The sequence below is a fragment of the Eulemur rufifrons genome, chromosome 3 (genome assembly GCF_041146395.1).
Source record: "Eulemur rufifrons isolate Redbay chromosome 3, OSU_ERuf_1, whole genome shotgun sequence".
NCBI classification, from domain to species: Eukaryota; Metazoa; Chordata; class Mammalia; order Primates; family Lemuridae; genus Eulemur; species Eulemur rufifrons.
Genome location: NC_090985.1, coordinates 44,049,438 through 44,121,526, shown reverse-complemented (window position 1 = coordinate 44,121,526; position 72,089 = coordinate 44,049,438). Strand labels below are relative to the sequence as shown.

The 72,089-nt window shown below is 38.6% G+C and overlaps 1 protein-coding gene across 1 annotated transcript; it reads left to right on the top strand.

Moving 5' to 3' along the window:
* Positions 1-18,206: 18,206 nt before the first annotated feature.
* Positions 18,207-44,441, top strand: MAL2 (mal, T cell differentiation protein 2). Its single transcript, XM_069466051.1, has 4 exons — positions 18,207-18,413; positions 31,361-31,531; positions 39,288-39,443; positions 42,307-44,441. Exons 1-4 carry the CDS (start codon positions 18,282-18,284, stop codon positions 42,376-42,378), a joined length of 531 nt encoding a protein of 176 aa, XP_069322152.1. The 5' UTR covers positions 18,207-18,281; the 3' UTR covers positions 42,379-44,441.
* The last annotated feature ends 27,648 nt before the right edge of the window (positions 44,442-72,089 follow it).

The following is a 72,089-nucleotide window of genomic DNA, read 5'->3' as shown; positions in this document are numbered from 1 at the left end:
ACTAGTGACGTTGACTATTTTTCATGTGTTTATTTGACATTCTTGTCCTTATTTTGTGAATAGTTTCTTCTTATCCTTTTCCCATTTACCTACTTAAAATACCACTTTGATTATCAAGTTAGCAATTTTTTTTAAATGGCATCATGTAATACTAGTTATCATGCAGTGAGCTGGCATTCTCATCCATGACTGACAATTTGGAAAGCCATTTGATATGTGTATCAAGATAGTTTCACAGCCTTTTACTTGATAATATCCCTTTTAGGAATGTGTGCTAAGAAATTCACCATAGACATAGAAAAAATGTTTTATGAACAAAGATATTCAACATAAGAAGTATTATGAGTGCAAAACTGAAAATACACAATAGCCAGTCCCTTATGAGATGTTTTAAATAGCATGGGAAATGCTTAAAATATGTCATAAAAAAGAAAGAAAAAGATGTCCAGGTGCTACTACCACCACTGTGCAAATATACATAGACAAATGCCTAGAAGGAAAAATTTAAACTATCAGCTGATAGGATTATGGGTGATTATTTTCTACTCTAATGTATTTTCCATATTTTCTCCAGTGAATGTATATCATTATATGTGTGTCCAACTCAAACCAGCTCAAACAAAAGGAAGTTTATTGAACCATGTCACAGAAAACTGGATCCAGGAGCTGAAATGAAATTATTATGTTGCAGTCTCTCTCATCATTACAGATTCTGTTTACCTTTATGTTTGCTTTGCTTTGCAGAATGACTAGTTCCACAAGATGGTCCCTGGAATATCCAGGTTCAAGAAATCCTTAGAGCAACAATCCAGTGGAAACAGAGTTTATCTTTCCCAAACATTCCAACAGGAACTCAGGATGGATTTGAATCATGAATGGAATATGAAGATTGGCCAAGGCTCTGACACGTTCTTACCCTTTGAGGCAAATATGGAATTTTCCCCACTCAAGTTACATGGACTGAGATTGGGGAGATGTGACTCATTAAAGGAAATGTAAATTCCTATTACCAGAAGGGAAAAATACATGCTAAACAAGCAAACAACTGGTGTTCACCTCAAAGGATAACTTCTGAAGTTGTGACCAGTTTACATCATGTTCAGGTGCAGTTAAAAAGAGATTGTATTGAACTTTACAGGAATGAGATGTGGTAAATAATGGAAAAGGGTGGACATGAAAGCATGAGGAGGAGAGAGAAGAGGGCTGATGGAGAAACAGAAAGGCAGATTGTATGAACATTCACACTATCTAAGCAAGGTATTACTCATTCCATGATGTGCATATAAAAGCCTACCCTAATGCAGTTAAGTAGGCAGACACCCAAGAAGTCAGAAATAAAACCTGTGCAGCAGGCAAACATTTGTGAGAGATGTCTTGTTATCATGCATAGGAATCACCTGGCATCTTGGTTAAGGGCAGACTCCGATTCAGAAGATATGATGTGGGACTAGTGATTCTGCATCTCTAACGAGCACGCAGGTGATGCTGAGGCTGCTGGTCCACACTGGTAGCAAGGACTAGGTGGCAGAACTTCTGATGGTCTAGTCACAGTATCACAGGTGGTGTCAATCAAGTCCTGCTTTTTGTTGCTGCTGTCTTTGATCTGCTTGGGATTCGTATACTGGGGAACACATATCTGATTGGCCTAACTTGCGTCATATGGCCACCCCTTGGCTAAGGAACATTGACTGATGCATGGATGAGAGGAAGGTATTTCCCCAAAGGCAAAATTAGGCTGCTGGGACCATGAGAAGAAATAGTGAGTACTGAATGATCCTGCTGTGACGTAGATAGTAAGGTGCACAACAGGAATCTGAAAACAGATTGCCAAATAGGACTCTTCCACAGCTGCCCAGGAATACCATACCTAGAGTGGTGTATCTAAAACAGTGCTGCACAATATATCCACAGCCCATTTTAAAACATTTCTGTCTGCACAGAAAAAAATTAAAGGGCACAAATTGACATTGAAGTATCCATCAATAATTACACTGCAATCACGACAATGGGACCAAATATATCCCCATCCACACAGGCGTCCACAGTTACCACGCTGTTCACTGGGTTTCCCTCCAGACCTCTGTTCCTGTCTGGGAGGAGTTTTGATCATGTACTACACTTCCTACCTCTTACAACTTTTCATCAAATCCCAGGACCCCCTCAGCCTGAGGTTCCATCTGGCAGAATTGCTAAAACCACAAAAACAACAAAACAACAGCAACATTAAAGAATGACTATTTTATGAATGTGTATTGTGTGCAGGGGCTTCCCTAAAGTTTTACGTATATGACCTCATTTACATTGCACTGTGTGATTTTGCACTGGTCAGTTTAGCTCAGCTGGGTCTTCATTTCCCAGACTCCCTTACCTATATAGTTCCAGACTAAGTTTGGCCCCAAGGAAGAATTGGGGGAGATTTGGTGAAGTGAAGTGAAGTGGCAGCCACACGCTTTGGTCATCGTCATTAGGGGTGGTGAGGGACAGGTGCAGAGGTGATAGTAGGTTTCAGCCTGGTCTTCAGCCAGGCTCTGTGCCTGGTTCTCTCTGCCAACTGCTGGCTCTGCTGACCGAGAGTTACTATAGGCTAGGGTTGCCAGATTCAGCAAACAATAATACAGCGACACTCCGCTAAATTTGAATTTCAGATAAGAAGCAATTTTTTAAAACTTGTGTGTCCCATGCAGTATTTGAAACATACTTATACCAAAAGTATGTTATTTGTTGTATGTCTGAAATTCCAATTTCTCAGGCCATCCTGTAGCTTCTCTGGTGAACCACTGCAGGTCCACCTCGAGGTGCTTTACTGAGAGCTCACAGAGGCAGCGGCTGTGAAGAGCCAACCACCCTCTACAGCCTTCTGCAGCAGCCAAATGTACCTAGTTTCTCAAAACCTCCCACTCCTTCACCCACGCCAGGGCTGCGTAAAAATTTTTTCTGATCTTTTTCAGAATTTTATTTCCCTAGATTCCTCCTATGGTTGTATAAGGTTGAATTGCTGTAATGCATTCTTTATTACATAACACTTATGAGTATTAGTTAAATGCTAACTAATACTCTCTACAACTTTGAGAGGAAGGTGCCATTTTTATTACTATTTCACAAGAAAAGAAACTGCAGCACAAAGAGATAAAGTTGTTTGCCCCAAATCAAACACCTGATAAGTAATAGAATTAGGATTCAAACCCAGGCAGTCTGATTTGATAGCTGGCTTAACTACCATGGTATAGTGCTATAACAGTATATATAAAGATAAGCTATAGTAGCATATATCATATGTGTAATATATAGCATGCATTTTATAAGTAGTATATATCATATATATAAAATATACAACTGATTAGGTATAGATAGAGATATTTACCCTATATAAAAAATTTAACTGCAGAATTTTACAGAAATGGATCTTTCAATTGTTGTCACTAGTGGATATCAAAATACCAAATGTATATAATTGAGAATATGCATGTATTTACATTCTCAATGTACACAGTTGGTATTTGATATCCACTAGTGACAACAGTTGAAAAACCGGTTTCTATGAAATATTGGTATAAACAAAAAGAATGAGTGGAACTGCTTCTTTGGATAATATTGGTCATTGAGAGAGAAAGAGAGAGAGAGAGACTGAGCTCATTAATGTTCAAACGAGGATGCATTTGAATAGTGAAGGTTAATGAGTGCTCAGCGTGGGGGGAGCCCTGAGACTGTCCAAGGCTGTGGAACAAATGCAATGTTTAGGAGAAAATGATAGATAATCCCACTTAATGAGTACACAGCAGACTAATTATTGTAATGAAATATGTTTAATTAAAAAGAAATCTGCTTTCTAATGATCATACTGACTGTAAAACGGTTTAGAAAATCCCAAAGATAGTAAAACACAAAACATATAAAAGCTTCAGGGAAGTTTACACAAGGAGAAGTATTTTTGTTTATTATTATGATTTAAAGTTAGCATGCTAGCAATCCTAGTCTCTTTTAATATAACATTCTCTGATTTCTTAAGGCAACATCCACTTGAACATGGGAGAGGAGAGTGCTTGGAAACAAAAGAAAATCATGAGAATCATTTCAATACATTTTAATATGAATTTGGGGAAAATACACTGAAAAAAAAATTTGTTTTAAAAATGTAAAATTAGAACAATTTTCATTCAGGTAATCAGTATTTAAATCCATTCATGGAAGCAAAATATCAACGAAGCCTGTACAGCTCCAGTTTGTGGTGGGACTCGAGAATGACAAATACGGCATATTTTAACATTCTGCTTCACTTCGGTGGACGTCTCAGTGGACAGGGAACATTTATAGCAACTGGAGGAGAGCAGGACTGGGAGTTTTAATACAGGGCTGCCAAAATGTGACTCTTTCTGCCTGTGATTCCTGAGTGTGTATATAATAATGTATGCCTGTGGGTGTATCAGACACATGTTCCAGAAAATTTCAATCTGGGGGTAAATCCATAAAGATTCATTTTCTGAGCCCATTATTCCCTTGAATCATCTACTTTTCTTGCCTCCTGCCAAATGGTGAGATGGAAGCAGTAGTGTGCTGGGGCCAGCCTGTACCAGCTCACAAGAGCCAACCGTTAAATTTTTAAGTAACTTGCAGACTGCTTATCATACACAGCCATCATTAAAATTTAAATTGTATTATATACAGCTACAAGAAGGTAAATTATATTACAAATAAAAGAATACTCAAACTCAACATTTCTAATCTTTTTTTTTTAATCTATGCTTTTGAGGTTATATATATCTATCATTTCTGCAGGATATATATACTATGTACTACTTCACAGCACACCTCTTCATACATAACTCCACCTTCAATGACTTCACATTGGTAGCTTGAAATTGACCATGGTGGAAGTATTTACACCACAAAAACCAGCATGTGCTACAAATTAGAGCTCCCCTCCACCTCAGATGGTTGTTAAACATTTACCATCACATCACTGAATAAAAGCCATTATGAGGAACTGAGCCATGGTGGGTAACTCCTATGTTTGCAGGGTGGCACTTCAACTCTGGCTGCTGTTGGGACAAAGGAAAGTGATAAGAGATGAGTCCACAGAATAAACCAAACAGACATGATCTCAATGGGGTGGCATTCTGAGGATGCTAGGCAGAAAGAAATCAAGACTCTGGCTAAAAGGTGTTGAGAGTTTAGAAAAGACAACAAAAGCAGGAGAACAGAAATAAGTAGACAGGTGGTAAAACTATAGAAAAATCATTCACTGAGTAATCAGTACATTTTATCAGGTGGGTGCCAGGTAATGGACAAGGAAGAAGCATTTAAAAGCAGGGGCACTGATTTCCACAATTATCACTTAAAACAAAACTCTGTTCTTCTGAAATTACCTCTTCTCCTTCTAGTCAAAGCTCTTCAATGTGCAATACCTGATCTACATTAAAAAGGAAAGAAACCAGATTAAAACTACACTAAGGTATGATTAACATTCCAGAATACTAGGATCTTTATACACACACACACACACACACACACACACACACGTTGGCTAGAATAGCATTCATTGATAAAAACTATTGGAGACAGAAGTAGCTTCAGATCTGTAGGTTCCCAGTTGCTCATTCATTGTAGCACAACCAGGCATAAGAGTCAGACGACTCTAAACTGTGTGGTGTGAAGTTTTAAGTCTCATGATTAGAGAATCATTACCCGCTCCCTAATGTGATTCTCTGCTGTGATGTTGCAGAAATTTGGCTCCAACTGTATACTGCCAATTTAGTATTTATGGATGGTGGGAAACAAGCACCTCTTCCCTGGGCACTGAGATCTAATCCTTGTAGTTCCAGTTGTATGATACATTAAACTAACAGTAGGAGTTGCAACAACAGGGTTTGTGGTTGGAGACAGATCGGTTCTTCCTTTGGTGTTGTCAAGGGTTGGAGCCTCAGCCTTACGTTCAACTAAGATTGATTATCCTGAGAACTGGGACATAGCCAGCTACCATGGAATTTGCACAAGGCCAGATCCGTTTCTAGAAGGGCAGTCTGCAGGGCATCATTCTTAGACAAGTTTGTCCTCCTTTCTCATTGATACATAATCTGGATTCTCCAAGAGACCTGTGGAATGTAGTAGGTGAGACACAACACAATGTAATCAACAAAGATTAATTAGTCTCTCTTAGATGGACAGTTCAAGGAGTTTTTGTTTTTAAGCAAAAATGGGTCTTCTGCTGCCTTTTCCCCTATCTTGTAGAATATCTCATTGTCCTACCAGAAGAACAGTTCTTGACAACTTAAAATCCCTTGTATAAAAACCTAACACAGGGATGACAGACTTTTTTCCCCAAGTGTCAACTGCTCCAAGGAAAGGGTGCTATGATTGATTTTTGATGTCTGTCATGGGTATACAGGTAATAGGTGGTATGACGCATGCTATCTATTTGTCATTTTACCTAACTTTTTGGAAAATATTCTCCCCATTTCAAATGTTTGTCCCCTTAAAAACCACAAGGTAAACAATGAAGGGACATTATTCAGTGCTAGAAAGAAATAAGCTATTAAGCCATGAAAATACACGAAGGAAACAAATGTATATTACTAAGTGAAAGAAGGCAATCTGAAAAGGCTACATGCCGAATGACTCTATATGACATCTGGAAAAGGCAAAGCTATGGAGACAACAAAAAGATCAGTAAATGCCAGGGGCTATGGGTAGAAGGGATGAATAGGTAAAGCACAGAGGATTTGGGGGCAGTTAAACTACTCTGTGTGATACTATAATGGTGGATATATGTCATTATATTACACATTTCTTTAAACCGATAGACTGTGCTATACCAAGAGTGAACCCTAATGTAAACTGTGGACTTTGGGTGATAAAAGACATGTGTATATAAGTCCATCATTTGTAAAAGATGTACCACTTTGGCGGGGGATGTTGATAATGGGGAGGTTATTTGTGTGTGGAGGCAGGGGGTATATGAGAAATCTCTATACGTTTCCTTAGTTTTTCTGTAAAACTGAAACTGCTCTAAAAATAGTCTTAAAAAAAAAAAAAAAGCTCACAAGCTATTGATCTCTGCTATAATCTTTCCAAGGGGTATGCCTTCATATGTGATATAATTAGAGGAAAATTAGCTTAATAGGCCATATCTATCCTTGGATAATTTTCTAGTTAGGTCAAATCTGGTTATGTCTAAGGTTTGAAGAACACTGACAGTACAAAATCCCTAGAGAAAGATTTCTTTCTCTCTTTTGGTGTGACAAAGTGTTCAGTGTATAATTGAACATATGAAATGTATTTTGTCCTGTAAAAGTAAGAGCAACACCTGTTCTCTCTTGCCTTTGTAAACAACAACCCATTTCTTTATTTTAGGGATTCTAAAGTCATTTTCTATTGGATAAATTTAAGCAATCACCAAAATGAAGAGTTACCATTATATATATTTCAATAATAATTTTAGGCATTATTAATAGTGACATTTAGCATTTATTAGGTGCTAACTATGAGTTAGGTACTGTGATAAGACCTCTACATGTAATATGTCATTCCATCTGCAGAATAACACTGCCTCCCAACAACAATGTCATTAAAGATGTAAAGATAAGGGACCCATGAGAATAAATGATGTTCTTTGAAATGTGAAACCAGAATATTTTCCCACAAGTTTAATAATTGTTTTATCCTCCACCATCCTTAGCAAAATAATGGAGCATGCACTAAATATTTATTATAACATCCTATTTGTGAATGTTCTACAATAAAACTCACATCTTCTATTTCATTTTGCCTCATAATAACCTCAAAGGTGGATAAAGACAGAAGTAACTGCCTTACAGATGAGGAATGAGCCTTAGGAAGCTTAAATGATTTGTTCACGCTAAGCATGTCTGTTTCCTCCAAAGGTTGTAAATTTAGCTCTCACCGTACTACTTTCCTGCTGTCGTTGGATGGTTTCAACATTTCAATTTATTCTTCACACAGTGCCTCAGGTTACCTCTTTAAAGCATGTGCTTCGTAAGTTCACTCCTCTGCACTGTCCTTTTAGAGTTCTTATGATAAATTTTCTAATCTTATGCATGAACTGTAAGGCTCTGGAAGACCAAATCTTCACTTGACTCCCTGGCTTCACCTCAAAAGACACAGATTTCACTCAGTTTCTTACCACCAAGCTCCTTCTTGAATAAGGACTTTCACATATGCTCTTCCCTGTGTTTATAACAACCCCTCCCTCCTCCAGCTTCAGTAAGTCTAGCTTTTAGTCATCCTTTGGATCTATGATTAAGTCACTTACCCATCAAAGGTTTCCCCACCTTCCCACATAGGTGAAGATTCTCTATTATGCATTCATATATTCTCCATACAAAGAAAACATCTGTCAAATTCTTTTTGGCTTCCCAGCATATGGACCAAGTCTTTATTTGGCCAACTTTCCAAAGTATAAGTTGTGGTGAGAGATAGAGCCCACTTCTCATTATGGAGGTCTAAAAGTAGATGCCATGTTCCCTTTCCTTTCAGCTGAGTGCAGATGCATGAGCTAAGTTTAGAAAGATAGATTCATAAGCTTCCAGCTTTTAATGAGAAGCTAGTGACTCAAAGAAGCATGGACCGAAAAGGATTTAGTCTCAAGATAGTGACAGTGGCAATGTAAGTAGTGTATATGATAGATTCTAGTGATTAGTGGAGTTGAAAGTAGTGTCTTCACAAGACTACTTCTGTAGCTAGCTTAATTTTGGGCATGACTTTGGCTATGTATCTGACTTTCTTCCTGTCTACTTTCTGAGCTTGGTTTCTCAAACTTCCTGCCACATCCATGAACAACTACTTGTCGTTTCAATAAATCATAGTTCTGTTTAAATCAGCCAGATTCAGTTTCTGTTGCTTGCAACTTAGAACCCTGACTGACAAAAACATTCTTTGTGACATTTACCACAATTTTAAATAAATATTTATTTCAATGATGACTGCTTCCCCCACAGAACTATATGCTTGATGAAGATTAGGCCTCTGTCTCTTGTATTATATTAATATGTGCTACTGTATCTCTAGTGCCTGGTTAGACTTGTCACATATTAGATACAAAATAAATTCACTGAATGAAAGAATAAATTAATATTAATATGTGTAAAGCACTGTGCCTAAATGGTGAAGAGAATAAGGGACAATAGGGCATACACAAAGGAAAATCACAAACACGATCCTCAGTAGAAAAGAGATGTTTATGAGTTAATGTGAGTGTACACAGACAGACATATACGTGTGCATTTTTATGTTGTCTATATACGTACTTATATATATGCATACACATATATGTGTGTGTGAACTAATGAATGACCATTATGTAAGATAGAATGTGAAAAGTGTTGGGAAGATAGAAAGGTCCAAAGGGAAAAGAACAGAGGGCATTATGAAAGAGTTGGCTTTCAGGGAGGCTCTTCAAGCATAGACCAAATTTGGATATTCAGAGGTTGAAGAAGGAATTATTCAAGAGAGTCAGGACAAGTGGATCGATGAACAAAGGCACAGAAATCAGAATGTGCAGACCTATGAGGCATAGCAAGTTATTCAGTTTGCCATTTACTTAGTATGTAATGGGTCACCATCAAAAGCTATTAGAAAGGAAAAGGACATGTCTAGGCTGTGCTTTGATAAAGTCCATGTGACAGAACTATATAACATTTACCAGAGAATAAAAAGACTAGACACAACAAAATCGGATATTTTATACAAAGGAAAGGTAATGGGACACTGTTTTAAGTAGTGGAAATGAATGAATAGGATAGATGTATGAGATATCAAAGAGCTAAGACTGCAAAGATTTGGAAACTGAATATAGAAAGTACAATCAAAGAAACATTTTTTTTTAAAAAAAAATAGAAGTGAAATTAAAGACTGAGTAACCGAGAATATGGTAGTAGCAAGAACAGAAGGAAGATATCAAAGAGAAAAGTGAAGTTTTGTAGGGAAAGATAAAATTGCCTATAGGATAGGCTAAGCTTAAAGTACAAGTACATTCCAACAGGCAATTGGAAGCTGAGGTCTGTGGTTTAAGAAAGAAATCAGTTAGGGGTGTAGATTAGGGAGTGAAGCAGTTGATGTTATTGCTGTCCCAGGTCTCTTCAAATCCCTTTACAACATTTCTGTGTGCCCTTCCTCCACTTTGGTGTGGGGTTAAGCATCAGCACCTATGGCCCATTTTTGGAAGACAACCTTGAGCTTCTGAAGGTGCATTGCCTGCATGTGCACAAAGCTGGAAGACTTCGGAGTTTATACTCCTCCCTCCTTTTCCTCCTTAGCCTTTGCCAGTGATAGACAGGTGACATGGTAGGAAGGCCTTGACTGGGATTGTGGAACATTGAGATGTAACTTACATTCCAGTTTTTCTGCAGGATGATGCTGACTTTTGCCTGAGATCACACCCTTTCCTGGCTTTCTCTCTTTCCCTGTTGTGTCTTGCTCACATTTTCTCAGGCTTCTCTAAGAATACTTCTTCTTTTTTTTTTTTTTTTTTCCTGAGACAGAGTCTCTCTCTGTTGCCCAGGCTAGAGTGAGTACCATGGCATCAACCTAGCTCACAGCAACCTCAAACTCCTGGGCTTCAGTGATCCTACTGCCTCAGCCTCCCGAGTAGCTGGGACTACAGGCATGCGCCACCATGCCCGGCTAATTTTTTTTATGTACATATTTTTTTAGTTGGCCAGATAATTTCTATTTTTAGTAGAGATGGGGGGTCTCACTCTTGCTCAGGCTGGTCTTGAACTCCTGACCTCGAGCAATCCGCCCGCCTTGGCCTCCCACAGTGCTAGGATTACAGGCGTGAACCACCGTGTCAGGCTAGAATACTTCTTCATCAATCACTTGTATGTAAACCCATATCTCAGAGTCTACCTCTCAGCAGCCAGATTAAAGACAGGGAGTTGAAAGAGTTGATCAAAACATCTATAATGTCGCTTACTTTCTTTCTACTTCTTTTATCAATTATTGAGAGATGGGTAATGAGATCTCTGATTTTAATTGTGATTTTCTGTATTTCTCCTTACATTCTATTAGTTTTGCACCATTTATTTTAAAAATTGTTATAAAGTGTATAAACATTTGGGAGTCTTAAGCCTTCTTGATATATTAACCCTTTTATCATTATGCAACAACCCTCTTTATCCTTGATAAATTTCCTGGCATGGAAACCTATTTAGTCTGATATTAATATAGTCCCTCAGGCTTCCTTTTGATTCTTCTTCTCATGGTATACCTATATACATATTTTCACTTTTAACATATTGTGTCTTTATATTTAAAGTAAGTTTTCTTGTAGTCAGTGTATAGTTGTCTTGCCTTTTATCAAATCTGATAATCCCTGCCTTTGAATTGAGGATTTTTAGGTAATTTACATTTAATGTGATTATTGGTTTAATTCTACCATCTTTCTACTTGTTTTCTATTTGTTTCATATGTTCTTTGCTCCCTTTTATTTCTTTGCATCACTTCTTTTGGATTAATTGTATAACTTTTGTGATTCCTTTAGATCTCCTTTGTTGCCTTATTAGCTGTAACTCTCTTCTGGTGATTTCTTTAGGATTTATAGTATACTTATTTAACTTTTGCAGTATAACTTCATGTAGCATTATACCACTCAAAATGGAGTATAAGGATTTTAGAACACTATATGTGCAAAAGACATCATCCAATTCCTTTTTATGGCTGAAAAATATTCCACTGTGTATATATATCATTTTTCAATTATCCATTGATGGACACTTAGGTTGATTCCATATCTTTACTACTGTAAATAGTATTACACTAAACATATGAGTGCAGGTATCCTTTCAATAAAATGGTTTCTTTTTCTTTGAGTAGATACCAGTAGTGGGATTGCTGGATCAAATGTTAGTTCTATTTTTGGTTCTTTGAGAAATGTCCATATTGTTTTCCATAGAGGTTGTACTAATTTGCATTCTCCGCATCCTTGATAACATCTGTTATTTTTGTCTTTTTAATAATAGCCTTTTGCAGCAATATGGATGGAATTGGAGACCATCATCTTAGATGAAGCAAGTCAAACACAGGACAAATACCTCATGCTCTCACTTATAAGTGGGAGCTAAATAATGGGTACATATAGACATAGAATGTAGAATGATAGACAATGGAGACTCAGAAGGGTGAAAGGTAGGAGGGGGGTGAATGATGAGAAATTACTTGATGGGTACAATGTACATTTTTCAGGTGATGGATACCCTAAAAGCCCTGACTTTACCACTATGCAATCTATGCAAATAAAAAAATTATACTTGTACTCCATAAATTTATACAAAAATACATGTGGCATTTCTCTCCCAAGACTTTTGTGATATTATACCCATACTTTCTATTTTACATATATTATAAATCTTAAGTACACTTATAATTTTTCCTTTAAACAATATTTAATTTTTTTTAATTTAAAGTGTCTTGTATTTCCCCATATATTTATCCTTCCTGGCCATTTTCTTTTTTAGTGTTGATGCAGATTTCCAACTGGCTTCAATTTCCTTCTGCCTGAAAGACTTTCTTTACTATTTCCTGTAGTGTATTTTCTGCTGCTATCAATTTTTCAGCTTTTCTAGATCTAAAAAGTCCATATTTCACCTTTATTTTTGAAAATTTTTGCTGTGTATGAAATTTTAAGTTAAAAGTGTTTATTCTTTCTTCCTTTTAGTAGCGTAAAGATGTTCTACTCTCTTCTTGTTTAAATTGTTTTCTGTTAGAAGTCTGTTGCTATTCTAATCTCTTGCTCTCTATGTAATTTGTCTTTTTCACTGGTCATTTAAAGATATCTCTTTATAATTTGCTTTTAAACAATTTGATAATGATAGGCTTTGGTTTTTATTTCATGTTTCCAATTCCTAAGTTTAGTGAGTTTATTAGATCTGTGGGTATAATTTGCCCCCCCCAAAAAAAAATGGAACTGGAAATCTTTCAGCCATTATTTCTTTGAACATGTTTCCTGTCATTTCCTCTACCTTTTCTCCTTCTGAGACTACAATTATAAATATATTGAAACAAGTATTTGACATTATCTCATTGCTCACTAATGCTCTGTTCAGTTTTTTCAATCTTTTTTCTTCTGTTTCATTTTAAATAGTCTCTATTTCTATGTCTTCAAATTAACTAATTCTTTCTTATGCAGTGTCTAACCTGTTGTTAATGCTCTGAAGAGTATTTTTCATCTTGAACATTGGAGTCTCCATATCCAGAAGTTCAGTTTGGGTTTTTAAAATATCCTCTATGTTTCTACATGATGTGTTCCATATTTACTCTATTTTTAACACATAAAATACATTTATAACTACCTTCTTAATGTTCTTTTTACTAAAAAAATCATCTGTGTGATTTATGTGTCTGTTTATAGTGATTGATTATATCCTCACAATATATTTCCTGTTTCTTTGTATGCCTGGTAATCTTTGATTGAATGCCAATGTGAATGAACTTGTCTTGTTGATTGCTGGACATTTCTGTATACCAATAATCTTCTTGAGCATTGTTCTATGATTCACTTGAGTTAGTTCAGCCTTCTCTAATGTTTTTTATACATCTGTGTAAGGCAGGACAAGGACAGCCTTTGTCTAAGGCTGACTTTGCCCCAGTCAAAGGGATTCTGAGGCAATATCTTTCTGAATACTCTATCCAGTGCTCCATTAATTAAGAGATTTTCCACTCTGGATGGTGGAAACATGAACTATTTCCTGTATGAACTTCTGGAGTTGTTCCTCTGCTTATTTGGAATGTTTCTTCCTTGGCCTTGGGTAGGTTACTTACTATCATGTGCTGATCGGCATTCAGCTGAAGATTTAAGGGGCTCCCCTTACTGATCCCCCCATCTTTATCTCTATACAGCTCTTTTCTCTCTAGTATTCTGTGAATTCTAGCTCCCTTGCCTCCCTCAAATTCCCAGCTTCAACACCTCAACTCACAGAGACTGCTGCTGGCCTCCACCAGGGTTTGCTCTCTCTGTGCTCTGAAAATTCTGTCCAAGCTGGGAAAATCACAGGCTCACATCATTTTTTCCCATCTCCAAGGGATCACTGTCCTATATTGCCTGATGTGCAATGTCTGAAACCATTGTTTTACATATTTTTCTGGAATTTTAGTTGTTTCATGCAAGGAAGGTAAATCCAGTCCTGGTTATTCTATTTTGGTCAAAAATCAGGTGTTGCTGTCTTTGATTACAGGGAAAACTTGTACATATTCATAAAGGAAGAAAGGCTGAGTATAAACTGGAAACTTAAAATTGAAGAGAGAGAAGAGAAAATTAATGGATTAATTTCCTACAGAAAGTACAAAGGGGAAATAATGAAAAGCTGAGATGGGGCTCAACTTTGCATAGGGAAAGGAACACTTCTTCTGAAACAAGAAGCAGGACAGTAGCAGCGAGGAAGAGAGAAATTTGGATGCAGAGTTCATTTGGTCAGCTGATATTACTTGAGCTCCTATTATGTAATGTGAATAATGCTCAGCTATTTCCTCCAATGAGGAGGAGAGGAGGGAGGAGGGAGAGAGTGAGGTGTGATTCCCAGCAGTTTCCCCATGCCCCCAAAAAACTTCTTTTCAAATTCTCTCACTCCTGAGTTTTTCATAGTCTTGAGAGTAGTAAAGGGTTTATAGATTGTCTAATGAGTTCTCAATCAGCCCACTTTACAACTTCCAGGTGACCTGATTCACAGCTCACATTTGTATACAATATATCTATTATTTCTTGGTGGCTCCACTGAACTTTCCAAAGTAATAGCCTGCTAGACAACACTAGCTAAGGATTAGGAGACAAGCAGAAACACAATTTCAATTCAGTGAGGTAAATGCTTTGTGTGGAATATGCACAACAGTTGTGGAAACACATTGGGTAGGAGGGGGCCCTACAGGATCTTGAAGAAGCAGAGAAAGGCTACCAGAAAGGACTGTCCCTATGGCCCAAGGAATTATCCAGGAAATACGTGTGGGGTATGGGAATGGTAAGAAGAAAGGATGTTCCATTAAAAGGAAGAAAATGTGTAAAGGTTGGAGGCAGGAGAGAGTTATTGGAACTGTAGGAGAATCAGTAGGGCTGGTGAGGTAGGAGAGTTCCTCAGGAGCCATGCCCCAGGGCTTCAAGCACTCCAGGATGTTTGGAATTGATCCTGAGAAAAGTAAGGTATCCTAAAGGAGTTTTAAGTAAAGGAATGACTGTGATCAATTTTGTGTTTAGAAATCCTTTTGATGGCATTGCAGAGAATACAAAGGAAGGACATTTACTGTGAGAAGAGATAGTTCCTCTGGTAGAGTGAGAACAGTGGGAATAGAAAGAAGTGGATATGTCCTAAAGAATAAAATGATACACCTGCCAGAACCTGGTAACGGATCAAACACATGGCATGAGGAGGCGGTACTAAGGGAAACACCCAGGTGTTTGTCTTGGATAACTGGATTGATGACAATGTTTTCAATGAAATAAGTATTGCAGGTTCATTGTCTTAAAACTTCTTATAGAGTAAGAGAAAGTAGGGAAGGTTGAAGCAGTCTAAATTTGTTTTCACTCATTGAACATATTGTCTACATGTGCCAGGCACAAAGATGGAGAAAGCAAAAGAAGCTATGGCACAATAACTGAGAGAAATGGGACTGGGCAGGGGAGGAGGAGAGGATAGAGGAAAATGATGACTGGGAATCCCTAAGGCCCGGCCAAGGTTAGATAGCATGAGTTAGTGGTGAAACCAAGAGTCTTGGTTACGATGTTCTTTTAGCAACCCTGGGCAGTGTGACAGAAGAATTAGAGAGTGTAGATGTAGTTTGGGGGATGAACCCAAACTGAAGAATATGAAGCAGTGAGGGTAAGTTTATAGTCAAGTACAAGATGGAAAGCAACAGGGGGGACTAATACAAGCATCACTAAAATGCCTTCCCACAAGCACAGGCTGGATAGGGAAGCTAGAAAAGCCAGAATGGGGCCAATGAGAGAAGAATGGGCAGGGGGAAGATTAGAGGCCAACAAACTGAATATGAAAGAGAGAGAGATAAATAGAAGATAGTCATCAGAGAGAATGTCAGCATCCAAGGAAATGGCAGCAGCAAAATTCCCAGTAATAGGGTGGGTCCAAATGTGATTTCACCCCATTGAAGGTAGCAAGTAGTTGTAAAGCAAGATTGTTGAAAGTGTCATAAATATGAACGTTGACCATCCAAAAAATAGGAGTCCAAAGGAAATCCATGAGCAAGGTAAAAGTCATATTGGAAGTCAGTGGACCACAGGAACAAGATGGGGAAAGAGCAGAAAGGTGAAACTGTTAAGAGCTCATGATTAGTGTTCTGGAAAGAGACTGAGGTAGGTGGGGTGGGATGGGGATGAGTTCTTTTTCTTCCTTTGATTCCAGAGGTGTTGCCTCCATTAGAAGAAAACTGGTATTATCAAGAGTAGATAGGTATCAGTCTTGAACATGAGAGGGGAAAACCATTCTAGAAAAGGATTCATTTTCAAGCAGATAATGTTACAATAGAAAAGGGCTCAATGACAATCTTTTTCATTCCACTGGTCATTGTAGAAGCAGGTAGGACAGGCAAAGCAGGGATAGCCAGGGATGCATGGTGTATAGCAAGGTGTGTGCTGGGAGGCACATAGTGAAACATTTTCTCCTGGGTGGCAGTTTTTAACATAAGCTCACTTGAGGCTCTTGTGAGTCATTAACACTTCTGGAAACTCCAAGGTCAACTTAAGGTCATTTGTTGGAATATTTGGGGCATATCATAGTTGCTGATCATCTCCATGAATTCTTTGAAGTGGTCGTCCCTTTGAACATTATTAAAGTGCTTATTGAGAAATAAATATTTAATAAATATTTATTATTTATTAAATAAAATTTAAAAATATAGAAAGATCATCTCCTGCTCATCAGGGTCTGAATGCAGAAATGGTTTATGGATCAAACAAATCAATGTAGAAAACTTTAAATTTTCTATTAAGTAAATGCCACACATTAAATACCAGAAAGTGATGACTAAGAGGTGGAGACGATAGGAGGTGTATACCAAAGGTTTCACCCACACCCTGTTTTGTGGTTTTACCCCGATGCCACCACCACACCTATGAGTTTCGCTTATTAAAATAATAAAGAGGTAGAGTAACTAAAACCTGCTGATCAGGGCACAGAGCTAAACGTAATTCCTCAGAGACTAAACCTGACAGACAAAACCAGGATTCAATGTGGAAGATGTCTGATGGTGTGAGTTAATATATTTTCCAACCTGGACTACAGGTGTGTGCTGATGTGTGTAGTTTTGCACATCCTCAGCACATCTTTGAGAACATTGAGCTCATCTCCTTTAATTCACCCACAAAATGTTGACATTAAAACCAAGAAAAAATGGGGATATTCGGGGATCGACTGGAGCACAGGGATTTAAGAAGCAACAGCAAGAAGTTTCAGACTAGTGAAATAAATAAAAGTTCTATGTAGAGAATATATCTATGCAACCTCCTGTGTCCATTGAGCAGTAACAGCTCCAGTGTGTAAAAATTAGGAATATAGCTCTCATCATATCAGCTACCACTTAAGGAGCACTTACTATACGCTAAACTCTTTTCATGTTGTATCATGGAATCCGCACGTGTTTAAGGGGTAGACACGCTTATTCCCATTTCACAGACAAGGGCACGCCCAGCGCGCAAAGCCTCGGTGACTTGCCAGGGATCTACCGCCAAGGGTGCTGGAGCTGACTCATCTGACTCGGTTGCTGCTCAGGTGGAGTTTTAAAAATGCCACTAGAGACCCATTTAAAACATGTACACCCCACTTTTTAGGTATGACTGGTGACCGTGATTTTACCTTTTGAGTCACAGCCCCCAAGACCTGTGTTCCTGTCAAATTGAGGAGAGAGGGCGAGGGCGGGCTGCGAGAGTTGGGGGGAAAACAGGTGGAGAGAACAGGTGGAACCTAAGAAGGATACAAGGTAAAAATGAAAAGCAGAGCTGTGGGGCCTGGCCTTGGGGACGCTCCAGAGAGCACTGGGCGCGGAGAGCCAAGCAGGAAGGACCGGGCCAGCCAGGCGGTCTCACCTGTGCACGTGACCCGCGCGGCCGCCAGGGCGGAGGCGCGCTCACCTGGGCCCACGTGACGGGGCGGGGCGTCGCCAGCCGGGGGCCCGCATGGCCACGCCCCCTCCCGCGCGGCGCACCCGGACCCCGCAGACCGAGAGGCGGCGGCGGCGGCGGCGGGAGCCCGGGAGGCGGAGGCGGAGGCGGGAGGCGGGCGGCGGGAGGCTGCGGTGGCGGCGCGCGGAGACGCAGCAGCGGCAGCAGCAGCATGTCGGCCGGCGGAGCGGCAGTCCCGCCACCCCCGAACCCCGCCGTGTCCTTCCCAGGGCCCCGGGTGACCCTGCCTGCCGGCCCCGACTTCCTGCGGACCTACTCTGGCGCCTTCGTCTGCCTGGAGATTGTAAGTGGGGTAGCCTCGGTGAGGGTCGCGCCGGGGAGCGACGACCGGCAGCAGCATCCTTGTCCCCCAGCTGTCTCCCTCTGCTCCCGCGGGCAGCCTCCCTCCCTTCGACCTGGCCTTTTCCTGCGCCCCCTCCCGGGGTCCTCCCCATGCCTGGCGCAGCCGCCCGGGCCCTCTCGCCTGGCACCTGTTACGCTGGCACCTGCTCCCTAGCCGGCGACGGAAATGGCCCCGGGAGAGCGAGCAGCAACTAGGCAGGGCCGAGGATTGGGGACTTTGATGGGAGAAGGGTGTTTGGGCTTGGAGCAGCTTTCAGAGACAGGACTTGGCCAGGGGCTGTGCTTGTCTAGAGCAATCTCGGGCGCTCTCGGCCTCGCCTATTGCTAACCTGCCATTTTGTTGGGTGGTGCAAAGGTGTAGCCGATGACTGGGTGACCAGGAGGCTGCCACGCTGTGGAAAGCGGGGGTGAAAGGCACCAGGAAGAGGAGGAGGGCTGAAGACTTGAGCGTATGTTTTTTCCCCATTCACCCTTGCCATCATTAATGCCCTTTGGATTGGGGAGAGGAGCTGGGCTCAGGAGGCAGGGCAGGGAGAAAGGTACTGTGCTGCCCTTGGCAGATTCTAATCCAGTGGGCGTGAGAATGGTGGGGGAAAGGTGGCTGTCACCTTCTCTGCCTGCCTTTGCACCTCCTCCCTTCCTAGGATACCTTCACAACTCCAGACCTTCTCAGCACACTTTTTGGGGCTCAAGTAAAGGTGGGGTTACCTGGCCTGTCCTGCAACCTTTTTGGGCTAGATATGAACTTTTTAAAAGAATTCGTGGAGTTGGAAGCTTTTGAAACTCACTGTGGATAAGGGGAAAATGGGCAAATATGAATTGAGCAACCTGAGGTTGCATCATGCTCTGTGAATGGCAAATAAAAAGTGAAATGCTAGAGAGTTAGTACCTTTCCTGCAAGCTGGTTTTGTTTGCTTGGTTTGGGGTTTTCATCTCTCCCCTCACCCTCTCCTTTGAGTTTACATAACCCGGATTTGGGTCAGTTTGGTTTCACTTTTGTGCTTGTGGGGCTGGAACACCTTGTGAGCATTGGTTTTCTTGCCCTATTATGCTCAGGTGGCCAAGCCACCCTAAGTTTAGCTCAGATTTGAATCTGAAAGAGGAAACGCAAGTGAGTTCCAGGCTATGACATCAGCAATCAGATCCTGACTGCGAGGAGGTTGGTTTGAGTTCAAGCCCAGTTGAGAAGCATCTAAGTGCTTGGGATGAGGTGCAGACATCCATGTGGGAAGAGCAGAGAGAGGATGGCATTGGGCCGGCTGCATTGCTGTGGGAGGGAGACTTGTTTAGAACAGAAAGATCTGGGAAGAAAGATTTCATAGGTTCTGGGCTACTTTAGTTCCGTGTTCCCCAAGCTCCAGTGTTTTGCCTCCCTCTTTTAGAAGTTTTTACCATATCCACATCTGCTTTCCACCTGTACTAGAATTTACGGACTATTCACTTTCTAAACTTCATTACCTACCTTAACCACATCGTAAGCACTAATATACATGACATTGCAGACTTGATATTTTGGTTATATTTTTCTAATATTTATTCAAATGCATATTTTTATATGTATATATGTAAATATACATATGTATATATACATGGATTAAATGCAAAGAAGACTTATTTATGTGCCATCAAATCAAATACCATCTCAAGAACCACCTGTGATCATGTCATACTTTTGGAAAACATGGCCTAATTCTGAGGGAAAAAAGTAGAAGGTGATTTATTGAATTTTCTCCTCCCCCTCGCCCCATATCTCTTTTTCATCTTGCACAGTGGCTCGTTCTCAACTCTTGTTGTACTTAAAAACCTGGGCAGCTTTTAAAAATACTGTTGCCAGCCCAGACTAATTAAATCAGACTCTCTGGGGAATGCCCTGAGTCTGCTAGTTTATTTATTTATTTTTTTAAGCTTCCCTGGATATTCTAATATACAGTCATAGCTGAGAACCACTGTAGAGAAGACATCTCTTGCAAATGTGAATTTTCTCTGTCTGCTAAAACTTCTATCACTCCTCATACTAGCAGGGATCCTAGACTCACAAAAGTGTCCAATCTGTTCCTCTTATTTCTTCATTTCCTCTGACTTCTTACCCCCTGAAACATGTCTTAGACTTTTATCTAGATAGAACAACATCACTTCCAAAAACATTTTAGTTTGCTTTTCACTTTCTATGGTTGAACAGCTTGTTAGGTTTAAAATTTAGGTCTCTGTTATCTCTTTCACTTCAATATAAACCTCCATTAAAAAAGACAAAGATGTTCCAATCAAATAGAAACAAGAGATCACATTGGAGTCAAACTATAGCTCCTTCATGGCTCTCATTCTTCTGGACTGTTCAGAGATATTGGAGTATATGCTTTAAGAGAGCAGGAGTCAAAGCTGCCTTGTTACCCCTGTATCTAAAATGCCCACCTTGAGTGGATGTATTGATAGGGACTAATAAACATTTTTGAATCACCTTCACACCTAGATTTTTCAATTTTTCTCTAATTTTCTGATTCCTTTAAGATGTTCAGTCTTCCATGGCTCCTCTTCAGAAACTTCTCATCCTGTAAATTAAATGTGAGAATTCCCAGGTACAATCCTAAATGCTAGGTGATCTCCATTCTGGGGACCTCTGGCAGTATTTCTAGATATCCTCAAACTCCTTCTTAGTTTTGACCTTCTATTCAAATCCATTTATCTTTAAGATTTCTTCATTTATGTCCTGTTGCCTGCTGAAACTTAACGTGTGAAAACTGTACCTGATGAAGATGGACTGAGCTATCAATAGTTGACTAAGCTAATGTGCGATCATGATCTTGGAGTTCAATTCTCATACTAATCATTTAACTTTGCTCGAAGAATTCAATCCCAGTCCCCCTTAATGGACTCCATTCACAATCTCACAGACATAGACCATCTGTTAGGGAGATAAAACAAAAGATATAAATAGTGCCAGCCTACCAGCACCAGGTAAAGCATTATAGCACTGGCCTCATAGGTGGAGAATATTGCAACCTTACATGCATAGTGTGTTTTTTTGAGATAGGTGTGTTCCATTCATGGATACCTAAATTGTCAGCCCATTGGTTTTTGGTTTCAGTTATACTTACCAATGCATGCTTGCCACAAAGAGTTTAATACAAAGTTAGTATTACAAAGTGAAGTCTTTTAGTTTAGAATGGAAAACATCACCTTTAAAAGTTCTCATTTTCAAAATCTCTCCACGTTTCCTGAGTGAAAATTTTCTAAATCATTCATGGGGTGTTTATTGAATGCCTACTGTATGCAAGGCACTCTTTTTGGAAAAAACGTTTAGCCCCTTTCTCACTTGAAAGACCTTATAACCTAACTGAAAGGATATGCACAAAAATAACTACCTTTCAGGAAGGAAAAAGTATGGGAAGTGAACTACAGCTAAAGCATTTTCCAGATGGGTCTATCTATTTTTAAAAAATGGCTTTGGAGCATCTGTACTATTGGGCTGAACAAGATATTTAGGGTCCCTATCCTCAATGAGGATATTTGTAAAATACACAGAAAAAGACTGAATGTAACAGTATTAATCATGTAAAAGAATGAAGGTCATTATTGACTTCATTGTGTATTAATTTACAGTTTTAGTTTTTAGGAAAGTATATTCCCCAAGTTATTCACATTTCTCTCTTTCTCTTTTTGAGGCAGGGTCTCGCTCTATTACCTGGGCTGGAGTGCAGTGGCGTCATCATAGCTCACTGCAACCTCAAACTCCTGGGCTCGCATTGATCCTCCTGCCTCAGCCTTCCAAGTAGTGGGGTCTATAGGTATATACTACCACACCTGGCTAATTTTTATATTTTTTGTACAGATGTGGGTCTCACCATGTTACTTAGGCTGGTCTTGAACTCCTGACCTCAAGCAGTCCTCTTGTCTTGGCCTCCCAAAGTGCTGGGATTACAGGTGTGAACCACTGTGCCCATCCCACATTTCTCTTTATGGGAGATATTATAGGACTCTTTTTCACATACTTCCAACCATGGTGTTTTGGGTGCCACAATACTTTTCATTTATTTAACTTATAATTAAGAATGTACTGTGCATTAGGCATTATTTTATGTCCTGGGAATAGAATAATTAACATAGTCCCTGCCCTTAAAAGAAATTACTGTTTGGCAGAACATAAAGTCAAGAAAGAATTATGGTGCTATGTATAAAGTGCTAAGCAGGTTTATGAACAATATTGTGGAAAAGCAGGGTAGAGTACATCTGCCTACTGGAAAAGCCAGGTCAGGCAGATTTAACGGGATGGTGACATTTGAGTTTAGCCTTAAATGATGAGCAGTAGTTCAATACAAAGTGAGAAAGAGAATTCCAGGTAGAAACAAGGGAAGTGCAAACCCCAGAGGCAAGAAAGACCACAGCATGAAGATTTTAACTGTTAGTTTTTTGACATGACACATGGAGAGGTGGCAGAAGGAGGAGGAAAAAGAACAGATAGGGCTCAGGTTGTGGTTTACTGAGAAATATTAGGCCAAGGCATTCAATGTATTCTGTCTGTGCTAGGGAGCTGCTGAAGGACAGGAATAAACTTGATCAGAAATCTTTGAGCAATGAAATTTGGTTGTAAAACAGAGAGATTGAAGGCAGGGAGATCAGTTAGGGGGCTTATTGTAATAGTTTAGGTAAGGGATGATGAGACCCTGAACTAGGGCCAAGGAAAGAAGTATGGAAAAGAAGAGAGGGAGATTTGAGGTTGAAGAGGTCAACCAGGTATGTAAAGTTTGGCATGCCCTGAAATGATGCTAGACTAAACTTAAATATAGTATGTAACTCAGAGGAATTATGCCAGGAAAACAAATGAAAGGATGATGGTGAGGGAGGAGTTGTGGAGAAGGCAGGTGCAATCATGCAGATGAAAGGTTTTGACTCTAGACTAACACATATGTGTTCTGATGTATAAAGTTTTCTATTATTTTGCTGCCTGGAAAATAAACTTTGATTGCAAAGGGACAATGTGTGCTTGCAGTGGGCAGAAGGGGCTGTCAGCAGACGTGTTTACCTCTCTAAACGAGTTTTAATCCTATAAGTAAGATTGTAAGATTTTTTTCCTTTGCCTCTGGGTTAAAAAAGTCTCTATCCACATGAAAAGAACCTTTAAAGTTTCATAAGAGAAAACCAGTATCCCTGCCAAAGATTATTGTCGGTAATCGTTTGCCCTGACTGGCAGCTCTATTAAAAAATATGAACTACTGAAATATGGAAAACTTTAAACCAAATTGCTGAAAAGATTCACCTTGAGCTCCAAAGGAAAAGTCAAGGGGAAGAGATTTGTTTTGTAGAGCCCAAGAAGTGTTGTACCTGGCGGTAGGAACTGTGGGCATGGCGTATTTGAATTGATATGGCTGAATAGAAGGGACCCAGTTGGTGTGGCTGACACAGTGCACATGCAGTACTTAGCAAACACTGTTCGATTGTTCTGTTCTGCTAACTTAGTGGTGTGTGAAAATAGTCTGACGGAACCGGCTGGAGTGGAGAGAGGGAGCTTTCGGGTAGATGCCCTCTTAAGTCTTACCCAACCCTTAAAAGGCCATAATTGTCCTCCAGGTATCTACAGTTTGACCTGAATTTCCTAAGTGTCCTAGTTTATATGAGAGGGCCAGTCCTTTTGTAGACACCATATATGAATATGACACTCCTAACTTTTGTATAATGGCTTTCAGAAGGAGAGAGGTAAAAAGGAAGAAAAGAGGCAGTGATTTGTGTGCATCTTGCCAATGTCAGGGCGTTGGAATGCAGGAACATTTTTAACCGATGCGATAACTAGTTGTTACCTACTAACATGAAAGGAGGATTTTCAAAATCAAGGGGAATTATAAACAAGAATAAAAAAGGGACCAGAACATATTTCTCCTCCATTATATGTACTTTCCATTTTAGGGTTAGTGTTTTAGTTCTATTTAAATGACTGAAAGGGAAGTTTGGGTCAGATGAGGAGGAAGAAATTATAATTCTTTATGGTACTCACAAACATATTTTTTAAAACTTTTAAGTGTAAAGCTAAAAATCAAAACTTCGTTTGCAATTAGTATATTTTATTCATAAGATATATGTGTGTGTGTGTGTGTGTGTCTGTCATTTCTTGAGTTAATTCCCAGAATATGTTTTATTTTTCTTTCCCTATTTAAAATAAAATAAAAGCTTTGCTGACCTATACCTCTAATTCAGGCCTGTACCAGGTCTAGTCCAAGACCAGTTTAGATGAAAGTGAGCATAGTTAGAGGACAAATGGGGACTGATGGAGGGGAGTAGCAGGCAGTGGGGAAGGCACAAGATTTACCCTGCTCAAATGTTCCAGTGGCAGTTGCAGTAAGAACAGGTCATCTGGGCAAACTTAGGGCCCAAAGAAGATTAAAGATTGGGTGTCATGAACTAGACTAGCAAGAGGTGCCAACTTTCCTATAACTTTCCATCTCAGCCTCCTGAGAGCTTGTACTAGGTGGTGGGTGTTGCCAATAATAACTTGAAAATTGAGAAGTACGTGTTCCTGCTTCACTAGTCTTCATCCTATTTTTGAACACCCACCACATACCAGGGAATGAGCTGGGCTCCACACACCAGTGTGTTCCTAGCATGTCAAGCTGCACTTGCGTAGCATTGTCTTCTGGAACCATTCATGACACATGCTGATTGTTTTTCATTCATTTCAAGGAGGATACAATTGAGGACTATAGATAGCACTGTCCTAGGTTTGGTGCATACAAAGATGTCACAGGGCAGTGTCACTGATGCCGATCTCACAGGCCAGTGGGTGAAACAGGCAAGTGAATCCATGATTTCAATCAGTTGTTGTTATTGGTAAGGAGGATGCACCCATCAGTAACCATGGAAGCACCGAGGGATGGCATCCAGCCAAGGAATCTTTCTCAAAGATGTGGCCCTGGAGTTTAGTTACCTAGCAAAAATGTTACTGGCAGTAAGCTAGGCAGAAGCACAGACAAGTGTGATCAGTTCTCTGTGTTCAGGGGATGAGGGCCAGAGGCTGGAGTGCAAAGAGAGGGTGGTAGGAAAAGGAGCATTGCAGGGAAAAAGGTGAGCTTGGGGAGGGAGGCAGCAGTATGCTCTAGTAGTGTTACCATTGGAGTGTGGTTACATTGTGAATGAATTCACACTTGTGTGGGCTCCGTGTAAATTCATCCATCAGTTATTATATTGAGTCTGCTGACTGAAGTATGTTTCCAGTTTTAAAAAAGAAATCTTTCAAAATATAAATTGTGTGTAAGATGGAGCTAATTGTAGGTAATCTTTTCTCTAGATGATAAACTTCTGAACATATTAAACACTTATATAACCATGATGTTTCATGTGCAGGTACCCAGTAAGTGAGCACCCACCAAAATAGGGGTTATCAAGTAGATAAGGTGTTCTGAACTTTGGGCGGGGGTGTACCGCAAACCCCTTTGTGATTCTGATGAAAGGTGTGGAGTGTGTCCTCAGAAAAATGCATATATACTTATCTATTCAATTTTATATGATTTTAGGGAATCATATGGAAAATGGATGGAAACTCTGCTCTAGAATGAACATTAAACTCAGAGAGAGGCAGAATAGTATAATGTTAAAATCGTGAACTCTGGAAGCCAATTGCCAGGTTCAAATTCCGGGTCTAACATTTATTAACTGTATAGCTTGGAACAAGTGATTAGTGGATCTGGACCTCAATTAACTTATCTGTAAAGTGGAAATAATAATATTCATTGTCTCTCAGAGGTTGTGAGGATTAAACTGACACAAATAAAACCCTTAGAACAGGACTCGGAATGTAAGAGCTCAGTAAATGTTAGTTAATAGTTCTGTTATCACCATTAGCTTCAACCTCTTGCTCAAACTAACTCTATAAGCCAGACTTTGATACAATTTTTTTTTTCATTTTTCCTCCAGGCCTGTTTATTGATCATTCTCACTGCAATTGAGTGATGAAATGTCCAATACATAGATAATAGGAAATTAGAAAGAGGGGTAATATACAGAAAGTTCTAAATAATAAAATATTTTTCCTTAGGGGTAGTCTTTATTTCTTCAGATGCACATACTACCTTTCCCTGTTCTCGTTCCAAACATTAACCGAAAATAGGTTAGAGTGAGAAATTAGCCTGTTCACCTAGTGGATATACAAAGATGGAGCTGTCAAATTGGTTTGAAAATTATTAGCTAAGATGTCAGAGGGCATTTTTTACAGCAGGTTATTAGGAAATAAATGACATTTGAAAAGAAAAAGGGCATTTGCAAAAGGAATCCTTCGGGAACATGAGGTTACACCATCCAAATAGGAGACAAGTCAAGAAGTCTATAATCCATGCGGCCTGAATTGCAAGACCTGCTGCTTGCTCAACACCATGCTTTCCCGTAGGACTATGTATTTTACCAGTCCACAGTTTCTGGTGAAAACATGTTTTAACTCCAGCTCTGAGGGTTCAATTTAGTGTGATTTGTGGATGAATACGTCTGTGGTTTTCTTATGAGAGGGATTCAACTAAGTCATACCCTCCTGGCCCGCAGAGGTCACACTAATGTAACAAATATATGTTAAACCACAAAGACAATCAGTTGTTTTAGGAATGTGTAGCAATTTAACAACTGCAACTCAGAACGTATTTGAGTACGTGTAGTGTGTGCCTGGTACAACGTAAGGTTGTGTTAAGAAGATGAGAAGTAGTGAGTCACAGGGAAGGCTGATATCTACCTCTAAGAGGGTTTTACCTTCACATTGCCTGGAAGTAGGGTAGTCTTTTTGTTAGAGCCTGAGATTTGAGGTCATAGCCCTGACTTAGTTCCATAAAATATTTCAATTTGAGGTACATTTGGCAGTTTTATATATAATTATTCGACTTTTTAGGACACTAGAGAGCAATGGGAAGGCAGTGGCAGAGAACAGGTTAGAATGTGGAGTCAGATCCAAGATGAGAACACCACGGGCATAACATGGCGTTTTGGATACCTTTCTCACAGTGTGCATACTCGGCAGTGGTTGCGGAAATTTATTTTCCATTCTTCCTCAGATTGTAACCGTTTTTTTGCCCGGCTTTTCACCTGTAAAAACAGGGCACCCTCCAGAGTCATCTCTACTAAACAGAGATGCTTATAATTACTCTCTCTTACAAATACTGAGTTTATTAAAGCCCAGAATTAGATAAAGTGAATATACCAAGCATTTGGTAGTGTTATTAGATGCTCAATTTTTAAAGTTGGAGCCAGGTTGGGAAGCTCAAGAGAAAAGGTAGCTTTTGTCAAAAGGAAATCATGAAGTATGGAATAATAATTGTGTCAAGGCCAGAGTGACCCAGTCCATCACTGTTAACATGAGGAAGGTGGCTCTCCAAAGTGGGCTTAATTATGTTCCCTGGCCCATCCTCTCTCTTCCTCAGCTAGCCTAGATTGCACAGAGTCTCTGACCCAGGGATGTAGTGTATGTGTCTGTGGGAGCAAGAGGGAGGGGATGTTCATACACCCCTTTTCTCTCCTTTGCACATCACACACACACCACAAATGAGCATCACTTTTCTTATAGCACTTAGTTTCTTTTCCAAGCCTTTGAGGTATTGGAAGGGCTGTAATTCTGAGTGCAAAACGAATAGTTAATCTATACTATTGCACAGTATAACCTGTCCTGTCAGAGCCTTGGTCTGTCTTGAAACTTACTTTAAAACCTGCCTCCCCTGCCTACCTTTCCCGATTCCTCCCATTTTATTTCTTCCCCCCTCTCCCAGCCTCTCAGAGCACACTATGCTGAGCTCTTTTTATAGCACTCACCACAATCTGCTCCTGAATCAGATTTAATGGTGTCTATTTCTTCCTTATTTAGAGCTCCTGGTGACAGAACCTTGCCTCTTTTGTTTTTTCTTGCGTGTTCTTCTGCAGTGCCTAGCAGTAGGTTTGGGCCTGGCCTGTTTGAGATGATGTCTGGGTTTATTAAATGCTATATTTATTTACAAAGAATCATATAGCCTCTGTTTTAGAGGTATGAATTTATCATAATCCCTAAATCATATTATTATGCTTATCTACTTGGGTTTGCCTGCCCTTAATAAACAGTGGCCAATTGTTCTTTTTTATCCCTTATATGTGTACATAGGTTCTCAGCAAATGACTGTTAAATTAAAAGATATTTAATAATGACATACATTTCTTAAACTGTATTTAATGTAGGTTATTCATAGTGGGATAGTAAGGAAAGACTGCCATAAAGAAGAAACTGGGAAAAAGGGGAAAAATTGACCCATTGAAGACATTCTTATCATCTTCAAATATTTATTAAATAGCATGAAAAAGTAGGTGATCTTTTACCAGGAACAACTTTATTTCATTTATAGTCACTGATAAATTGGTGATTAAAATTTTAATATGCATTTGTAATATTTAGATTTATTTCATAAAACTTTCTGGATCAATTGTTAATTTTTTATTTGAAATTAGGATTTGAAGTATACACCGCAATTATAAATTAGACTGGCGCCTTAGTTATTATTGTTCAAGTGATCATTTATTATGCTTTCAAAAATGTTTCTTCAAAGTAATAACAAATTATATGACTGGCCCCTTTTGTGAAACTTGAATTAAAACTTGGGTTTTTAACATTCAGTGACTTATGCAATTTGGATACCTAGATACTTAAGATGTAAGATACAGATCATTATTTGTTTTTAATATTTGGAACTCAGACTGTTCTCATATGGGTACTAGATCTTTAAGCAAATATTTGAGAGCGTGTGTGTGTGTGTGTGTGTGTGTGTGTGTCAGGGAGAGAGAAAGAGAGAGAGAGAGAGATTCCCACTTGCCTGAGGTGCCTTCCGGGCAGGTGTGTAACCTAGTTTTTGTGTTGCCAAGTCCAGCATGGTACCTGACTGAAAGGAAAGGATTACTATGTTGATTAGTAAATGGCTTGGCATGCCAAGACATATAAAGCAGTAGCTGCCAAGGTCTGGTAGTGCAGATGGACTGAAAACCCAGGGGATTCAATTACAATGTGTCTCATGGATGTAACAAATCCCTCATAAGGAAGTTGCCCAGAGGAGGGAAAGGTAACTGAGCATGGGGTGGAACTCAGGAAAATTTTTTTATATGCTGTGCTCAGGATTACATATGAGGGGGAGTTTCTCAAATACACATGGGGAGGGAATGATATTCTGGCCAGCAAGTATCAGGCCAGTCAGATGTGAAAGATCTTTGTCTTGAACTGTGGATCGTTTTTCTCCTATAATACAAAACGTTAGGAGCATAATGGTAAGAGACGGGTTGAAAAAGACAAGTCAGAAGACAAAAGGCCTGGAATGCCATGCAAAGCACGCATAGCCTTTATTGCTTTAGTGGTAGCATAGCGGAGACTGGTGGTGTTAGATTCGTAAAACTCGTTATCTTCAACCCCTCCCCTCGTTTCTCCTCCTGTGTTCTCTCACTCAATCCCAGTTACCCAAGCCAGAAATGTGGGTGTTTTCCTTATCTGTTCTTTTTCTGTCACATCCCACATCTAACCAGTCACCAACATCATCATGTCTACTTCTGAATTTCCCTCTCACCCATTCCCTCCTGGCTGTCCTCAGTGCTCTGATTCTGGTGTACTCTGTTGGCATAACACTCTCCAGTGTGGCCCCGCAGCCCTGCCTCCTTTCCCCTCCAGTCCATTCTCACATGTTAGCCAGAGAGGAACTAAACGCAAATCTTGATCATGTGTTTCTGCTCAGGATGATGGTGGGCTTCCCATTACCCTTGGGTGAAGTTCAGCTCCTGGTCTGACCTTCAGGACCCTTCACCTTAGTCTCCACACAGCTCTCACTGTTCCCCACTTGGTGCATACTACTCCTGTTACACAGGGCTCTGTTCCTCACCTGTGCTGGGCTCTCTCTCGGCTCCCACCAGGTCACCCCAAGACTCATCTCCCCCACCCTAAAATCCCCTCCTCCTCTCTCCCCCTAGCCCTTTGGAATGTTGCTTCTGTGAACTGTTTCCTGACTTTTCAAATCTGGATTTATGTAGCCCTTGCTGTATAGACCTTCAGTGCCCAGTTGCCCAATTGTGATATTTAAGAAGCAGCATTTAATCACTTGTTTAGTTGTCTCTTTCCTCTAATACACTGAGTTCTGTGCTAACAGAGACCAAGTGTGACTTGTTTACCATTTAATTCCCAGCACTTGGCATAGTGCCTGACATGTAATAGGTATTAGATCCATGGATATCTAAAGTACTTAGTCCCATGTCCAGCACATAGTAGATACTCAATAAATGAGGGTAGCTTTTGTTTACCATCATTTACAACAGCTGCAACCATTATATAATATGTAGAACTGTATATTGCAATAATATAAAATGCATAAATAGAGAATGATAAAGACTGAAAAATGGCCATTGGATATGACAAATTAGAAAGGTATAGCTTTTAGCTTTTGCTTTTTTTTTTTTTTTTTTACTGGTAAGCTGTCTAAGAAGTAGTGAAGGCAGAAGCCGGTTGGTTTATAGGTTTATAATGGTGTGAAGAGCAACTACACAGGGAGGAAATAGAGACCAAACAAGGATGAATTTGTAAAAATAGTTGACTGAAAAAGAAAATAATCAAAAGGGTGGTCGTTAGGCAGCAGGGTCAAAGGAAGGGAATGAGGGGATGCTGGGCGTGTCCGCGGGCTGAGGAAGAGAGTCCAACCTGAAGATGCAGGTGCAGAGTCAGATCAGACCTCCAAGTAAGAGGACTGGTCTTGCACCCAAGGAAAGAAGGCATCTCACATAACTGTAGAGAAAAGAGGATGGGTAGGGTCACAGGAATGCGTGCAAGGGTCTGGGAGGAAAATAAGGCAATAGCGAGGGTCATACAAGCATGTTTAATTCTGCTGCGCAAAAGATATCTTTTGAGGAAACCTATTACCCTTGTCTTTTTTTTTGTTCCAGCTGTTCGGGGGTCTCGTCTGGATTTTGGTTGCCTCCTCCAACGTTCCTCTACCTCTGCTACAAGGATGGGTCATGTTTGTGTCCGTGACAGCTTTTTTCTTTTCGCTTCTCTTCCTGGGTGTGTTTCTCTCTGGCATGGTGACCCAAATTAATGCCAACTGGAATTTCCTGGTAAGGGATTTTTATTTTAAGTCTATTGTAAGAAAATGTGAGAAATTTTCATCTCATTCTGTTCTGAAATGTGTGAGTCCCTGTTCTGTTTGGTGCCTCTAATGAGAGAGATAAGTCAGACCACAGGGGCTACTGCAGTGTCTTGTGATTGCTTTGCTGGACAACAGGGTTCCCATTTGTGAAACGCCCATGTTGACAGAACTGAGAAATCACTCTGTTACTCCTTTATGACATAGATGACCATTACTCAAAAACTGTTACAGTTCATACAGCAAACTAATTGCATTGCAGTTATTGAACAAGTGAACAGACGCCTTTAGGAGATGAATGTTGTCACACGTATCTTAAAATTTTTCATTGATTTCTGCTTCAGATATTTGAGATATTTGAATATGTATATCCTTTTGAAAAAACAAGTCGTTATATATCCTACTCTCAAAATACTTAGAAAAGGGAATGTTTTATATTTCTGATCAATCTCTGTCTTAAATTAACAAGAATTGGTAAGTTTTAAAAAATGAATTTGCAATAAGCACAATTTTTAAAATGATGACACCATTAAATCGGATCAACTTACTTTTCATTTTTCTGTGTGATATATGGAGCCTCTCTTTCATGCTTGTGGTCATTCACCCTCTGAGATTATTCTAGAATGGCCCAGTGGATCACAAGTTCCAATCTGTGATCGACAGTGTTTAGTGAAGTTCGTGAAGAACCACCATTAGGTTCTGATCACACTTTGGTATTTAGAAACTTAAAACAGCCCTTCAAATAGGCTTTTTATCTATGTTCCTTTCAAGCATAGTAGTATTCATATTTTATTCAGCAGCTTTAAGGCAGATGTTAGAGGAAAATACCTGTTCTTGATTTGTTTATACAGCATAAGAGGAACTGTAATCCCAAATGTTATCAGCAGTGAAGTCAGGTGAATGTGGCTGTCCTTTAAGCCAACCAAGGTACAAATGGCTGGCTTATATAAAGCTGGGAAGGAAGTGGTGTGCAGTGGTTACATCCTCACAGGCTTGCAGCTTAGGTCTTGTTTGTTTAGTATCTGCATAGCTTTGGGCAAAATAGTTAATCTCTCTAAATTTTAATTTCTTTTTCTGTAAATGGTAATACTACTACTTACCTCACCAGATGCTGTTAAAGAATAATGGAAAAGTGCTTAGTTTGGACTAAGTAAGGAATCAGTAATCATTGTAATTCCTGAAAGACACTGAGGCTTGCAGTTTGGAACTTTGAAAGTTCTTTTATTTTTTAGGTTGCTAATACAGTGTGCTTCTCCACTTTTCCCTTAATTTCCCATTAATGATGAGAAAATGTTTTCAATATTTGGTCATGTGATGAAGATCAAAGGTCCGTATTTAGACTACAGATACTGAATTTCCTCCATCTAAATGCCTGGCTTTCTCATAATAATTATGAACGAATCAGTTGATCCCTAATGTTGGTGAGGGCTACTGGGTTATTTTAGTATCAGGCTCACAGATGATATTAGGCCAGTGCCCCTACTGGAACTTCAGTGCTGGTTAATGTATAATCACTGCTCCAGTCAACTGCCTTTCCCCAAGTGCTGTGCCACCCACCACCCTGGCTCTTCCTCTGGGGCCTTCCTGGATCTCCTAATAGCCCAACAACTGAAGGGTTAATACCTGGAAAAGTAGTGTCTCCAGGATCCTGCGGTGTCTAGCATTCTTTCTAATTAGTTGATGCACAGGCCTTACCAATGCTTGAATATTTTTTGGACATGATTCCTGGTCTTATTAAACATATCTATACCATCTTTTTTTTTCCTTTTGCTTTTATTGAGTCTCATTTTTGGTATTGAGTACAATCAATATCTTTATTAATTTGTTTTTCTATATTTGCATTTCTCACCCATTTGTAGCATTATATCTGAAGTCCAGAAAATAAAATGTAAGAGTTTTTGTTGTTGTTTTAATTATATTATTATATAAAAGTGACAATTGAAATTGGAAAGACCTATCAGTCTGTTCCATAGGTCACCTGCAAAGATTATCCTGTGGTTTTTTAGCTGGAATAATCCACTTTTACTGAGGAAAAAAAATGGTAATAGCAACACATCCCATGTGGTACAGTGGTTGTCACTGCACAGGATCCATCGTACGGTGGGTGTAATTTCAAAGAACCAATTCTTGCCTTCAAAGAGTTCATTAAATGTTTCCCCCATTTAGAAAGGGTTCCTTTTTCCCTCTTCTTTTGTGGTTTTCTTCATTCTTAGTCATTTTTGATTTTATGATTTGCTTTTGATAGGTTTGGTAATATATCTTGTACACTCTCAGCCAGAAAAATTTTTGAGCCATGCATATCATGGAATTGTCACAGATGGCAACAATTTTTAATTGCCGCATTCCGAAACTGTTAGACATTATTTGCTCAAAAAATAATTGTTTTTCCCTGTCATGATAGTTTAATGCCACCTTCTACCATACTTGAAGGAAGCAAGAATGCATTTTGATCAAAAATGTATTTTCTAGAAGTATTTTTTATCTATGATATTGATTATAATATTTCTTATGGTTTTTATTGGTCATGAAATTAAAGTAATATTCATGGTAGGTAGCGCCAGGATTTTTTCCCAAGCTTTCTAGCTTTGGTGCATTCTTGCACACATCTGACACATAGGAGGAATTATAATAAGATACCCGGGATGGCCAATTATAAATGTGGGTGTCACTCTCTAGTCATTGGGAATATTTATTGAGTACCTGGTCCTATACTGGGCCCTAGAAATACAATGGTGAACACGACAGTCCTAGTAGTAGCTCTCAAAGAATTTGTTGTAGTAAACAATGGGAGTAAAAAAAAACACACATACACACAATACACAGTTAATGCATTAATTAAAATAATGTTAATAGCCAAGAAGGGAAAGCCCAGCAAGCCAAAACAGTGCATGTATAATCTCACCTCCACTGGGTAGCAGAATCTAAGATGGATTTAAAGTGCAAGATTATGGGGTTTTGGTTTTGATTTTAATTTTTTTTTTTTTTGATGGAGAACGGAGGAGATAACACCTGTAAAAGATAATGAGGGACGAAGTAATATAAGTCTGAAAAGTCTCAGATTTTGATACAGATGGACAAAGTCTTAGCCAAAAAAAGCTCCAGGGCACAGCCTTCCCTTTGAGAGTTTTATATTGGGCACAAGTGGCCAAGCACTAGTATCCTCACTGTGATGACATGAGTTGGTACCTACGGAGAATGTGGCTTTGGCTCAAACACTGTAACAGATCCCAGATCCACTGAATCTGGAGTCTGTCAGCTACCTGTACACCTCACAGCTGAGCATCAGGTTCGTTCTTGAAGGAAAATGTGTGTGGTATACAATTATGGATGCTACAGTCTACTCCTCACACCATGCAGATTCATTTCTCCATCCATATTTGGGGAGTTGCTCCTCCAGTGTTCCAATTTGCCTCTCTTTCTGCAGAACAACTTAAAAGAGAGAGGTTAGAGAGATAAACTACAGCCCCTTTTGCTGGCATTGGTCTCGGGGCCACAGTTGGTATTCATCAGCTCCCTCTTCCACTGACCATTTTACACTCTTCTTGGTTGGCTGTCATGTATACTGGTCTCACTGGTTTACCTGGTGGTGTATCCAGACCCTCATGCCTGAGGGAGTCAGAGCCCCTAGCAGCCACACCCATTTCAGGCCAGTGTTGCTGTACTTGTTTTTAGTCACATCTGTTAGAGAGAGTTCCAAGAGGTCCCCAAGTCAATCACCTGAGTTCTACGTATAATTCCTCTTGCCCTCTCCGTGGCACATATACTAAGTCCAGATGCACTCACAGCCCTCCTGACCTCCAGTAGCCCTGCCTTCTCTCCATGATAAGGGTCCACTACCCTTGCCATGATGGTGACTCCTCTTCTTGCCTTTTGTTCCCTGGACACAGAGTCCAAAGGAGCTGTAGCTTGTTGTTCAGTGGGACCCTTACTGTCTCCTCTAGCAAGAGTCTGCCCCTTTGGGGACCAGGACCTCTGACCATGCAGAGCCCAGAGTTGTCGGGACAGGAACCAGGTTATCAGGAGTGATGGTAAGTGGAGAAGCTCCTGCTTCCACCCCCAGGTTCTCATTTTTCCAATGGGGACACATCACCATGTAGAAAACTCTTCTTTAGTCTGCCTACTGCATCCTGAAGGATGAACACACACCCCCACAGACTAGTGCCTCCAAGCTGTGCCTCTAGCCAGCCATTCCTTGGTGCTGATGGGCCAGGAGCTTCCAGATGGTGCAGTACATGATGTGACCCATGACCTGCTCCCACTCCCACTCCTCCTCTGCTGAGAAGTCGATTCCTTGGTCAGAGGCTGTTGAGTGGATGCCTGTAGATCAGGCCCTCTGTAAATCTCTGAATGTAGGTGGTGGCTGAGGCTCTGAGAAAAGGAGAAGCAAATCCATACCCTTGGGTATGAGAATGAACCATTATGGGTGTCTCTTTTCATGAGACTGAACCATTTTGCCTTCCAGGAAGGTAGGAGCTCAGTTTTCCTCAGCTTACTAGAGTAACTGATATGGCATTGTGTCTCCTTGAGCATAATGCCATATCAGGGGCTCAGATTTGGTCTCTGTTGCTGGCAGATTCAACATTCAGAGGAGGCAGTAGCTAGATCAGCTTTGGCAATTGGGAATCCATGCTGTGTGCCTTTCCATGGCCACCTTCCCCCGACCATGGCCACTTTGTTTATGCACCCATAATGCCAGTTATGGGGTGGCCAATGACAAAGACTGACTAATGCCAACTGGCAAGGTCATTTTTTTCTGTGTGCCATCACCATGTGACAGAACTTCCCACTTCATGCCTAATCCTGTACCTCTTCCTTTATCTCTGAACCTTTAATCTTTTTTTCCCCACGTTCCTGACAAGCTCAGCAGGCCATTCACTATTGACCATGAGTCTATGTGTATTCTCACCTTGGGCCTCTTTTCTTTCCCAACAAAGTGTGTGACATGCTGCACCACTCAGCCCCACCCATTAGGAAAATATTCCCTAACCACAGTCTTTCAAAACCAACCCCGAATGTGGCTATCCCGCATAAATAATGCACCTGCTGTCCCTTTTCACCTGCAACCACATAGCGAGCCAACTTTTCCATAAACAAAGCCCAGGTTTTCTCTTTCTCCTTTAGCTTGACATTAAGGGAACCCCTCCGCCATTTGGCCATAAGTATGAGCCAGGGAAAGAGGGCAGTTCCTCTCTGGTGGGTGACAGGGGAGCCTGGGCCACCTGCTCGTGTAGCTGACTCATGCCATCCGGCCCTGCTCTTATCTGTCTCAGATATGCCATTCCCTTCTTAAGAAGACTGCTGCTGGCCCACCTGACTTTGTGAGTTGGTGGCTTCCATGGAACCCAACTCATAATAAGCAAATCCAGATGTCTAGTCACTTAGTGTCTTAAGAGGAAGTGTTTCTTCTCTACCAGGGCCCAGCTGTACAGCAGGAGCTGCTTTTCAAAGACTTAATTCTCCACTGCAGGTTACATGCCAGGATCTAGAACTCTAGGGGCCTCATAGTAATTTTCACATGAGCATTGCCATAAATTCCACACTCTATCTTTTCCCCCTACACCTTAGAGTGTATATGACCCTAAGGATCGCTAGATAGGATGACCCAAGCATATGGAGTTAAGAGTACAGGAAGTGTATTGGGTGGCAATACCTATGAAAGATAAAAGGGGAAGAAACAGGAGTAGACAGAAGAAGCCTTTAAACCACAGTTTAATTCAGATGCTCCTGAAACGGAGGGAGGAAGCACAATTGTCAGGAATAGAAAGGGGGAGGGTCAGGCACAAGTAGTAATTGCTGTGGGAAGAGTCTTTCCAGGCAGAGACAATGCAGTGTGTAGAGAGTGTCATTCTAAAGCTATGAAGTGCTTCCCAGGGACTAAAATGAGACCAGAGTGGCTGACATTCAAGGATGCATGGGGTGATAAAGAAGCCGAAGACCAGATCATGCCAAGAGCTACAGGCCATGTTGCCAAATTTTTTCCTTCCCTTTTAAGATAAACAACTTCTGAGGATCCACTTCAGTAAGTTAAATGAGTACCTAGTGACATCAAACATTTTTCTTAATTATTAATACTAATTAAGATCCAGCTTCCATTTAAGCCCTGAAAGTAGTGACATTTCACCTCGTATTTTGACCTTCATCAACTAACATTTGTTAAATAACCACATATATTTGGGTATCTCTCTTATAGATTAGACACATGGCCACTATGTAACACTTTTCCTAAGAACTACCATATGATCCAGGAATTCCACTACCAGGTATCTATCCAAAGGAAATGAAATTAGGAAGAGATACCTACACGGGATCCCATATTTATTGCAGCACTATTCACAATAGCCAGGATGGGGAATCAACTGAAGTGCCCATCAGTGAAGGAAGGGATAAAGAAAATACTGATGGGTGTGTGTGTGTGCATGTGTGTGTGTGTAAAATACAATACTATCCTGCCTTTAAAAAGGAGGAAGTCCTGTGATTTGTAACAACATGGACATTATGCTAAGTGAAATAAGCCAGGCACAGAAAGATGAATACTGCGTGATCTCACTTGTATGTGGAATCTAAAAAAGTTGAACTCATAAGGGTAGACAATGGAATGGTGGTTACCAAGAGATGGGGAAGAGAGATTGGGGAGATGTTGATCAAAAGATGCACAATTTCAGTTAGGAGGGATAAGTTCAGGAGATCTATTGTACAACATGGTCACTATAGTTAATAACAATGTATGTATTCTTAAGAATAGATTTTAAGTATTCTCATCACGAAAAAAATATGTGAAGTAATACATATATTAATTAACTCCATTTAGCCATTCCATAATGTATACATATTTCAAAACATCATGTAGATGATAAATATATATAATTTTTGTCAACTAAAATTTTTTTAAAAAAAGAAAGTGGACTTTAGAACCAGATAGACTATGTGGTCTTGAGTTCTCCCTCCAAAAGTTAATATTGCATGGCTTTGGAAAAGTCATTTAACTGAGAAGAAGAAATTCTCTGTAAAATGGAGATAATAAATGGTACTTATAATAATGTACATAAAATACTTGGTACATGGAGCTGTTAAAAATAAACAGCAATGTGTTGATGGTATTTTAATTCAGGTAAGACAATGTGAATTTTAATAGATATCTGTTTCACATTAATGCCACCAACATACAAAATAACCTAATAAATAATTGAGTTCTTATACTTTTTGTAGAAGTTTTACTATTTGTTTTTAATGGAATATATGGATTTATGTTATTAAAGTATATGATTTTATAATTCTTTATCTTTTAGTTTATGGGATAATGATCTAATGATAAAAATAATTGCTGAAAAATAAAATAAAATATGTATGTGCATAAATAACTATAACAAAATGATGTTATTTAAATGCCATTTTACATGAATTTTAAAGATGGCATATATTCCTTTTTTGTATTATGTTAATTAATATTGATCTTTATGCATCTTAATCCAAACCGAAATTCCATATGTTATAATAAATCCAGTATATGGTAAGGTTTCCCACTGTGCCAATTAAGATGGGTTGGTTGATTTTCATTTGGATTCTAATAGCCTGGCATTGCTAAAGCAGCCAGAATAAATAGCCAATGTATTATAGTTAAGATCATTTCATTAAATGTTTTGATCTTGCTAAACCTAAACTTCATCATTTGAAATAAGGAACAGAAAAAAATTTTTATTTTTAATGATGTTTTCTCTCTCCTCTTTCAGGACTTTGCCTACCATTTTACAGTGTTCGTCTTCTACTTTGGAGCCTTTTTACTAGAAGCAGCAGCCACATCCCTGCACGATCTGCGTTGCAATACAACCCTGACTGTGCAGCCGCTCCTGAGTGATAGCCAGTATAACATAAACGTAGCAGCCACCGTGAGTATTCAATGAGTGCAGTTCACCAGCACTTTCCCTCCACAGGCAAAGTCTCCAAGAAACTCCTCAGGCAACAATAGTTCTCTTTAATAGCCATTAGCTTTAAACATGTAATAGCTATTTATTTGTACAATAATAACACTATGAGCACAGTACCATTATCACTCCCAGTGTTGTGGATGATTAAACTGAAGCACAAAGAGGTTGATATTCATCTAAGATCATAGTACTACTCAAATCAGTAGTACTGCTTGGCTTTGCACAGCATGTCTCTTCTGTTAAAAAAAAAAAAAAATTAATTGGGCTTTTTACTTCTTATAACTTTTCGACATGGTAAGGGAGATTTGTTCCCAGCTTTGCTCTTTAGTATTCAATACCTATTTGTAATTCACTTTAATTCAATGAATATTTGCTGTGGGCCTGCCATGTATCCAAGCACTTTGCTGAGTGTTAGGGACGAGGGAAATAAGTTGCAGTTCCTGCCACTGAGGAAAGTGCAGGTGAGTGCAGAGGGCCAGTGTGCAGCCAATGCATTAAATGCATTCCACGGGGCACTTTTTTGAATGTTTTTATCCTCTCTAATTCATACGCTGGAGTGAATTTGTCATTTTGTATTGACATAGGTAATTTGAAGAAATTATATACATATTTTTGTTTTTATAGATCATTTTAAGATGTCAGAAGTCCAAATTATTTTCTGAAATGTCTTGATGTTTGATGACAGTATGTAGCAAGTTAGTGACCCTAATGTTTTACTGTTTTACCCAGATAACCCAATATACTCCATATAGTAGTCATTGAAACCTGTCTAGAGAAGCACTGTCTAGCAGAACTTTCTACAGTGATAGGAGCATTCAATATACGTGCTATTCAGTATGGTGGCCACTGTCACATGTGGCTATTGAGCAATTGAAATGTAGCTAGTATGACTAAGGACCTGAATTTGTAGTGTTATTTAATTCTAATAAATTTAAATTCAAATAACCAGATATGGCTAGTGGCTATCATATCAGACAATACAAGTCTAGAGTCTGGGTTTTAAAAGGTTGAAGACAGATGATTTCAAGACCTATTAAAAGTTTCTGAAGTCTCTGTGAGGATTTGTCAAAATTTATTGAATGCCTACAATGAATTAGACTAAAGATAGGATTGCAAGAGATAGGAAGCATGGTTCTAGCTTTGAAAGGCTTGTAGTTTGGATCAGTGATTTTAACACTTCCTTTTATAAGAAATGAAACGATTTTACTTAATGAAATCTTACCTAAAATCCAATAAATGTAGAAGATAAAAGCCTACGTGCCTTAGACGAAGCAAGGGAAGGGGGCCTTGAATGTTGCCCATCGTCTTTTCATGAAGCCATCTCTACCCACCTCAGCATCCCTCAGATACTTTCATAGAATCTTTGTGATCCAAGGATTACAGTTGGAAAACCACTGTTTTTATCAATTTTACAAAGCGAAGTTCAGCAACTTGGAGTTGAACTTTTTTTTTCTATTAGTCATCGATTCCCATTGTATTTTCCTTAGTGTGTCTCACTTCCAGTTCCTTTTTTTGCAATGGTGCAGGCTAGATTCTCATTACCTCTCCAGGATCATTGAAGTAGCCTCAAATGGGTCTATTGACAGGCACCTTCAGATCCTGCTTTCACAAGAATAGTAGGTGCTCAAGTACATGATGATTGGCTGATGCCATTAATTTCTCACCAATATTCCTTTGCCCTAAAGGCCGTGGGGTACTTCTGCTCTGGCCGCCCTCTTCTGTGACTTTGTTTTTGTCACCTTCCCTTTCTCTCTCTGCCTAAGTGAGGCTGCCTCAATAAACCTCTACATGCTTCAAGTTCTACATTATGTCCCATTTCATCCAATCTAAGTAGATCGCTAGTTTCTGAGTTTTAATAGCACTAAAATGTATCAGCCATTCATTTGTGACAAGATTGCATCCTTCACTTTTCTTTCAGTATCCCTGAGAGAGAGGAAAATTCCTTTTCACTAATAATAGATATCAAAAGTGATTGTTCTCATTCAGAGGACAATGTCTAGGTTAGAAATGTACCAGAGAAACAACCAGCAGGAGGAGGGTGGGGAGAACAACAGAATGGTAATTAAACTGTGAAAATGTTCAATAGGTGAATCTGATATACTTTCCCAGAGCTGTAGTTTCCTGGTTAAGAATCCCTGTACTAAGTGATGTTTTGTCATATTGAACTGCTGTTGCTCTGTCTTGTAGTTTTCTAAGGTTCATAACCCCAAAAGAGTGAGGACAATATCTGCTTTTGTTTGTATGTACCAAATATAGTGATACACATATAGGTGGTGCTAAAGAAATGCACATTCAATACTAAGGACAGTAATTCACAGCAGAGTGCAGGCTTAAGCATGAGGACTGTCTCCCAGACAAGAAAGAGCCAACCTGACAACTCATTTCCATGTGTTTTCTTTGTTGAGTTCTAAAGTCACTTTCCATTGTCACAGAAATGATGTGATACATCCTCAGGTTCTGAGAGTTGCTGGCTTCCTTGCTTGTGAAAGCACTGTATGAATAGATACTTTATACTGAATTTTTAAATACAGTGCCTGGGGTTTCACAAATAATAAGTGACCCCGGTATGTGAACAAATGTTCAACATAAGGCTTTCTACCCATGAGAAAATGACTAGAGGCTAGAATCTTAAAGGAAAGGATAATATCATCATGAAAAAGTAAAACAGTAGTACAAATCATCAAAAAAGGGAGCAATATAAAATATTTTTGTAAGTGTTAAAGTATCTTTAGGTAGGTTGGTCAGTCTTTACACAGTTGTTCCTTAGAATATTGTTTCTAAGTTAGTCTTATGAATCTGATGTGAATTTTTGTTTCTTTTTTAGATTTTTTCCTTTATGGCGACAGCTTGTTATGGTTGCAGTTTGGGTCTGGCTTTACGAAGATGGCGACCGTAGCACTCCTTAGAAACTAACAACTGTGTGTTAGTTCCATGTGTCTACTTTATATGTCTAATCAATTTGGATACTATTTTGTCCAGATGTAAAAACATTCCAAAAGAAATTTGTTTAGTATAGAAAGAGAGACTCTTAAGTGCAAGCTGTGGTCTATTTCATGGATGAAATTTTAATTTTATTATAATGTTAAACAGAGAAATGGCCTTTAATTTCACATCTTTTCTTTCTGATTTTCTTTCTTTTTTGAAAATTTCCCCTGTATCCATAAAATACAAAGATGCTGTTTATTAAAAATTAGTATCCTTTTTGTTTGGTTACTGAGTCACATGAACCTTAATTTTAATAGGTAACTAAAACTCCTTAAGAAACACACATTTCAAATAGACTTCCCACTAAACTCTATCTTTTAATATAAAACAGGGATTGTCATACTTTTTCTACAATGGGCGAGAAGGTAGACATGTTAGGCTTTGTGGGCCTTACAGTCTCTGTTATAACTATTCACTTCTGCTGTTGTAGCATGAAAGCAGCTATAGACAATACATACATGAAAGAGCGTGGCTATGTTCTAATAAAACTTTATTTGTAAAAACAGGAGAGGCTGGATTTAGCCCTTGGGCTATAGTTTGTCGACCTGTGTTATAAAACATTAATTATTGGACTGATTGTGAAAAGGTTATAGACCTAATTAGACAAGCCACATAACCATTAGTCTCATGCAGTAACCACATTGCCTTTGTGTTAATGGTTAAATTTTTACCCTTGGAGGGGCACATAGTTTCTCAGGCTAACTCAAACAGACTCCTGGGTATAAGAAAAAGTAATTTATGAAGTGAACTTTAGTTGCCTGATTAAACTAATGATCTCCTAACAACTGAGCAAGATTCTCACTTGAGAGTCCTTCAGTGGGATCCCCAGAGACCACCACTACTGGCACTGGTATCTAGCCACTTGTCTTACTTTGGATTTATTTATGTTTCAGAATATAGTTGTTTGCCCTGTGCATGAATATATGAATATTTGTGTGTAGATATGTTAGACTTTCCAAATAGAACTCTCAGAAGAGTTAACTTTTTACTTCTAATTATTTTGCATTATTCTGAATTAAATTTGAATAGAGTATTAAATATAAAGTTGTAGCTTCTTACATGTTTTGATGATAGCCCAGACATCTATGTTATTTTTGCATTGTTGACAGATAGACAAAATCAGTTTCAAAACAGTAGCCAGCACAAAAACTGTCTCTGGCTGAATAACACAGAAAAGTATTTTAACCCACCTATAGAGTCATGGAAAGGTGCAAAAATGGCTTGAATGGAAGAACAAGTTAGAGTTAGGCCATAGTGCCCACCACTAGGGCTTTGGGATTGCTCCATTCTTTCAGCCCATTGCTTTATAGCTGAAGCATCCTCTTAAAAGTGCCATGTGTAAGTTGGACTATTAGATTTCATGGAACATAGAACAACCATGACTGAGTAGCATGAATAAGGCTCAGTGATGAAATGCCATTTGTCTAGTAATCCTCTAGAAAGAGGAACCTTGTTAGAGCTTGGTTTTTGACAAAATTATAAAGACAAAAGACGTGTTTCAATATGTGGCTTGAGGAAATCAGTCTATGACTTTATACTCTTTTCTATGATATTCAACCTCCTTGGTTTTTCTAGCTCCACACCACACACCTATGCCTGTATTATGAATTATATATTACAAAGTAATAAATGTGCCATAAGGATATATAGTCCATTCTAGTTGGAATCGTTTAAAGTTAGTCTGCTAGAATTTAGTTGTGAGATTTTTTGTTTCCAAGGTATATCAGGTTTATGCTTGGTGGCATTAAATGATTTTATAACATGCTTTGGTGGTACTTTTGTAAATGGATTGCTTCTGGATCATTAAGAACCAAGCCTAAGACTCACCTAACTGTGAACACTTAGATTTGTAGAAGAATTGCATTCTAGATTGGTGAGTGACAAAGCACTTGAACAAAAATTATGGCATTTAAGAATTTCTTTACGTATCTTAGCTGTAAAAATGAGAATATGTTGCTTGGTTTTAAAATCTGGTATAACTCCACGATAAAAAGAAATTTATTTTATAAGTGTTATGACTCTAATAAAAAGTATTCATTTGATAATATTTTTGGTCATCTATTTTTTTATACTGTACACTTTGAAATTCAGTTAAAGGTTTGATATAAACTTGACAGTGCTTCTAAATGTATATAAAAGAGTTCTGTTTTAAACATTTCTGTGTGAAAGAGAGTCTCCCAGGATATGTCAGTAAATCTTTTTCCTTTGATGAAGGCAAAAGAGGTAAGTCTTTGGAAATAATATTGCAAAGGAAGTTTAAATAAAAATTGCATTCTATTTTATTTAAAAAGCATTTATACAGTGCTTCTTATGTGTCAGGCAGTGTCTTAAGCATTTTTAAAAAATATTCGGTCATTTAATCTTCCTGATAACAACTCTGTGAGGTGGATACTCTTATCCCATTTTACAAATTAGGGGACTAAAACACAGACTTCAAGAAACACCCAGGGCTGCCTACCTAGCAAGTGAGAAAGCTGGGATTTAATCCCAGCAGTCTGGCTCCAAAGTTGAGGCTCTTCATTGCTGTGTATGCTTCAATTCTCCTAGATTTTACATATCTATCCAAAAATGTGAACTTCTTATTTCCCCCTAAGGAAGTTTTTAGCAGAATGTTTAACAGCATAATTGTTTATGATAGATACCATCTTTTAGAGAAATTTTGTCGTTACGAAGGATTCATGTTTTAGCTGTAAAAATTTGGGCCAAACCTGCATGATGAGGAAAAGGTTAGACAGCTTTAGTTTGCAAAGGTCCCTGGAGTTCTTGGCTGCCTGCGTATTTCTCTGTTAACTCTGGCATGGACTACAGGGGCTTCGGTCTGCTGTATTACCTTATGTCAAGTCAGCCTTTTCCCGAATTGTCCAGGCTTTCTGATCATCCCTGCAGCTGACTTCGGAAGGGTTCTCTAGTCTGAGATGCACCATTCACTCTTCGCGCTTGGACTATGAATTTCCACCTCTGCATATTCCAGAAGCTGGAATTCCAGGTCATTGTCACTGACGTTCTATCCTTAACAACATGCCTCAAGCTATTAATATCACCCAGTGAGCTGTAATCTCAGGTGGCAACTTAACCTGTTCATGGCGGAGGAGACCAGAGTTTGATCATCTTTAGAATATATGTATTTTTTTTAATGTTTTGAAAGCCCAGCTTTGGAAAAAGAACACGTTACTTTTATTAGGCTGTGTCTTAGCAAAAGGTCAATAGTAGTTCCTGTCTTTGGTGCACTCTTTTCTCAAGTACTTACATGGCTTGTTTCTGCACCCCTTGTAGGTCTTTGCTCAATTATCACATTTCCAGTGAGGTTTGACCTGAGAACCATGTTTAAACTTAATTAAATATCACACCGGCACTCTTTCTTCTCCTTTTCTACATTTTTCTCCATGGCACTTATGACATATATATGTTAATAGCATATATGTGTATAGCATTTATATGTATAATTTGTCATCTTCTCCACTAGAATGTAAGGTCTGTGGAGAGGAATTCTCTGCTGAGTTCACTGCTGTATCCCCAATGCCTGGAATAGAACAGAGCAAATAGCAGGCACTCAGCAAATACTTAGTGAATTACTGAATGGATGAATAGTAGTGGCAATATCTTCCTCCTATGTTCCTACCAATAGAGACTATAAAAATTGACCTTGTATGCACTTGAAAATGTCTACTCTAAAATGGCTAGGAGTTTTTAACCTAGATCTGGAGGGGTTTAGGGTGATTTCTAACCTTACAACCTCTCTAGTGATTAAATATTAACATATTTCTATTGTAAAAATGCTATATAATCCATTTTCTATATCAGAGGAGTTGTTCATGTACAAATTAGACATTCCATCTAAAATCATTAGATCTTTATTCCAATTTTTTTTATGACTAAAGTCACTGTAGAATCAATTGACTTAGATTATCTTCAAAGCATCAAGGAAACTAAGGACTATAGGTTAAAGGCTACCTTGTTTTTGGAATTATAATGGAATGTGAGGACTTTGGCTAAAGTTTGGATCAGAAATGATAGGCATTGTTCTAAATCTAAGATGAAGTAGAGGTGTCTGTATATGTAATATGGCATTTTAATTTTCATGTCTCCCAACTCCAAGCTTTATTCTTGGATATGTGTGAGAGGTAGTCTAGATGAAGGATGTTGTTGAGTTCCCTATCAGTAGTTTTAATGTATCATTCTAAGTGTGCCGGATGTCCTGAGTCAGTGTACAGTTCAGCTGAAGCAATGACGTTCTGATGCATCCATATTCTGCGTCACCCTGAAATTTTGCATGTTTTTGACAGTTAAATAGGATATCTTACTGAATACACCAAGACTTCTGTGTGGATATTTTTTGGAACATGAATAATCTTGTTATACACGTAAGTATCTAAAAATATTTAACAGTGATTGACTCGAGATATGTTACTTTTAGGTAGTGAATTTTAGCAGTGATCTCAATTTTTGAGCATAAATACTGTATTTATGTATGTGAAATACATTGAACTAGTGTCTTCCACCTATTTTAAGTATTAGTAAAGCATGTTAATTTTTAGATCATAAAATGTAGTTAAAATATTTCTTTTGTCACTCTATGTAATAGATTCTCCTCCAGATTTTTTTTTCTTTTTTTTATACCATGGAGTATTACTCAGCTATAAGAAATAATGGGGTTATAGAATCTCTTATGTTCTCCTGGATAGAGTTGGAACCCATTCTACTAAGTGAAGTATACTCCGTATTTCTTAAAGTGCACACACTCCATTTTGGAGATCACAGGAATGGAGCTTTTTGACCTGACAGTCAGGAAACTGGATTTATCTCCTTTGCTGGTTTGATGAAAGCATTAAATAAGATAATAAGGTGAAGTGTCTAACATAGGATCTGACAACCATAGACATCAAAATTGGTTTCCCATTAAGATGATAGATGCTCCGTTTCTTTAGAGTGATGAAGTTGGCTAAATCTCAAAAATTAACTCTTGGCCACATATAGTTTTATAAAACAAATAAACTGTCAGCAAATAAGTATGATATTGTGCTCTTTTCCAATGTGAGATGACTAAGTTACCCAGTTTTTTTTTTTTAATTTATGCATTCAATGTGAATTAGAAAATTATAATTTGTATATGAATGGCATGGTTCCATGGATATCATTCAGCATGACAACAAATATTAAAGTAGGAAAAATAGTCCACTTAACATCTGTAGAGCTTGAGGTGAGCCATTAAGTTATTCAAATCTATATCCTCATCTGTCAGCAGTGATGACACTTAGAACCCTGTGAGAGTAGGTCCTTTGGAAAGAAGCAGCCAAGATGGAGTTAGAAGTACAAGATGTTTATTGGAGTTAACACCCACAAAAGATAAAAAGGAGAGGAAGCCTGAGTAGGAAACGAAAGCTTTCTGCCCCTGACGCAGGTCTGGCTCTTATGAAAGGAGAAGGGGAAGTAAGTAAGATTAGGTAGGAAGAGCGCCAGACTTGCTCTCATTCTGAGAAAGTCTCAACCAGTTTAACAGTGAGTTCCAGCACGAAGATTGCCCATAGAGGAGTCTCACCCTAGCTAGAAATGACAAGCCCTTGTACCAACACCATGCTCAGCCATTGCCTGTGAACTGCCCAGAAAGAATGGCCTCTGTTCCTTGGCTTGAAGGCTGAAGGAAGATCCTGAAGGCACCTGCAACTGGAGGTGTCAGGTAACTGAACTCCTTGTGGGTGGTTCTCTGTTGGAGATCTGAACAGCACACTTCAGGACTGCTCCTTTTTGCCCCTTGTGCCAAATATATTCACTTCTCCATACATGTTCTGGGAGCCACTGCTCATTGGCCTCTAGTCCTGAGGGGAAGACTTAAAAAAGGAAAGTTAATGGGACAAACTGACACATGATAACTGCCACATCACTGCAGTTGGTCTTGGGGCCACAAATGGCACTCATCTCTCCAACTATCCATTCTGAATTCCAGTAGCAGCTATCACCTACCTCTGCAGGTCTTGGTGCGTTATCTGGTGGTGTGACTCACACCCTCATTCCTGAGGAGTCTGAATCCCTAACAATAATACAACAATACCTTTTTCACATGGGGTTTGCTGCACTTGTCTATCCGTAGTCACTATTGGGCAAGGAAGTACACCAAAAAGGTGCCCAAGGAAATCATCTGAGTTCCATACACATTCCTCCCTGTCTGTCGTGTTATAACAGCCTTATCTGCTCCTGGTCACGATCCGTTAGCCCTGCAGAGAGTGACAGCTTCCTGCCTGCTGGTCCTCGAAGAGTCCAAAATGCCTCAACAGCAGCCACAGCTTGTACTTCAATAAAATGCTTGCTCTGCCCCCTGGTAAGGATGAGCCTTCTTTGAGGATCAGAGTGATAACCATGCAGAACCCAAAGTTGCAAGCACAGGAAGCACCAAGTCCACAGTGAGTCAGTGGAAATAATGAATATGGGGCCATTCCTATTTTTATCTCTTTTCCCCCAGCACTGTGAGTTCTTCCTTTTGGGGACACAATGCTCTATAGAAGTCTCAGATTCAGTGTATGTGGCATCCAGAAAAATGGCACCCCACCCTCACAGAGTATTGCCTCTGTGGTGATGCTTCAGCTGTGCTTTGAGCAGGGCATTCCAACACTCCATCAGGCCAGGTGGTCCTAGATTGTGCATTATGTGATATGACCAATGACTACAGTCATGAGGATATTTCCCTGGTTAGATGCTAAGTTGAGTGTGATTCTATGCTTGTGGAGCACTCCATAAGCCCACTGTGCATGACTCTACATATCTTCTCACCTCAAGATAACTTTTATTCCACAAAAGGTGCCTAAGGAAACTCAGAAGAAAATAGGGGAAATCCTCCTCACCTTGGATTTGTCCAAAGATTTTCAGATATGATACTAAAAGCCTAAGCAACCAAAGAAAAAATCCATAAATTGTACCTCATCAAAATTAACATATTAACTACCATGTGAGTTGTATTTAACTCATACTCATTTTGAGCCCAGGGCCTTGTGAAGCATATGTAGCTCACATGTCTATTTACCATGGGAGCTGCTTGAGCTATTTTTCAAGTTGCATATCACTCTTGCACAGAAAACAATAAAAAATAACAATTTTTCATTAAATTAGAAAGGATCGTTTTGTTTTCAAAGTTTTTATTCTATTTTTGTAATAAAACACTGTGGCTCCAAGTAAAAAAAAAAAAAAATTTCTACTGTGGCAGTCATTGTGTTAAAAAATTATTGTACATTAAAGTGCACTATAAAGAAAGTGGAAAGACAATGTACACAATGGGAAAAAAAAAATTGCAAATCATATACCTGAAAAGGGTCTAGTATCCAGAATATATAAAGAAATTTTATAATTCAAGAAAATGTCAAACAACCCAATTTGAAAATTGGCAAAGAACTTGAATGGACATTTCTCCAAAGAAAATATACAAATGGCCAAGAAGCATGTGAACAGATGGTCAACGCTGGCCATCAGGGATATTCAAATCAAAGCCACAATGACCCTGAGGGTGGGGTTGTCTGAGACCTACAGTCTAGAGCAGGCCTTGCTCCTTTCCACCCTCCCCTACTCCATAGTTTCTCCCAGGGCCTCCTGAGAGTACTTTATCAGAGACTTTCTTTAATGGTATGAGAGAGATTTGTTAACCCTGATTTTGAACTTTTTTAAAAATAAATATCAGAGTCTGGGACAGGGTTTCTTAGTTGGGTTACATGTAGACCCCTTTTTAAAATGTTAAATTTTTATATTAATGCATATAAATATTGTATAAAACTTTTAAAAAAACACAATGACACACCACTTTATACCCATTAGGATGGCTGGCTATTTTTTTTTAAGGAAAATAACTAAATTAGAACCCTTATACATTGCTGATGAGAATGTAAAATGTTACAACTTCTGTAGAAAATAGTTTGAGAGTTTCTCAAAACATTTTGGTGGGTAAACATAGAATTATATTACCCAGTAATTCCACTCGTGTGTAGTGTATCCCAAAGATTTGAAAACAGATATTCAAGCAAATACTATACAAGAATGGTCACTGCAGCATTATTCACAATAGCCAAAAGGTGGAAACAACCCAAATGTCCCTCAGTAGATGAATGGATAAACAAATGTGGGATATCCATAAAATAGAATATTATTCAGCCATAAAAAGGAATGGAGTGCTGATACATGCTACAACATAGATGAACTAGAAAACGTCATGATAAGTGAAAGACGATAGACACAAAAGGTCAAGTAAATTTGATCCCATTTATATGAAATATACAGAATAGGTAAATCTATGTAGACAAAAAGAAGATCAGTGGTTGCCAAGAGCTAGACAGAGGAGGGATTGAGAAGTGACTGCTTAATGGATATTCAATTTCTTTTGGGGGCAATGAAAATATTTAGGACGTAGGTAGAGGTGATGGTTGTAAAACATTGTAAATGTACTAAAGGCTACTGAATTGTACACTTTAAAATGGCTAATTTTGTATTATGTAAATTTCATTTCAGTACAGAAACAAATCTCCAAAAAAAAAAAAAAGTAAAAAAGGGTGCAATGTTTAAGCTCCACTTATTTCTAAGATATTTTCCTCACCCCTTCTTTCAAGACCAGCCTTACATATGACTGTATAATAGCTATAATACACTTTCATCTTGCACTCACATAAGGAGCCCCCATAAAGGGCTGTAGATGTGAGCTAGAGGGAGATGCCTGCCACGTCATGCAGCTTACTCATGTCCTCTGCCTCAATGTAACATTTCCATTTTATGATGGAATATCACTGTGCCCATCTGACTTTATGACTTGGTTGAGCCAACTAAACCTAGCTCAAATGGGTAATTCTGGGTGGCTGGTCACTTGGCATCCCATGATCTGGTGTTTTGCCTCTACAGGGGCCCAATGGCATGTAGGAACCATCCCTAACAGGCATGTGATTCTCCGCTTCAGATGGCATGCTCTTGCTGCAAAACTCTAGAGCCTAAATTGTGATTCTTCCCCTAGATATTTCCATGAGCTCCTTGCTTCATCTTTTATCCCTGCTGACAAACCCATCACTCCTAACACTAGTGGGTCTTATGGATTGTGTGGCCCAGGAGGTAGGACTATTATGGTCAGTTGTCACCTAGCATTCTCTCTGCACGTCTCTATCTCTTGTTCTTATAAATATACCAGTCACCCTAATGACCTCATCTTAACTTGATTGCATCATCTTCAGAGATTCTGTTTCCACATACAGTCACATTCATGGCTACTTGGAATTCATATTTCAACATAATGTTCTGGGTGACACAATTCAAACTATAACAGACATACCAAGTTTGTTTTTAAGTTTGAGACTTCTTAGACATCCATGTTGAGAAAATAGTTGAATATACAAGTCTGTTTAGATGAACCATCCACATTAAAAATGTTTAGATGAAAGATCTAAGTTTAAAATGTTTAGTTTGGATGAAAGATCCAAGTTAAAAATGTTTAGGGTTATCAACTCTGGCACCCACTTATTTACTGGATAAACCTGGGAATACTACAAAGCAATCATCATTTCCTTCTGTATAAGACCAGAAAATACAATCACCACTTGGAAGGGACTATTGTGAGAAGTTAACAAGACAATGAATGTGAAAGCCCTCTAGGAAGTTTCAAGAACCATGTGAATCAAAGCTCCTCAGTGTCCATTGCTCTAAATTCAGCAATGATATATTTGGAACAAATATTTTTTGAATATAACATACTTTAATATTTCACTGGTTTATATCTAAAGCTAAATGTCAGCTTTCTCTGGGGTAGCTGATATATACAAATAATGATAAATTATACATTGGTGAAGATTCTTTAAAAAAAAAAATAACAGTTCTATACTTGAGAGCTTTTAGACTCTTGACATTTCCTTTAGGCAGTATCTAAAAGGTGACCTCATCACTAAAGTAAAATCACCATTCAAGGAACTTCTCAAATGAAAGTTCTGCATTACTCTAGGGCAAGTAAGGAAATGTTTTCAATTATTCAAAAGATACATTGAGAACTTATTTTAGGCCAGGCATTGTACAAGAGATGGGCTATAATGGTGAATAAGACCCAACAACTGTCCCTAAAGAGAGGGACCAATAAGTAAATATATAATTAACATAGAGCAAGTGAATTTTAGAAATAACCATAGTATGATATAGGACCATAGGGGAAGGCTAACCAGCCTGGTCTTGGTGGGGAGAGGTATTGCAATGCTTCTTGTTGGAAGTGATATATATGAGATCTGAAGAATGAATTAGAAGCCATCAAGAAAATAAGGAAAAGAGCATTCCAGGCAGAGACTCACTTGTAAAAGCTCAAATAAAATAGAGATGGTGTGTTCAGGAAGCAAAGTGGTTCCATGCAGCTGTGGCATGGAGAGTAAGATGATGATGAAAACAGGGAGGCCACTGCAGTTGTTAGCAAGAGTCCATTATGAGGACCCTTCTGTGTCATGCTGAGTTTGGGTTTTGTCCTAAGAGGATCAAGGACACTTTCAACCAAATTACACCTGCCCAGCTATTTCTCATAATTTCTCTTTCTTTACCTGTAGACTTTTTTGTTTGTTTGTTTTACTTAAGGACTATGAATGTTGGAGCTTTCACCGTTGTCCCTGAAGAGTTTGTCCAACTCCCTTGGCTATATCACTTTAGTCTGAGAATTCTAGGGCTTCATTTCAGAAGCAGACAGAGTTCACCTGCAGGCACTCAGAGGTACCAGTCCTGTTTTTAAGGCCACCTTCCCTTCTCATTCTACTTCACTCTCATGAAATCTCCTGATCCACTGCCAGGTATTTTATGACCTGATATTCTAACCTGCCAACTCCCTAGCTCACAGCTATCTCTTCTTATTTCTGAAATGAAGAATGGCCAGAAGTCCCTCTTCTTTTCAATTTTTTCTAAAAGATTCAAGAGCAAATGTGCATATATGATATACAATATAATCATGTGCCCAGTCTTCTTTAGTCAAAACTAATGGAATGATGCTAGATGAAAGGCAGACATATATGGGGCTGACTGGCTGTCGTGAGTGTAGCACTTGATAGGTATTTGACATTGCCTGGCCATTTTGAATTTGTATTTTCCCTTCAGTCTGAACTGTGAAGCTTTCTATTCCTGTCCATCATAGCCTAAAAGGTATATATAATGCCTTCCACAAAATTTCCCATTAACCTATGAAAATTCAAATCACTCTGACATTTTGAGCTATTCATTGGATACTAGACCTGAAGACATTTATTTTTTTTTTATTTATTTCAGAATACTATGGGGGTACAAATGTTTAGGTTACATATATTGCCTTTGCCCCACCCAAGTTAGAGCTACAAGCATGTCCATCCCCCAAATAGTTAACACTGCACCCATTAGATGTGAATAAACCCATTCCCCCCTCCCCCCTCCCACCTGCCTGACACCCGATGAATGTTGCTACTACATGTGCACATAAGTGCTGATCAATTAATACTAATTTGGTGGTGAGTACCTGTGCTTGTTTTTCCATTGTGACACTTTACTTAGTACAATGGGCTCCAGCTCTATCCAGGATAATACAAGAGTGCTAGATCACCATTGTTTTTTGTGGCTGAGTAGAGCTCCCTGGTATACATATACCACATTTTATTAATCCACTCATGGATTGATGGGCACTTGGGTTGCTTCCACATCTCAAGACATTTATAATGAAGAATTTACTCTACTTCAAAACAGTAGCAGCAAAAATCTCCATTTGTGTGTTTTGTGGATTTCAGTTAGGAAAGAAGGTATATAAAACATATCTGAGAAGAGGAACAAAGATCTACAGTGCTTGGAAATCAATGTAATTCTACTGTCTAAATATTAGACACGTTGATGGCAAAGAATGATTTCATGGTTCCTCTGTGGAATGGAGTTTTTCAATTCTGATACGCTCCCTCTTTTGACTGTAGAATATTAGAAGCTAACATTCATTGAGTATTTTTATGTGCTAGTCACTGATAAAAGAATTTTATACATGTCAAATTTAATCTCCACAATAATCCAGGACATACTCTCATGCTCACCATTTTACACGTGGAGACAGGGACACTGAGATTAGGGAATTTGTGTAAGGTAACACAACTAGAAGCACAGCCACACTCCAAAACCAAGTAATCTGGCCCAAGAGACCTGAAAGTATTAATATACAAAGCATTTTTAAAGGTCACAATTCTGAACCAGAGGCAAGGAGTTGAGTAGATATATACTTTTTAGGTTTTATCACAGCCATGAATTTGGTAGATGAATGCTCAAGAAATTCTGGAGTGTTTTACAATGAAAAACAGAACATTTTCCATGGATCTACAGCTACCTCTGTTTTTGCACCCCAGCCCAATATCAGTCTTTTCATCTGCCACTGGGATACTCCAAAGGGCACCAGGATATGAAGTGTATAAATGAATGAAAACAAATGCAGCATTGGTTTCCTCACTTCCATTGGGTTCTGTCCTGCAGTTTATGCAGCCTGAGCCAAAGCTTTCCAGAACTCAGGTGAGCTCTTGTCACTCACAATAGATAGCTGTAAGACAACCCTACAAATCAAACAGCCCCCAAACAACACTTCAGTCCAACATTGAGAAGCTTCCTTATGGACTCCGTTGAGCCAGGGTTTATGATTGCAATACAAAGTTACACATGAGAATTAATTATCTGCCCCATTGTTTTTCTCTTTTGATCACATGGTAGTATCTATTTTTTATTAAATTCAGTGTAGTCAAAGAGCATGCAATGCTAAAAACAATGTTTGTAACTGTTCCTTTAGTTGTTCTTATGTCCAACCAGGAGAGGGCAGTCAGAGAACATTTTAGAGACTAGGCAGCTCCTGGAGGGTGGGAAACTTCAGAAACGTTTTCCATTTTAATGTGATGTAGTCTTGAGTCCCTTTCCTCGGGGTAGCATGAAAACCCAGATTTTAAGACCATATATAACATGCTGTTCTAAGTAATAATTGAGAGCTATGGGCCATTTTAAGGCACTAGACAAACCTTAATCATTGAAAGCACCAACAGCAATAAATGTAATCAGAATTAAATTAATACACAGACAAATGTAATCAGAATGCCTGTTTCCACGGAGCAGGGGGTGGGGGGATTGTAAGACAAAACATCAGTGTCTTTCATGTCCTTGAGACACTCCCTACATTACAATTAAGAGTTATCTTTTCAACACCTTGCAATATCTTTCACTGTTAATCAAAATACAATTTTGGAACCTATAAACTGGACTCCATTTGTAAAACTTGGCTGCTCCTTCTACTGAGACTGAGCATAGCTTTTTCAGCCTTCACTAAAAACCTTAGCTGTGTTTGAGTTATTAATAATAGCACAGGCTTAAGGCCATCAGGTATTTCATACAAGAAGCAAAAGCAAAAAGGCTACATCTTATAGTAAACTTTCTATTTTTGTCTTTGCCTTCTTGATTGAAGTCACAGTTATTCCTGGAACCAGTTTTGTCAGGTCATTCCATAAAAGGAACACAGGGTTTGGAGCCAGGTAGCACTTGTTTCATATTTTTGCTGAGTGGTGAGTTTTGGGGCAAGTCTTATAATTTCTGGGTCAGTTTTTCCCCAGCAAGATGCACATTGCTCTGATATTCCTGAGCAGTAAGAATGAAGCAGGAGCAGCTACTGCTGCTGCTGTTGTTTTATCATTGTTTTGACCAAATTAGCCAGAGACTAACCAGTGACTTCTCTCCAAGGAATAGCTAAGCCTAGACTTTCCTCTGGTAATACAGCTATAAGTTCAAATCATTCTAACTTTTACCTAAATGCCAGTTTTTAATATTAAGATTCAGAATTCAAATTTGAGGGTTCTGACTCCCCAAAATTGTCATAGTCCTCAAATTGCCTCTTTTATATAAAATCCTTTTCTTGTATATGCCTTCCTTCCCTTCAGGAATGCCAACACCAAAAGTAATAAGAAATAGTAGTGAAAACATCTTTAGTTGCAGTTGACTCCAAGTATGTGTAGCAGTTACCTCTTAGAAAGGAACCTAAACTGTTTCATAAAGAAACAATATTTTCAGCAAATACCACATGTATAAAAAAAGTTATTCTTAGGTGATTTGTATATTGCATTGCATTTTATATATGTAAACTTCATGCAGAAATAAAACTATCAATTTCAGCAAAACACTTTTGCAAACATAATTTTTTATTTATAACAATCTTCTCACAAGGCAGATATTATTCATACTCTACCAAAAAATAAACTGATGCTAATGGATCACACCATTAGTTCTACACAGATCTCAGAAGCCAGGTTTCTACACTCCTAGTCCTGTATGTTTTATACAGTACATCATCTTTAAAGCCCAATTTCAAGCAATTTAAATAAGGATGTATTTATAAGGAGTTGACAACTGTACCACCCTCCACCCTTGTTCTCAGCAAGTACACCAGTGGCTGGTATAATATCCTTCAAGCACCTTTACTACTACAAAGTAGAGTGGATTTACAATTCACCATCCCATCCCAGAGGTAACCAAAAATCTTTGCAAATTCTTATGTCAAAGATGTAATGGAGTTAGTCCATGAGGAGACTCTGGCAGCTAAAAAGGCAGATTCTTCGATCTTCAAGCTAGTAACACCTTTGAGAGGCTACTTAACTGTTGGTAGTTACAGTGAAACTCAGCAAGACAAAAAACTAAAAGAACACACCATTCCAGATAAGACTGGAATTATTTGTTGCAAAGAACTGCAGTATAGTCTTTATGTAGTTTTTCAGTACGAGAGATTGGCATTGTTGTGTTTGTTGGTAAACTCTTTATTCTCAGTGAATCCTAAAGAACAAAGGAAGATACTGGAATACTGCATAGGCACTGATAATTAATAAGGAATTGCTAATGGGAGTGCCAGAAAAGGGTAATGGGTATTTTTCACAGGGTGCCACAGTAATATCAAGGCTGACTCTGTGTCAGAGCTGTGTGATAGGGACTTTTCATATGTTGTTTCATTCAATAATCATGACAACTCTCTGAGATAGGGACTATCATTATTAAACCAGTACAGATAAGAAAGGGAAGCTCAAGGCGGGGCCCTTTGCATGAGCCAAAGCCTTTCACAGGGAGATAATGAGAAAATGAGGTCACAGTGGAGGTGGGGAACAAATTATAACAGGGCTTGGATGACAAGCTATAGACTTAATATTTTATTCTGCAAACTCTGGAGAAACACTGAAACCTAAAGCAGTATTTTCACAGGATTATTCTAGCTGCAATGTGTAGGAGCAGAGTGAAGGGAGAGAGGCTGAGGGTAGCCAGCAGACTAGTGCAATAATCTAGACATGCAGAGATGATGGCAGGATACGGAGAGTGGGGAGAGGAAGGAAGGAAGGATTCCCTAGATGATGTGGTATGTGGTGATCAAGGAGTATGTCCAAGATTTAGAGCCTCAAAGAATCAGGGCTTTGGATGCTGATGTAGAAGGAGATGAAAAATAAAATAAATTTATATTGATCTAGGAGTTTCTTTTTAAAAATCAACCTGTGATGTTAAATGGTGTGCTTTTTCTCCTAAATGTGAAGTTCTAAGTGTGGAAGAACAAACTAAAAGTCTTCATATTAAAATTGTGCTGGTCATCCAATAGTAAATGTTCCATGACCTGGGCACATGGCGGCCTTCTCGTGCCTGGGGCCCATGTGATGAGTTGTGGCCATATGACCTCTAAGATTAGGGATTGTTTGTTACTGCAGAATAACCTTGCTTATCCTGAATGATAGACTCATAGTTTGGATCATGAAAAATCAAAATAGCATTTATTAGAGTTAATAGACCAATATCTAACACTTCAGAAAAGTAAAAACATATCAAATGCTTTATGGAAGACTTAATAGTGGGAAAGGGAAATGTGCGTGTGTGTGTGTGTGTGTGTGTGTGTGTGTGTGATCATTCATTCCTTCATCCAACCAAAGTTTACTGAAGGATTTTTTGGGTCAGACATTGTTCTAAACAATGAGGATATGAACATTTTGGTTTCCACCACAACAATCTAGCAATTCTATGAAAGAAAATAGACATTATAAGGTATATATAATAGGATTCTAAATAGAGTGCAATAGGTATGCAGAGGAGGATACTGATCCCAGCTGGGCATGATCAGAAAAACTTCTTGGAGAAGCAGGTGTCTAAGCTGACTCTGAATCATAAATATAAAGTAATTAGATATTTGACAGGATGAAGCAGTTTTAGAAAATCAGGGTACCTGTGCAAAGAAATAAGGCAAAATGGCTTGAGCATGTTGGGAGAACTATAAATAGCTTTCTGTGATTGGAACATGCGGTGGAAACCAAAAGTCAGTCTAGGGGCCGGATCACCTGGAGTGTAGTATCAATATGCTGAAGTTTAGACTTTATCTTGAAGGTCACGAAAGCCACAGACTTGTAGCACAGCTATGACTTGATCAGATTTTTGTTTGGAAAAAAATTTTGTCTAACAGCATGGAGAGTATGGATTATAAAAATGGTAACTGGAAACAGGGAAGTGAGTTAGAAGGCCACTGAGTAATCCAGGCAAAGATGATTAAGTTCAGAATTAGAACAGTGGCAGAGTAAATGGTGGGGGGAAAATGGTATAGGAGAGATATAAACTAGATACTGTATAATTGATAGAACTTAATAACTCAGGAGTCTGTCTTGGGCACCTGAAGGGATGGGGGTACCTTTCACTAAGGTAAGCTGTGTGTGTGGCAGTGGGGAGGGAGGGTGGGAAGAGAGGAGGAGGAGGATATTATGAATTTGATTTGAAACTCAATAGCACATTCATTTTGGTAAATGAGCTCCTGATCTCAGAAGATTCATATGAACCAGAGATGCAGCTTTGGAGATGTGAGCATACAAGGGGTGGGTGATCTATTAGCTCACTAATGGAAAACGAGCAGAGGAACAAGAGAGGTGGAACACTAGCACACGAGGAGTAGCTGGGGAAGTAGTAGCCCAAGGAAGATATCAAGAAGGACCATCCAGAGATTTAGATACAATGTGGCTTGATGAAAATCAGTAAAAGAGAGATCCAGGGAAAGTGCTCAACCCATCAAATGCTGGAGAGGCCATTCATGAACTTGATGTGGACCATTCAGTAGAGACGTTGGGACAATGAGATGAGAACACAGGCAATGAGCCAAAAGTGGATAGAAAGTATTCATTTCACAAATAGTTATTAAACACCTACTATAGACTTGCACAGGAGATAAATTCCATGTGCCTTGACATTATTAAAGAAAAACAATTTAACTTATTCATTGACATCCTAGATTCCGTCTCTTTTCTTCATCTCATATAAAATCATCTCAATCAACTCTAGAACCTACAGGTCTTTATCCACCACTCCAAAATCCAAAAAGCTTTGGAAACTGAGTTTTTACAAAAATCTGACCTGAATTGAACTAAAGGTAGATTACTTGCAAGTTTTATGTCTCAATGTAAACGTTCATACAATATGCTGCAGAAATGTTGAGAGATATATATGATTACAGGGTGCTGCACTGTATCCCACCTTTGGAAATATATGATACATTTGATACATGTTTTTGTATTTGCTTTTTAAAATAAAAAAATTGAATTCCCAAACACATATGACTTCAAAGATTCTAGATGAGAAATTATGGACATGTAGAATTAATACACTTATAACACCTCAGAAAATATATGTTTTTCTTTCCCAATTGGAGCCATATATAATATTTATTTTGAGTGTGAAACTTTCTGGCAGAAACCAAGTTATTGCACCAAACAACAGTCTATTTATCCCTCTCTATGGCAACTATCACCGCTGCTCCAGTGCACTCGCTCACAGAGTAATCTGCAGAGACCGGAGGGTGCTCCTCAGCTTTCAGAGAGATGTCCTGTCCTGGAGCTGACCTTGCTCCCCAGAGCATTCTCTTTGCTTCCTTCACTCTATGGCCCAGGGTCCGCTGGCTTCCTTTTCTGCCCTGCACCTGGGCCTGCTTCCGTTTTCTTTTCCATGGAATCTTAGGCCAGGAGAATCTTCCCATTCTCATTTGGCAAGCTTGGGATCATTACCATTTCAGAGCTGCAAGCAAACTTGGAGAGAGCATTGAGTTCAATCCCCGCTTTTTAGAAATAAAGATACTGAGGCGCACAGAAGTGAAGGGACTTGGCCACATTACCTAGGTAATTTATGACAAGGCTAAGATTGCTATTTCACTACCAATTCAAGAGATTCAGACATCAGAGGAATGGATGCATTAGATTATGTAGTGGACATTTCTGTTTGGCTTGGTTTGTTTGTTGGGTTGTTTGTTTTATTATCCAATATTTATTGTAATTTCTTCTGGGGAAAACACCTCATTTTTTCTCGGGAATATTACTTTCCCATCTCTTTCCCAGTAGTTAAAGCAAAATTCCCTAAGACCCTGACTCCACCAGGTAGCACATAACTGGGGCCTAGCCAATGAAAGAACTACATCTCCCAAGCATAGTGATTGGCTCAGAAATGAACTTCTGACCAATCAGAGATCTGGGGGTTTGGGCATAATTACTGAGAAAGGAGCCTGTGCATGTCTGTTTAATCCCCCATTGGACTTCAGTGGAACCTGGGAGCACATGGCTTCAAGTTACCTAAAACCATTTTGCCATCACTTGAAGGCAAGAGGAGAAGCCAAAGCTTAGAAATAGAAAGACACAGAGTTCTGTTTAAGTCTCTAAATTCTCCCATCCTAAAACCCCCTCTACCCTCTGACTTTCTCAGTCACATAAACCAATTTCTTTTTTTCTTTATTTCTTTCTTTTTTTTTTTTTTTTTTTTTGTTGTTGTTGTTGTTTAAATTCAGTCCGGGTGAATTATCTGTCATTTGCAATCAAAAGGGCCATAACCAGTAAAAATGACCTTCTATAATGTCTCTTCAAGGACTGTCAGTTTGTGATTTGATGATTTTTTTTTCTCTAAAGTTCTGTATTTCAGGAATCTCTAAAATTCAGTAATTTGCTGAACTGAGGTGAAGTAAGGAAATAAGTGGAGTGAAACTCTTGCCTCTCAATAATATGCTATAGTTTTCCACTCTGCATAAAAGACACCATTACTCATATTACCAAAATCTGATTTTCTCATTCTGTCATGGATGTGTGAATCTATTTGGCTAATTTGAAACTTACACAAGCATCATAAATTCTTATGTTGCAAACTGAACTCTAGAATTGGGCTTTTCTGTTTATTTGTGTTTATAAAACCATCATTTCCTGTTCTTATGAACAAAAAGAGTTAAAAGGGCCTTTTAAAATTAAATAGTTTTTTTTTAAGTAAATGAGTCTCAAGAGGCTTCTTAAACTTCAAACCACTGTAAAAAATAACATGGTAATGAGTTTAATGCAAATGAATCAGAACCATCCAGATTGTTTGCCTTTAGAACCACATGAGTTTATACACCAAAGAGAAAGTTTTTGATTTGTAAAATACCCCATGGGAGAATGGATAATATTTAACATGTTTTTCCACACTAAATGAGGCCACTTTTGTTGAATAAATACCTTATTTGCATATGGAAAATGTCTTCCCATGGCCTCCAAAACAGGGAGTTTGTGTGAGTAAAGTCAATGGAGGAAGGTCTGAGTTAGACAAGACAGCTTATATACTGCTGCTCAGATAAGGCAAACAGAAGCTTACAAGGGAATTTCAGGTTTAGGAGAAAAGGACAAGGTTGCTTACAGACATCAACAGTGACTGGTTATGTCCATCTTCTTTTGAAAGGAAACTTCACTTTTATTTAGTATCTAATCACCTGCCTGCTAATTTCTATTTTCATTTCTGTATTTGGCCTGCTGCTTCTCCAACTTTGCTCCATGTCACTCTCCCTTTCTTATTCCTGTTTGGCTATGTCATACCCCTAACTGTTAACTTTCTTTAGAGCTGTTACAAGGACCATTCATACCTTATTTATTTACTTTCTTTTTTTTTTTTTTCGCCTATTGCTCCTTTTAGAGTACAAGCAGCTAAAGTGCAGATATAATTTTCTTTCTTGTTCACCGATGTATCTCTAGAGCCTTGAACAATATTTACTACATAGTGTACAAACAATAGATACCTGTAAAATAAATAAGAGGCTGAAGGAATGAGAAATGCAATTGTATAAAGACGCTCCTTTACCATCTTTTTTCACCAAGATTTCCCTTTACCTAAAGGATTATTTATACAGAGGAATGTTAGTGTGTTTAAATAGTAACTATTCTAGCTAAGGTTGGGGTAATAAGGCTTTACTTTATTTGTTTAGCTTTCATTAAGTTCCACTAAGAAAAGCAGCATGTGGGTAAGAAAGTAGGCTTCCCACTAAGATCGGGAACAGGGCAAGGATGTCCCCTCTCACCACTCCTTTTCAACATCATACTGAAAGTCCTGGATAAAGAAATAAAATAGGAAAATAAAATAAAAGATACACACATTGGAAAGGAAGAAATAACACTGTCTTTGTTCACAGATCACAGGATCATCTATCTACAGAGAAAATCTGAAAGAATCAACAAAAAAAAACCTTCTGGAACTAATAAGCGATTATAGCAAAGTTTCAAGATACAAAGGTCACATGCTTTCCTATATACCAACAGTGAGCAATTGGATTTTGAAATTAAAAACACAATACTCTTTGAATTAGCACCCCAAGAAATTAAATATTCAGGCACAAATCTAACAATAGATCTACAAGATCTGTAAGAGGAAAACCACAAAATTCAGATGAAAGAAATTAAAGAAAAAAAAAACAAATAAATGGAAAAATATTCCATGTTCATGTATAGGAAGACTCACTCACTATTGTCAAGATGTTAGTTCTTCCTAATTTGATCTATAGATTCAATACAATCCCAATCAAAACCCCAGAAATTTATTTTTATGGATCTCTATGAATTTAAAGTTCATAGGGAGAAACAAAAGACCTAGCATAGCCAACACAATGTAGAAGAAGAACGAAGTTGGAGAACTAACACTACCTGACTGCAAGACTTACTGTAATAAGAAGTTAATAATCAGTATGGTGTGATATTGGTGAAAAAATATAAAAATAAACCAATTCAATAGAATACAGAGTCCAGAAATAGATTCACATAAATATGTTTGACTGATACTTGACAAAGAAGCAAAGACAATGCAATGAACAAAAGATAGTATTTTCAACAAATGGTGATAGAACAACTGGACATCCACATGCAAAAAATCTAGAACACAGACCTCACACCCTTCAAAAACTCAAAATGGATAACAAGCTGAAATGTAAAATGCAAGACTATAAAACTCTTAGAAGGTAATACAGGAGAAAATCTAGATGACCTTGGGTTTGGCAATGACTTTTTACACACAACACCAAAGTCATGATCCAGGAAAGAAATAATTGATAAGCTAAGCTTCATTTAAATTGAAAATTTTTGCTCTGTGAAAAAGAATGTCAAGAGAATGAGGAGACAAATCACAGACTGAGAGAAAATATTTATAAAAGACACATCTGATAAAAGGCTGTTATCCAAATATACAAGGAACTCTTAAAACTCAAAAATAAGGAAACAATCAGACTAAAAATGAGCCAAAGACCTTAATAGCCACTTACCAAAGAAGATATACAGACTTCAAATAAGCATATGAAAGGATGTTTCACATCCTATGTCATCAGGGAAATGCAAATTAAAACAACCATGAGATACTACTACACACCTATTAGAATGGTGAAAATTCAAAATACTGACCACACCACAGGAACTCTTATTCCTTGCTGATGGGAATGCAAAATAGTACATCTACTTTGGAAAACAGTTTGGCATTTCTTAAAAAACTAAACATACTCTTACCTTACAATCCAGCAATCACACTTCCTGGTATTTATACAAAGGAATTGAAAACTTATGACCACACAAAAATGTGCACACAGATGTTTGTAACATTGTTATTCATAGTTCCCAAAGTATGGAAGCAACTAAGATGTCCTTTGGTAGATGAATGGATAAACTGTGGCACATCTAATGAAATATTATTCAGTGCTAAATAGAAATGAGCTATTAAACCGTAAAAACATAGGGAGTAATCTCAAATGCATATTACTAACTGAAAAAAGGCTAATCTGAAAATGCTACCTACGGTATTATTTCAACTATATGACATTCTATCAATGGCAAAACTGTGAAAAAAGTAAAAAGATCAGTGGTTGCCAGATTTAGAGAGTTCAGGGAAGGATAAGTTAATGGAGCACAGAGATTTTTTTAGGGCAGTGAAAATACTCTGTATGGTACTATAATGATGGCTATATGACAATAAATGTTTACTCAAACCAATAGAATTTAAAACATTAAGTGTGAACCCTAATGTAAACTGCGGACTTTGGATGATTAAGATATATCACTGTAGGTTCATCAGTTGTAATAAATATGCCATTCTGATTATTTATACAGAAGAATGTTGATAATGGGGCTAAGCGTGTGTGAGGAGAGAGGGTATATGAAAAAATCTCTGTACTTTCTGTTCTATTTTGCTGTGAACCTAAAACTGCTCTAAAAACACAAAGTATTTTAAAAAGAAAGAAAAGCAGCATGTACTATGTCTTTGTGATGTGTAGTCTAATTTTTAAAAACGAATACAGTATTCCTCTGTTTTGTGTTGTTATAACAGAATACCTGAAACTGGGTAATTTTAAAGTTCAGAAATTATTTAAGGCACCAGAGAGTTCAATTGGTAAAGATTGTATCCGCCTGAGGGGAGGAACTCCATGTTTTCACATGGCAGAAGGCCAGAAGGCCGAACTAGTAGAACACTTCATGACACCTCTTTCATAAGGGCCTTAATCCTGTTAATGAAGGAAGAGCCTTCATAGCTGAATCACACATTGAGGGCTCCACCCCTTAATACTATCATATTGACAACACCTGAATTTTGGAGGGAACACACATTCAAACTGTATCAAGTGCATCACACTGAATTGTTCCACCAGTAACTATACACAGTTTAATTACCTTTACAAATCAGGAAAAATCAAATATCCAGTATTCTAGGCTATTAGAATGAATTCTAAAATTTCTCTTCCTGGACTCTCAGGGATGAATCAGGAATATAGGTTACCCTTAGATTTAAGGACAAATATCAGTTAGCCAGAGGAGAAGTAATTTGCTAACAGTGAAAAGACAGGCAAGATATCAGGCTGGATATTGTCCATGACGAGGTCAAGTTTTAAATAATATATATCAACTGATCTTACATCTGTGTGTACTCACAAAAGAAGCTCAACATAAACCATAATACATTATTCCACTTGGCTTTATGACCACTCAGAGGACAGGCATAATAGGTATTTCATATCCCCATTTTCTGTGTGAGAAACTAACCTCTCCCAATGTCTCAACCTAGAAATTCTGATGCCTAAACCACAAGGGGGCTACTTAGAGATCAGACCAATAATGGTATCCAGAAGCCAACTGAAAAGAAAAGCCTAGAAGAACTGTCCAATAAGGGTAATAAAGGACTATTTTTTTTACATTTTTTCATGTACTTAAAAGTACATAGATCAATAACTTTGCATTTAAAGTCTATGCTAGGTTTGGTGGGTACAATAGGAGTATATAAGACAAAAATTTCCTGACCAGAAGCTATCAAAAGTCTTATAACAACACAAAGCATAATTGCATACTGTAGAAGGAAACTCAGATCATTGATGTTATTAATAAAAGGAACTGGGGGTAGATTGGGAAGGAGGGTGCCAAATTCAAACCAGAGTATAAGATGAAAGCACTCTTTGGAGAAGATGGAAATTCAGCTCAGCAGAATCAACTCTAACACAAAGGTCTGATGGGTAAAGTCTCAGCATAAACGAACGCAGAGGCAAGGGGGGATGGATGCCATGCTTCAGGAAAGGGATTGACTTCGACAAAGGTTCTACCTTAGTGGAAAGGAGCTGGGTTTCAAAGGATCTTAAAACCAAACTAAGGAAGTCAAGGTCCCCTAGGGTATGATTAGAGGCAATTGTGTATATAGCAGAAGAAGGGCAAAGTGAGGAAAAGGAAAAAATATTGAAAAGAAATGAAGGAAGGGAAAAAGAAGAGGTTGATAAAGGTGATAAAGGAAAGTGGACAAAAAAAAAAAAAAAAAAACCCCAAGGTGATTATGGTGAAGGATGAAGCTGATGCAAATATATAGTCATCTGTTTCTAAAGATACCGTATTTTTTGAACCAACAAAACTAGGACCCCTGACCAAACTGTTGTAGGAAATCCTATCTACTATGTCCATAGGCCACACTACTTGTGTGTATAGTCTTCAAGGTATATGCTTTGAGGTTAAAGCCTGGTGGGGTTTTTGCTATTGTCCTTTTGTTACTGTGCTTTGTCAATGTATCCTCGAAGCAACTATAAATCTCAAGCACATCTTCCAGTAGATTAGGCTATCATTGGTGGCATTCACCTGGGATCTGGGCATTAAGTGATTATAGCAGGACTAGGAAGTTGGGAATAGAATTAGGGCCATGTAATTTGGAAGAATGGAGAACTGACCATGGAAGATAGATTAGGGAAGGGTGACATGGAGAGCACCGTGGGTCTTGAGGGGCTTGGTAGAGAACAGGAAGACAATCACTGAGGGCTTCATAGGGTGCATGCTGGGTGCTCTAATCAATTTGTTCTTTCAGTTCTTAGAAGAATTTGATGAGGAATTTTTATAACCTCTATTTTATAAGCAAAGGGAGAAACATTAAGTAAGTTGTCCAAGATCACATGTTAAGTGGTAAATCCAGCCTGATCCTTAGTATTCTCAGAGTCCATTCTTTTCTGTTGACCTCACTGCCATCTTCTTATTCAACCCACTATTAGCTCTTGCCAGGATTTCTGCAGCTGCCCACCAAACAATATCCCTGACTCCACTCTTGTCCCTCTACTATCTATTCTCCATACTGCAGCCAGAGTGATATTTTCAAACCAGAAACCAAATCATTTCACTCTTCTGCTGAACCCCTTCAAAGACAATATATCTTCTGGCCAAAAAGCCAGACTCCTTGGCATTAGCTGTAAGTGGCCAACCATACAGTGTGTCATCCAATTATAAAATATATCATATTGTGAGAGTGAAAGAAGGCTATTAAAATTAAGCTGGACAACAGGTAATGACCAGGACTATCATAGGCAAATAGGGACATGTGATCATTCTATTATAGAACCCTTCTCAACCCTCCTAGCTCTCCAACCTCACCCTTTGCCACTTCCTCCATTGCCTTCTTGTATTCTTGCTATAAATACTGAGCTACTGGAGTTCTCTGCATCATGTTCTTTTATTTTTTTAATTTTTTTTTATTTCCAGAAATTATGGGGGTACGCTTCTGGGTCCTTAACATACACTTTCTCATCACCTCACTTCTCTTTACCAATTTTTCTTCACCTAGCTAATTCTGATTGATCAGCAGATTAGAATCTGGATCAGACTTTACCTCCTCTGAGAAATCTCCAACTTCTCAAGGCTGGATTCAGTGCAATTGTTACATATTTCATTTCACCATGTGCATGTCCCTAAAATTATTTTTAATAGACCACATATAATTGCCTATTTTCTTATACATCTTCTCCTCTAATTGAATACCTCTTTAGGCTATCATTATATATCACTGAAATATATAATCATGTAACACCCAGAACATAGTTACATTCCTAACATATAGCAGGAGTTTATATAGAAAGATTTAATAAATATATTTTGAATGAACAGGTAGGTGGAGATAGATGACAGGATGAATAAACAAAAGATATTTTCCAAGTTCCATGAACCATTATTGTAATTCAGTCTTCATATTCTTAAAGGTAATGATTTTCTAGCCTGGGTGTGCATTTGAATCACTGAATTGAAATATTAGACATTGGAGCCAAAGAATCTGTATTTTTTAGCAAGATTCCTAGGTATAGGTGATTCTTATGCAACCTCAGTTTGGTTTGCCTAAATTTAAGAAACTACATCTCTGCAGTGACCATCTGATAGATTTTCTCCATTCCTATACACTTTACTTTGGTGGAGATGAATGTTATTAATAACTTTCTATCTGAAAATAAGAAGGGATTTGCTTTGGAATTATTAGGTTGCAATATCTGTAGGAAGAACAAAACAAAACAGGAACAGAATTCGTGGTACACTAATGCTCCTAGAAAGGTCCAGTATGCCCAAGTGGTATGAAACAAACAACAGCAGTCTATTTAGATGTATATCCCAGGGTCCCCACTTTGGATATCCATCTTGCCAATCTGGAGCTAGTTCCTATTGGCTTACTCTTATGGTCAACATTTTTAAGATAAGAAAGATTCCTCAGAATAAGCCAGGCCTGGGAGTAGGGAGAAGGCAAGAGTTATCCTTAGGGAATACATTTGCCGAATTTTTTAAAATTGCCACATTTCCTATCTTTAGCATTTGAAAAATATTGACTGTACTGAAAAGTTTTAAATTTATGACAGGTTACTAGAGATTTTTCAGGATAAGCCTGATCCAACTATTCCCTTTGAAGTAGTGCCTATAATATAGTGCACTTCACCAAAGAAGAGAAAAGAAAAATAGCCTGTCTCCTTGAGAACAAGAACAAACCGGCTGCAAACATGAATTGTAGTCCACTTTCTGAGTACAGCAAGTGACCAGCAACTTCATAACCTACTTCCACACCTCATTCAGCTGTGTCTGGAAGGCAAGAGGGTGCAAAGACATCTCTCTGCTGACTTCTCAGAATCATTCACCTCTGGGCTATCAACCTACAGATAAGAAATCTCAAAAAAGGGAGAGTGGTTTGAACTCTTAATGAGGGCAGGAAAATGGAAGTCAGAAGACAGACTCCACTACCTACCCTGCTGCCAGTTGGTTGTAAGTGTTGGATGAAATACCCAAGTCCGGGGCTCAATATTTTATCCGTTCATAAAAATAAGCCTCACAGGGCTTGCCCAAAGTGCCAAGCCTAATTACCACAATACATCACCACAAAATGCTTTGTGTTCCTTGGTGAAAGCTGCCATATAAAAGGTCAGGATACCAGCCTAGGCTTGTTTTGTTCTTGGGAACTTTACTGTAGAGATTGAATTATTTTTGCTTTATTATTTTAAAAATTTGTCATGAAATAGAAAGATAAATAAACATCTAAGGCTTTGGAGATTAAGCCCATAGGCACTTAGGTGTCGTGAATGAAAATAGCCTTAGGCTTTGTATCTCCTTGTAGCAGGAAATTGGTTGTAAATAAATCAGGAGGGCCAATTTATAGAGTATAAATTAGCAAGCAATTGAAAACTGAGTAGCTGTACATCAAGATTGGAGGCAGCCAGGTAAGAAAAACAAAAGATGAGTGTAGTTCAGTGGGAAATCTAGACTAGGAAAGGAAAAAACTCTGATCTAAACAGTCTGAAAGAGATTCTAGGTGTTTGAAGATGTCAGGTAAAAAAAAAATATTTGTTAAGCACATTAATTTTTTATAATGAAATAATTTTAGACTTACAGAATAGTTGAAAAAAAGAGAAAGCAAGTTCCTATCTTTTTCATCATGTATTTTCCCCACCAATTTTAGTGTTATCAATAGTCCTTGCCTGCAAAACTATTACTGTCTTTTTCGCCTAATAATAATTTTCCTATTCCTCTCATTCTTTAGACATTTATTAATTGGTATTATGCTCTGAGGAAGAGCTGTCCCTTATCACTCAATCATTTATTTCTTCAATTATTTATGTAATTATGGATTCAGATTTTTTTTTATTCTATGGATCCAATGCTATTATTTATGTTGTCTAATTGAGCATAGACTTTTGCAGGATAATAGCTACTAGAAGTACAATGGTAAACAAGACCAAGGCCTGCCCTCACATACATAAAGACTAGTGCTATAATAAACAAATTAAAAATCACAATTCAGAATGAGAAGCTCTATGATGTTGGTGGTGTCTAAACTCAGAGAATACTTCCCAGGGGAACACATCACAATAAATGACAAGTCCATCCTTCTAGTTTCCCAAGCCAAGATCCTTGGAGTTGGGTGACTACTCTTTTTTTTCTTTTATAGACAACCTCAAATCCATTGTCTCTACCTTCAAAGTCCATTTGGAATGAGGCCCCTCTCACCTCTGCCACCACTAACCCTACCCAAGACATTACCATCCCTTGCTAGTAGTACCTCAGTAGTCTTCAAACTGGTGTCCTTGTGGTTACCCTTTTCCCTCTTTAGTTTCTTCTCACTGTATCAAGAAGAATGTTTGTAAAACATAAATTAATTATGTAGGCACAATAAACAAAACATTGAGGGTTTAATATTTCGCCATTTTCAAATAAGCACCAAGAAGATACTGATACAGTTCCATGTTGAGAATATGAATTAGAACACAAAGCTGCAATGTGAAATGAGTTCTGAAGCAGCAAACCTGGGTTCAAACTCTAGTTTCATCCATCACTAGTGGCATGGCCTTGAGAAGATTCTTTAACTTCTGCCTGAACAGGTTTGGTACGCTTAAAAGCTCTTTGCCAACCTTGGGCAAAAAGTAAGAGGTTCTATCTATTTCTCGATGCTTAATGGAAATGTTCAGGGATCTGTTTCCTATTTACCCTCCAAATCTGATGTTGCAATATTGATACAAGTTATATTCTCTTCAAATTCAAATTCTCCCTCCCCTTTCCTTAGACTGTCCCCTGATACCTTGCCTGGCCTCATTCCCAGGCCACGTTTTTTTTTTTGTTTGTTTCTTCTTCAACCCAAACCAGACAGTCATGGGCCAGTTCTTTTCACTCATCACATCCATGCTCATCCCCAACCCAATAAGAAACTGAAATTTGATTTTCTCTCCTGACACAGTGGGAAGTTTCAGCAATTTCTAAAACAAAACAAAACAAAAAGGCATAATAATTCTCATTTAATGAGTTGTTTGTGAAGATTAAAATGAGATTATGTGTGTGTAAAAACAGCCGGCGTGTGCCTGGCACATAAAAATCAATAAATGTTAATTTCCCTGATCCTTTCTCTGAGTGTTAGATATTTGCTCTCTGAGTGAGAGCAAATGTGCCACTCCCACGAAACTTTGGTCCCTTGAACTGCAATGAGACTGAACCCACACACTAATACATGATGTGCTATAGTTTGCATATTTGTTTCCTCAAAATCTCATGTTGAAATTTGATCCACAATGTTGCAGGTGAAGTCCAATAGGAGGTGTTTGGGTCTTGGGTGTGGATCCTTCATGAAGAGATTAATGCCTTCCCTGGCGAGGAAGGGGAGTGGAGTGAGTGCTCTGTGGTTTCCTGTGAGAGCAGGCTGTTAAAGAGGAGCTGGCACCTCCTCCCTCTCCTCCCTTCCTCTCTCACCTGTGATCTCCGCACTCACTGGCTCCCCTTCACCTTCTGCCATGAATGGAAGCAGCCTGAGGCCCTCACTAGAAGCAGATGCTGGCTATATGTTTCTTTCTTTCTTTTTTTTTTTTTTTTTGAGACAGAGTCTCGCTCTGTTGCCCGGGTTAGATTGAGTGCTGTGGCGTCAGCTTAGCTCACAGCAACCTCAAACTCCTGGGCTTAAGCCATCCTACCACCTCAGCCTCCCGAGTAGCTGGGACTACAGGCATGCGCCATCATACCTGGCTAATTTTTTTCTATATATATTTTTAGTTGGCCAGATAATTTCTTTCTATTTTTAGTAGAGACGGGGTCTCGCTCTTGCTCAGGCTGGTCTCGA

Bases quoted from the DNA above. Each gene is read 5' to 3' on its own strand.
- MAL2 (XM_069466051.1), top strand. From the start codon at position 18,282: ATGTCGGCCGGCGGAGCGGCAGTCCCGCCACCCCCGAACCCCGCCGTG. The intron at 18,414-31,360 runs GTAAGTGGGGTA...TTTTTGTTCCAG, and splicing joins CCTTCGTCTGCCTGGAGATT to CTGTTCGGGGGTCTCGTCTG. The intron at 31,532-39,287 runs GTAAGGGATTTT...CTCCTCTTTCAG, and splicing joins ATGCCAACTGGAATTTCCTG to GACTTTGCCTACCATTTTAC.